This window comes from Cervus canadensis, chromosome 14, assembly GCF_019320065.1.
Source record: "Cervus canadensis isolate Bull #8, Minnesota chromosome 14, ASM1932006v1, whole genome shotgun sequence".
In the NCBI taxonomy this organism is placed as follows: Eukaryota; Metazoa; Chordata; class Mammalia; order Artiodactyla; family Cervidae; genus Cervus; species Cervus canadensis.
Window position 1 is genome coordinate 18,752,255 of NC_057399.1, and position 72,089 is coordinate 18,824,343.

General features: G+C 39.4%; 1 protein-coding gene across 3 annotated transcripts; it reads right to left on the minus strand.

Annotated features, from left to right (window-relative positions):
- Window positions 1-3,257: 3,257 nt before the first annotated feature.
- On the minus strand, window positions 3,258-36,243 carry CEP78 (centrosomal protein 78). 3 transcript variants are annotated; one of them, XM_043486990.1, is made up of 16 exons: window positions 35,710-36,242; window positions 31,240-31,412; window positions 31,077-31,149; window positions 29,907-30,010; window positions 27,963-28,137; window positions 25,424-25,537; window positions 23,639-23,703; window positions 23,241-23,364; window positions 20,997-21,132; window positions 19,545-19,590; window positions 18,073-18,201; window positions 7,725-7,802; window positions 6,093-6,259; window positions 5,084-5,255; window positions 4,706-4,753; window positions 3,258-3,885 (listed from the first exon to the last, which is right to left on the minus strand). In XM_043486990.1, exons 1-16 carry the CDS (start codon window positions 35,960-35,962, stop codon window positions 3,322-3,324), a joined length of 2,421 nt encoding a protein of 806 aa, XP_043342925.1. In that variant the 5' UTR covers window positions 35,963-36,242; the 3' UTR covers window positions 3,258-3,321. The 3 variants fall into 3 exon arrangements, with proteins under 3 accessions (XP_043342925.1, XP_043342927.1, XP_043342926.1); XM_043486992.1 differs by lacking the exon at window positions 25,424-25,537 and having other exon boundaries at window positions 35,710-36,243; XM_043486991.1 differs by lacking the exon at window positions 4,706-4,753.
- Between the last annotated feature and the right edge of the window lie 35,846 nt (window positions 36,244-72,089).

Below are 72,089 nucleotides of genomic sequence, written 5' to 3' on the forward strand. Positions count from 1 at the left end.
TGATCAAATCTCATTACCATAGTTTTGCCTGTTCAAGAATAGTATATAAATGGAATCACAAAGTATGTATCTTTTGAAATTACATAAAGATGTAACCTTTTGGCTTCTTTAACTTGGCATATGATTTTGAATATATGAGTTAATAATTTATTCCTTTTTAATTGCTGAGTAGGATTCCATTGTGTGGATGACCATGATTTGTTTATCCATCTACCTGCTGGAAGCTATTTTGATGATTATGAATACAGCTGCTATAAACCACTGCTATAAAACATGTACATGTTTTAACGTGAACACAAGTTTTCATGTGGGCTTCCCTTGTAGCTCAGCTGGTAAAGAATCTACCTCCAATGTAGGAGACTTGGGTTCAACCCCTGGGTTGGGAAGATCCCCTGGAGAAGGGAAAGGCTACCCCACTCCAGTGTTCTGGCCTGGAGAATTCCTTGGACTGTATAGTCCATGGGGTCACAAAGAGTTGGACACAACTGAGTGACTTTCACTTACGCTTTCAAGTTTTCGTGTAACTTGTGAAACTGCTGGTACATTTATGTTTAAAGAAACTGCCAACCTGTTTTGAAGGACTGCATCATTTTGCATTTCCACCAGCAACCTGAGAAGTTCAGCTGCTCTGCAACCTCACCAGCCCGTGGTTCTGTCAGTTCAGTTCAGTCGCTCAGTCGTGTCCGACCCTTTCCGACCCCATGAACCGCAGCACGCCAGGCCTCCCTGTCCATCACCAACTCCCGAAGTTTACTCAAACTCATGTCCATCATGTTGGTGATTCCATCCAACCATCTCATCCTCTGTCATCCACTTCTCCTCCCGACTTCAATCTTTCCCAGCATCAGGGTCCTTTGAAATGAGTCAGTTCCTTGCATCAGGTGGCCAAAGTCCTGGAGTTTCAGTTTCAGCATCAGTCCTTCCAATCAATACTTAGGACTGATTTCCTTTAGGATGGACTGGTTGGATCTCCTTGCAGTCCAAGGAGGGACTCTCAAGAGTCTTCTCCAACACCACAGTTCAAAAGCATCAATTCTTCAGCGCTCAGCTTTCTTTATAGACCAACTTTCACATTCATACATGACTACTGGAAAAACCATAGCTTTGACTAGACAGACCTTTGTTGGTAAAGTAATGTCTCTGCTTTTTAATATGCTGTCTAGGTTGGTCATAACTTTCCTTCCAAAGAGCAAGATTTTTTTAATTTCATGGCTGCAGTCACCATCTGCAGTGATTTTGGAGCCTAAAAAAATAAAGTCTATCACTGTTTTCATTGTTTCCCCATCTATTTGTCATGAAGTGATGGGACCAGATGCCATGATCTTAAGTTTTCTGAATGCTGAGTTTTAAGCCGACTTTTTTACTCTGTTTCACTTTCATCAAGAGGCTCTTTAGTTCTTCGCTTTCTGCCTTAAGTGGTGTCATCTGCATATCTGAGGTTATTGATATTTCTCCCAGCAATCTTGATTCCAGCTTGTGCTTCATCCAGCCAAGTATTTTTCATGAGGTACTCTGCATATAAGTTAAATAAGCAGGGTGACAATATTCAGCATTGATGTACTCCTCTCCTGATTTGGAACCAGTGTGTTGTTCCGTGTCCAGTTCTAACTGCTGCTTCCTGACCTGCATACAGGTTTCTTAAGAGGCAGGTCAGGTGGTCTGGTATTCCCATCTCTTGAAGAATTTTCCACAGTTTGTTGTGACCCACACAGTCAAAGGCTTTGGTGTAGTCAATAAAGCAGAAGTAGCTGTTTCTCTGGGGCTCTCTTGCTTTTTCGGTGATGCAGCGGATGTTGGCAGTTGGAGCCCTGGTCCCTCTGCCTCTCTAAGCCAGGTGAGCCTCCGGAAGCCCTCGGTCCATGCACTGCTGTTACAGGCAGTGTCAGGACATCTAATGTAGGGTTTGCATTCTCACTCTGTTAAAGGGCCAGCACGGCATCTTGCCCATCCTATTACTCCTGTAACACAGTCCATGATTAACGAACTAAATAGTACTGTAGTATCTTAGTAACAATCAGCTAGGACCTTCTACAAGAAATTTAACACTCCCAACTTTTCCCTAATCTCACCTTTCAATCTGATTGAACTAAAGACTTCACTATGCATGTTTTACAGGGAGACTAATTTAATCCACGGATGTGTGATCACATACTCTTACAATACTCTGCCATGGATAAATTCTACTCAGATAGGGAAAGGTGCTTCCTGAGAGCCCTGCTCTTTTGCACTTTCAATGCAAAAGGAAGGCTTTTCTCTCGGTGCCCTCCTTAAACCCTTCCTCTCTTAATAAGGAAACAGGATAACAAAATAATTAAGAGCATGGGTTCTGCCTATCCATGAAATATAAACAGAATCAGGAACATAGAGAACAGCCTGGTGGTTGCAAGGGGAAGGGGGTTGGAGAGAGTTGGATGGGAGTTCGGGATTAGCAGATGCAAACTGGTATATACATAAAGGATAAATAAAAGGTCTTATTGTATGGCCCAGGGAACTATATTCAATATCCTGTGATAAACAATAACGGAAAAGAGTATGTTAAAAAAATGCATATGTATGTATAACTGAGTCACTTTCCTATATAGCAGTAATTAACATAAAATTATACTTAAATTATATTTCAATAAAAAATAAATTTTAAAAACTGGCATAAAAATGATCATCATAAATAAGAAACAAATGAAACTAAAGTCCATTAAGGAAAAAAAAGAGCTTGGATTATGGGTTCTGGTTGAATCCTAGCTTATCACTTATTTACAGCTGTGTAACTGTGGGCAACTCACATGTCTCCTCAGACTCATCTATAAAACGGGGATGGTAGTAGTTCCCTACCTTATAGGGTTGCATAACCTGTAACATGATTAAATGTCTTGGTAAATGTTCAATTCTGCCTGGTTATTGTGAATGAAAATACACCAGTGACTTCTGGCCATATGATTTATAATAGTTTGACATTTAACTAAATGGTAAAACTATTTATTTTTCCCACCCCTTTCTAGTCCCCTTACGCTGCCTTATTATTCATATTTTCTCCCACCATAGAGTATTAGTTTTAAGACAGTAGAGCTTTATCTTGCTCACTGCTGAAACAGCACCCAGAAAAGTACTGTACATATTAAGCCTTCAGTAGACACTAGATGAATGAACGGTGCAAACTGTCAAAAAAGAAAATATACCATACACCAAAATGTTCATAATAAAAAGTATAGATAAATCTTTCTCTAATGGCTCCCAGTCATATATTTTAAAACACCAAATGCTATAATAAAAACAAGTAATTTATTAAAATTTGAAGGTAAAAACATAATTTTAAAAGATTTAGACCTATGTCAGGCGTGATAGAGTATGGATGCTTTCTTGAAATTCAAAATCAGATCCAAGAGTATCACTTTCAGAATGTTCAAGAAGATTGAGTTTACTTCTAGTTGTCTTTGATGAAACAGTCAGTATTTTACTCTCTTTCTTAACAGAAATGTGTTTTTTCGAAGACTCGCTTTTAATTGGTTCATTAACCAAAGAGCTATTCTGCCCGATTCCTCTGGTTTTCTGCTTTACAGGTGACTCAGAGCAGGAATGCAGGTCCTTCCCAGGCTGTTTCTTAGCAGAGTGCTTTTTGATATATTCACCTGTTTTGGTCATTTTTTCTGAGGAAGGCCTGCTATTTCTAGATAATTCCTCTTCTTTTCTTTGACTTCCCGTTCCACAAATTACATCTGCTGAAGGAGAACATGCTCTAGCAATGAAATCTTCAAAAGACTCCTGCCGCTGTTCCGTGACTGGGACTCCCAGGTTGTCTTTGGAAGTCTCTAAGGTCTCCTGAGTAGAGATTGGGACATGGAAGGTGTCGACAGGCAACGGAATTCGAGCATCACCTGTTATTTTCTGAAACTGGAGAGAAAAACAAAAGACAAGACAAAAATTCAGTGATGAACAAGGCCTATCATTAAAGCACTCAATCGCTTCAGTTGTGTCCAACTTTCTGCGACCCTATGGGCTGTAGCCTGCCAGGTTCCTCTGTCCATGGGATTCTCCAGACAGGAATACTAGGGTGGGTTGCCATTCCCTTCTCCAAGGGATCTTCCTAACCCAGCGATCAAACCCATGTCTCTTTACGTGTCCTGAATTGTAGGTGGGTTCTTTACCTCTAGCACCACCTGGGGAGGCCCAACCATTAAAAAGTGGAGTCCGAAATTTCAATGTTACTCTGTGATCTTATTATTAAAACAGTCAATTGATAATTTAGAAGATTTCAGAGTCAGTTTTTTTCTAATTATATCTTGCAAGTGATTCTCAACTTAGCTATATCCAAGATTATGTCTGCTACATTTTTAGACTTCAGTGTTTAGGGTAGTTATTACATATTTCCTTTCCCTTACTAAAAATAAAACCCTATTCTGTAAGAAAATTTATTTCTTTTCTATCCTCCAGGTAAATGTAAACCAGTTGTTTTTTTTACACAGTTTTACAAAATGGAAAACATGTAAAAATGTGTCCAGTTTGTGACCAGACTGTGTATCCAAGCTGTCAGTTTCTAAGACCAGTTTGAGACTGGCTGAGGTAAGGGATGGAGGCTCCACCTAAGGCTGGAGGAAAAGCTGACAGGTTTCCCCCTCCCATTCCCATAACCAGCTGACTCACTATAATATACTGCCTATGAACTATGTCTGGACCACTTATTTTAAAAAATTATCTATATCAGTACTTGTACCTTCATTAGTGTTCCTTCATTGTAAGCTGACTGCATACAAATAGAAACCTAGGTAAAATATGAATAGAATAGACATTTGTACAATTTAAAATTTAGGGTATTTTCTCTAAGGTTTTCTTTCTTCACTAAGGATAGTTTGCTTTAACTCATAAATTTTCAAAAGAATTTCTAGTTTTCTTATTTACAACAATACAGTATCATGAAATTTACTGGGCACAAATGTACTAATCTAAGATATCGGAAAGGAGCTCAAAGAGGCTTCTAGCTCCTCAGCATATGACCTCTCAGAGACTGATCATTATTATTTTTTTTCTGACTTGGAAATTGCCTTTTTGCTAATAGCTCTTAGAATCATTAAGTTCTGTTCTGTCCACTTACTTGGATATTTTGCATTTGTCCTAAGGCACTCTGCTGTAATTCTGACTTTTCTTCTTCAAGTGCCTTCTTTTCTTCTTTAGGTGGACTACTAACAGTAGAATTCATCTGGGGATGACCTAGTAAATGAAAATCTGACTGATCTATACCAGCCATTGTGGCCAGCTGCCCAAGCCTGGACCAGAGGAGAAAAAGAGAGAAAGACAAAAGTTACTATAATCACGGAAGAGCAGCTTAGATATCCCCAGACCTACCATCAGGAAATACTTCTAACATCTTAAAAGCCAACACCTACTCCAGACTACGAGCCTCTCTCTCCCCCAAATTCTCAGCCCTTTCCAGATTCGTTCTCGGGACACATCCCATCTCCTTGCCTACCACCACTCCATTTCAAACACTCTCACTAGCAGCTTCAACATCGACCACACACACCAGCCACTGCCTCTCACCTCCATTCCCACACTCCCGTTACCATCCCTCCAGCTCCCAAGAAGCGTCTGCTTCTTCCTTCCCAACACCAACTCATTCACTGACCAAACAGCACTCCAGCAATTATCAATCTCCACTTCCCTCTTTCGACAAAACTGCTCCCGGTTGAGAACCACTGACCTGCATCTTCCCTATATAATCGTTTTTAAGTAAAAGACAAAGACAAACTTAATTCAAACTTACTGAACGAGAAAAATAAGTGAAAGGCAGGAAAATTCTTATGCATTCCCAAATATTTTCAATTAAAATTGCCTTCAATGTAGTCTTTACAAAAACTTATACCTACTAATTACTCTGTCTACAGGTTACTTGTTTATAATGGGCTTCCCACTCTACCAAAGCAGGCTCCCCTTTTGCTTTTCTTTATAGATTTCCTCATTAAAAAAAAAAATCAACTCTATTACCTATAATTCACTGCATTTGGCTAAATATGTTCATGGAAGTAATAAAAACACTCAAGTTCCTCAGCAAACTACCTCTATAGTTGCAAAGAGAAGAATGCCATGAAGAGAAAAGAACTAACCCAGCATCTTTAAGGAGATCCAAGAAAGCATGGAACTTCTGGAAAGAATTCTCAATGCTGCCCAAAACACCTTCATCATCCAGGATCATGCTTGTCAATGAGTGTGCATGAAGGGCTTCAGACAAAGAGAAATTTATATTTCTTAACTGGGCATTTTCATGTTCCAACTATAAAAGAAGATTGAAAATATTTGACATGATTTTTTTCTCACTGTCATCAAAAGAAAACAAAAGTAGTCTCGTCTAGTTTAAAGAACAAAACTAAAAAAAAAAAAAAAAAAAAAGAACAAAACTAAAACATCCAAAGTGCAATTTGTTGTTCAGTCACTCGGTCGTGTCCGACTCGCTGCGACCCCGTGGACGGCAGCACACCTGTCCTTCACCATCTCCTGGCGTTTGCTCAAACTCCTCTCCATTGAGTCGGTGATGCCATCCAACCACCTCATCCTCTGTCATCCTCAATGTAATTAATTTGTAATTAATCTAACTCTCCATCAGTAAAGACAGAGACCACATCACATAATAACCAAAAGGCAGAGGCACTCAAAAAAGTTTCCTATACAACGTATATATAAATAAACCAAAGTGGTTGTTTTATTAATGATCTCTCAAAAGATCACATTTTAAACTGGTTAAATTCATAATGGATCCTCATTCCACATTAGAAAATTACCTGCTATTAAGTTTCCCTTAAATTAGAAAATGAAGTACAGAACCTAATTTGAACAAAGCATATTACAACTCTGCTGAATGTTAAGGAATAACTTTAGTGAACAAAATATCTAATGCTTAAGTTTAAAAGTCCTAAATCATACCCAGCCCAATTTATTAACTGTACCATCAGCAATATTCTCGGTTTCTTGAAACATTCACTCTCATGCACTCTTCTTTAGATCATCATTTATGATTTGCCCTATATAAAAATCAACTCTAGTATTTCTCAGAAAGGCCATTATATTCATGATGCCCTCATGTCTTATATAAGCAGGTGTTCAATATTTATTGAACGAACTAGTGTCCACCAATCCAGTAGATGCACTTTCAAAAATTCTTCCCTACACTCACCCTGTAATAAATTGTATTTATATAGAACTTTTAGCTTATGCTGTTTTCATGCACATTACCAAATGTAATTCTCACAGTATGTATTTTTATTTCCATTGCATTCTTACTAGTTTTCCAATATCTTATATTTATTTAAATGACTCATTTTCCTAATTCACTGCCAGTAAAGTCTCATCATGTCATTTATGTTACTAGATATACAGTACATACACAAAATATGCTTTCTTGAATAGAATAATCATGAACAGAAAATAAGCTAACATCACACACACAACACACAAAAAAACAGATTTTTGCATTTTTAAAAACATACCTTCTGGGATATGTAATATAATAATATATATAAACTATAAGCTTATGTTTAAAAGGAAAATGGAAAATCAGAGTTCTTTTTCATCCTGTATTTAGATCATATGATCACTAAATACCAGTAAATGTAAAGGTCTATATGATACCACCAATTTGCAACATATTAGTTTTCAAGTTTGCAAACTATATGCATATGGCTTAAAATCAAATAAAAACAAAACCAAGAAGCTTTCAGAAGTGTAAGAAGAGAACTGTTTACCTCGCTGACTCGTTTATCAGCCTTAAGCCTCATTACTCTTTCCTCCTTTAACTGCTTTAGGCACTCCTCCAGTTTTCCCTAGTGTAAAGAAACAGAGTAAATATTATAACTAATTCATAGTATGATATTCCAAGGCATTTCTAGCTACAGATGTCATCATGATTTAGGGGCAGAGCCAGAAGTGAACTCAGACTTTAATCTGCTACTTGGAATATCATATCATGCTAATGAAATTAATTATTGAAATATATCAAATTAGCATAGTAAAGATTTATTTAAATCCCACTCTTTATAAATCTGTGGCAGCTCACCATAAAAGGTGTATGCGTATAACATAGTAAATCAGAAATAAAAAATTAAGACCAAGAAAGAAAAATTCCACTTTTATTTGTGGGTCTCTTTACAGCAGGAAGCACTATTACTGAACATGCTTAACATACCTGAGTTACATAACTGCAGATTCAAAAGCATTTTTTAAAAAGAGCAATCACTTTTAAAGCAACTTACTATATGGCAAGCACTGTTCTGGAGTTTCCTGGGCATTAAATATGAGGAAAGAACAAGACTAACTTCGTTATCTTACAGATGGGAAAACGGAGGCAGAGTAAGTAGAGAAGCACAGCCAAGCTCACGCCACGAAGCAGCAGAACCAGGACTGTGAATTCAGGAAGCTGGCTGCCATTCCTGTCCACAGAGGCAGCAGTCTTTCCATTCACCAAGGTCAGTGACATAAAATGAACACTGGTAAACTCTCACAATTTTTAAGAACTAAGACACTTAGGTCCTTGAAGTGGAGGACACTGCTTACCAGTAGGCAGAATTCTAAAAGAGCTCCTAAGATTCCTATGTCGAAGCACACAATCCTGCCAGTTTTTCAATCTAGGTGCTGTAGTGAAGGGATTTTGTAGATGTAATTAAGGTTCTAAAATCAGTTGCTTTTAAAAGAGGGAGATTATTCTGGGCGGATGTGATATAATCAGGCATCCGAGAAAAAGGAACTGGACTTCTCCTAAAGATACGAAATACAAAAGGGACAAGAGGGAGATTCCTCATTGCCGGCTTTGGAGAAGTCAAGCATGATGTGGCAGAGAATACAAGTGGGAGGCCTCCAGCAGCTGAGACTCCCCCAGCTGACAGCTAGCAAGGAAACGGGGATCTCTATTCAAGCAAGTGCAGAATCTGAATTATGCCACTGAGCTAAAGAAGCTTGCAAGTATTCTTTCTTGGAACCTCCAGATAGTAACACTTTCAGACTGACATCTTGATTTTAGCTCTATGACACTCATGAGCTTTGCTGAACATCTAGTACAAACATGAACATCCAACTTTGGGGCCTGATGCCTTGCACTTAAATTTCACACACTTTAACACTCTCTGGAGGGAACCCCCATGCTCCCACTGTGTATCTGAGTGGAGAACTCAGTCATGCTGTTACGGGACTTCTGACCTATGGAACTGTGAGCTAGTAAAATAGGTATTATTTTAGTCAGTAAGAGTATAGTAAAGGAAAATTAATATACTACTCAATCTCCAGGTTCAAGAACAAAGAAAAAATAAATGACTGTTATTGTTTTAAGTCATTGTTTCTGGGTGGTTTCTTATGAAACAATAAATAATCAGAATACCTATGAAAACAGTAAGGTGTATTTATACATTTTAAATTCTTTGAACAATCACTTATGGAATAAGGAATTCTATTATATGTTATCGTTGTGAGAGGAACTGGTGTCACTTTCTGGACAATAACTTTTGGTACCCAGCAACAATCTTACATTAGCAGTTTACCCTAAGGAAATCAGAGATGTAAGCAAAGATTTATCTACAAACAAGATGTCATAAGATTATTTGTAATCAAACTCTAGAGGAAAGCTAAGAGCCTCCAAATTGGGGTTGGTTTAAATAAAAATAGCACACCATATGAAGGAATGCTCTATGAAACCACTAGGAAAATAATGATGATAAGAGGGCTCAACCAGAGTTAATGAATGGGCCTGAGGAGTTCTACATTCAAAATATATCTGTGTGTTTTTCTTGGAAGATGGTCCATGAGCTTTATCAAATTATCTGACTTAGAAAAATATTTAGTGACATGAAAAAAATATCTTTAATACCTTTTTAAGACAAAAGAGCAGTGGTGGCCTTTATTTCCTTCAATAAGTTGTTCACTGCTTTCAAAACTTTGCTCAATGAACATATTTTTATGCTCAGAACATGCTTTAAAAATTGACAGTCTAATAACTTCAGATTCTTTAAAGTTTCATTACTAAAGCCAACCAAGTTTTCAATGGGAAAAAGGGGGGAAATTCCTCTACTTTTAATATAATGGCTAAATAAATCTTCTAAAATTGATTTCAAAGAAATTCTAAAACAAATAAGAAAACAAACAAAAAACCCTCACCACAGTCTGAGAAAAGTAGACTAAATTACAGAATTCTTGACTGGTTCTAAACAGCACACTAACGTGCAGTAACATGAAATAGTTTCTCCCTCTAGTGGAAAGGAGTAGAACACAGTGTTAAATTTTTCTGAAAAAGTGAACCCCTCTCCTACAGAATAATTCTTGTCCCTTAAACAGAAATATGGAACTAAAAAAATTAGAAAGTAAAATTGCTTGATATTCTATTACTTAGGTAAGGCTAATGATAAGGCTTTGGAGAAATCTGTCCTGTCACCTGCTCTCCTTCCTCCCTTCTATACACTGGCTAGGTTGCTTTTTCTGGAACAAAGCTCCCATCATATTATATATCAAGTTTTATGTTCAACCTTTTTTTATATTTAAAATGATCAAAATCAATCATTTCTCATATAATCAGGTGATTCATAACCTGGATTTTTTTTTAAGTGGGCTACAAAATATTTCACTGAGTGGGGTTACTGGTCAACCATTCCTTTGATTACACATTTAAATCCTTTCCAACTTTTCAATATTATAAGAAAAAATAACCATTTTTATGCATGAAGACCTTTTTCCATATTTAGAAAAATGTTCTTGCAACAACTCCATAAAAATGAGGCTGAGATCAAAGCAAATAGATGTTTTTCAGGCTTTGAGGTACCTATCTCCAAACTGCTTTCTAAAAAATTCCTAAGACTTTATACAGCCATCAGCAATGTTATCACTTGATATATAATCACTACAATAACTTTTGGCTTACTTCCTCACTTAGAATGAAAGTTATTTGAAGAAAGGGGATGTATTTTATTAAGTGTTTATCCCCAGCACCTGCACCTAGCACAAAGCAGACAGTCAATAAATAATTGCCGAATAAGGAAAATCCCTACCAATGCAAGATGTATATAGTATGAAAGATGTGTGCTTTTTCTGTAACTGGATAAGTGAAAACTTGGCATCTCCCTTAAGTGTGCACTTCTTTGCTTATAATTAGTAGTAATTAAATTTCTCTTTTAAATTATATTTTAAAAATTCTGAGGCAAAATCCTGGCCCTACCCATTAGCTCTATAATCTTGGACAAGTTCCATAATGCTAGACCTCAACTTTCTTATCTATAAAGTGGAGATAAGCTCCCACATCACAGAGCTCTTGTGAGGATTACATAAGCTAAAGCATGTAATAAAACATGAGCTAAAGCATGTAATAAAACTTATAAGCACTCTTTAACAAGAGTGCTTGGTACATAGAGTATGTTCAATTAATGTTGAGTGAATGAACATGTGAATGCAAACAGTAGTGAAAGGCTTAAAATGAAATAGTCTCGTCCCACACCCACATCCAGCACCCTAGAGGTGACCAATTCTTTAAGCAGGTTTGCAGGTTTTTACTTGTAAAATATTATATGCATATTGAGAAGTACACAGAACAAAAGTGTCAATGTGACAACTAAAAAGAGAATACTTACATAACCCATAACCACCACTCAAATCTGCAAGTACTTGTCAGCATCTTAAAGATCCCGCATATCCCTCCCTCATTTCAGGCTTCTTTCCCCAGTTATAAACACCATCCTCATTTCTTGACAATCATTTCCTTTAATCTGGTTCCATCTGTCACGACATGGGGCTTCCCTGATAGCTCAGTTGATAAAGAATTCTCCTGAAATGCAGGAAACCCAGGTTCAATTCCTGGGTCAAGAAGATCTGATAGAGAGGGATAGGCTACCCACTCCAGTATTCTTGGGCTTCCCTTGTGGCTCAGCTAGTAAAGAATCCACCTGCAATGTGGGGGACCTGGGTTCCATCCCTGGGTTGGGAAGATCCTCTGGAGAAGGGAAAGGCTACCCACTCCCATATTCTGGCCTGGAGAATTCCATGGACTATCCATGGGGTCTCAAAGAGTCGTACATGACTCAGCAACTTTCACTTTCAACTCTATGTAGAGGATCACGGTGTATGTTGTCTTTTCTATTTTATTTCTTTCACTCAACAATTGTTTTAAAAAATTTATCCAGATTGCTATCTGTAGTTCTATTAGGTTGGTGCAAAAGTTAATTGCAGTTTTCTGCATTGTTGAAATTTGCTACTATTTGATATTAGAATACACCCTAAATAAATGTGGTTATATCAATATATTGGGTTTTTTTTCCATTTATTTTTATTAGTTGGAGGCTAATTACTTTACAATATTGTAGTGGTTTTTGCCATACATTGACATGAATCAGCCATGGATTTACATGTGTTCCCCATCCCAATCCCCCTTCCCGCCTCCCTCTCCATCCCATTCCTCTGGGTCTTCCCAGTGCACCAGCCCTGAGCACTTGTCTTTTAATGTGCATTCTCACTTTATTTTTTTTTTTTTGCTAATGATTTATTACTTGCTGTTAATTTAATATTTATTTTAGACTATGGAATTGATAACTGGCAACATTAACAACACATTTGGCCCAGGAACTGCTAACGAATGTACAGTACAGGGTGGTTCAAGAAGTTTACAAAGGAGACAAGAGCCTTAGACATGAGGAGTATAGTGGTCAGCCATCAGAAATTGACGACAATTGAGAGCATCATCAAAGCTGATCCTCTTATAACTACATGAGAAGGTGCTGAAGAACTCCACATTGACTATTCTATGGTCATTCACCATTTAAAACAAATTGGAAAGGTAAAAAAGATTGATAAGTAGGTGCCTCATGTGAAGTGAAAGTCGCTCAGTTGTGTCCGACTCTTTGAGACCCCATGGCCTACACAGTCCATGGAATTCTCCAGGCCAGAATACTGGAGTGGGTAGCCTTTCCCTGCTCCAGGGGATCTTCCCAACCCAGGGATTGAACTCAGGTCTCCCGCACTACAGGCGGTTTACCAGCTGAGCGACAAGGGAAGCCCGGGTGCCTCATGAGCTGACCAGAAATTTTTAAAAAGTCATCATTTTAAAGTGCTGTCTTCTCTTATTTCACAACAATGACCCATTTCTCAATCATATTGTGATGTGCAACAAAAAGTGGATTGTATACAGTAACCAGTGACAACCAGCTCAGTGGCTGGTCCAAGGAGCAGCTTCAAAGCACTTCCCAAAGCCAAATTTTCACCAAAAAATGGTCATGGTCACTGCCTGGTGGTCTGCTGCCTGTCTAATCCATGACAGCTTTCTGAATCCTGGGGAAGACACTACATCTGAGAAGTACACTCACTAAATCAATGAGATACTCTGAAAATCCCAACACCTGCAGCTGGCATTGGGTTGCAACGACAACACCCAACCTCACGTCACACAACCAAGGCTTCAAAAGTTGAATGAATTCGGCTACGAAGTTTTGCCTCATCCGCCCTACTCACCTGACCTCTTGCCAACGGACTGCCACTTCCTCAAACATCTTCACAGCTTTTGGCAGGGAAAACACTTCCACAACCAGCAGGATCCAGAAAATGCTATTTAAGAGTTTGTTGGATCCTGAAGCATGGATTTTTATGCTACAGAAATAAGAAAACTTATTTCTTGCTGGTAAACAAGTGTTGACTGTAATGGCTCCTATTTTGTTTAATAAAGATGCGCTTAAGCCTAGTTATAATGATTCCCTGTCTGAAACCATAATTATGTTTGCACCAACATAATAATTCATTCAATTTTATTCCTTGAAAGCTTTCCCACTGTACGAACATACATAATTTATTTAATGTTTGACTCTTACAGGACACTTTGGGTCTTTCTGTTTGTCCTAACGCATGCACACAAATCCTGTTGTACCGGTTATTCTGGTGCATTTACCCAGGGCGGGGGTGAGGGCTGCTGGGTCACAGGGTATTTATATACCTTCAGTTGATGGACAGTGCTAAAGGCTCTTCAAAGTAGTATTGATTTATACTTCAGCATAAGCAGGGTAGAAGATTCTCATAGTACTCCAGGTCTGCAATACCTGATACTATCAGACTCTGTCAATCTCACTGGCATATAGTTTTATTGGTTTTGACTTGTTTTTCTCTTATTACTTAATGCAGTTGGGCACTTTTCCATGTTTACTGGCTATCTGGATATCCTTCTTTATGAAGTTTAAGAAAACTAGTCTTATTTTTAATTTTCCATTTCCAAATACTATACTTGCATGACTATTTCTAACTAAATTTGAGGCAGTATCTGTTAACTCTCTAATTTACTAGGTAAGGATTTAGTTCCTTTACACTCTTTCCTATATCCACACTGCTTAGTAAAGTTATGTCATTATTAGTTTTTCCACCGGTCATGATCTCTTCCGTATGTAGTGATATACTTAAAAATCTATATTGCTGATCAACTATAAACTCTTTCAACCTCCCGCTTTATAAAATGAAGACGTTCGTGTCTTTTCCCCTTTTGTCTACCTCCTGTCTACCTTCCAAACCTAGCTTTTATACTGTCAAAGTTGAAATTTATATTCTGTTCTATGTGCAGTTAAGTTTTCTCTTATTTGAGAGTCAGTATGGAGCAATGTTTAAGAGAAGAGGCAGAAAGCCTGAACTCAAAGCCCCGATCCAACCGTAAATCAGGGACAGGCTGGGCAAGTTCCTTCCCTGGCTTAGCTTCCTTTTCTGAAAAGCGGGAATGATACTAGCACCAACCTCATAAGGTTATTCAGGGCATTAAATGAGTTATATGTTAAAAACACTTAGAATATAAGATACACTAAGTATATACCAGGACACAATACATTTCAGTACGTACTAAGTGAATACTAATACATACTAAGTACAGTTCAGATTTGACTTCCCTGGTGGCTCAGACGGTAAAGCGTCTGCCTACAATGCAGGAGACCAAGATGACAATAAAAACTGTAAACCAAGACAGCATTCCTACTATTACAATTAAATTAACATTGCCCACTGCAGACATATACTGCGTCTCCATGTATAGATTATACCTCTTCTACTGTTTCCGTGTCCTTACCCTGGTATAGCATGACCACACACCCTCAGAGGCCTTGGGCTGCTGTCCCGAGGTTACAGAAGTATGGTGACTCCTTACACTATCAGTGTTCTGGTTTGGACAACAAATTAGATAGGTGGTCACTGCCTCTGTGTGCCACTGAAAAGGGGGACACCAGTAATGTCAGGTTTAAGTGGATTCTTGCTCACCAGCAGTAGTTTAAAATCTAGCATAGTTTAGGGAATTCATTGGCTACTCACTATAGGAACTCACACTTTCACTGCCAAGGACATGAGTTGAATCCCTGGTCGGGGGACTAAGATCCTGCAAGCTGAGGTGCAGCCCCTCCCCCTCGCCCAAAAAAAATCTACCATAATTTAGTTCACTTCATGTTTATGTCAGTGTAGCCTTTTTTCCTCTGGAGTTCAGTTTCCTCCTCCTCCTCCTCTCCCTCCTCCCCTTCCAACAGTACCTAATGCACAGTGAGTACAACACGCCTCAGTGTGTTTCTAAGCTGCCAATCACACAACCAGCGGGAGGCTCTCAAATCTGTATTAGCTGACTCTGCACTGAATCCACCGTTTCCTGACTCCCCTATTACCTTCCTTCTTAGTTTATTTCCTCATTTGGTTGGATTATTTCTACAAATAACTTGTATAGCACAGGGGGTAAGCTTTTCAAATTTCTTTACGTATAAAATATCTTATTCAGCCTCCACTTATAACTGATAGTCTGGCTGGATACAAAACCCTAGGGTGAAAATTATTTGCCTGAAAAACTGTGGTGGTATCTTTCTAATGCCTTCCAGAATCCATGGTGCTGATGACAACAATGATAAAGTCAGATTTTATTTTTTTTAGGTGATCAGTATTTTTCCCTCTGGAATGAATGTATCTTTTCAGTATTTTAAAATTTCATAGTGAAGAGTATCTAGGTAGAGGCTATTTTTGTTTAGCTATTTTCAGTTTGAAGCCTGAAGCTTACTTTCAGCTATGGGGAATTCTCTTGCCCTTTGACAGCTTCCCTCCATTTTCTTCTGGATCTAGAATTTTTAACAGGAACACGCTGGACCTCCCTGATGCAGCCTCTCCTAATATATCACTCCTATCACGTTTTCCATTCTTTCTTTTTTATATACTGAGAAATTTCTTTAATTCCTACTGAATTTATTTCAGCAACCACATTTTCATTTCCAAGAGATTTCTCTGCTTTCTGACATTCCCTTTTTAATTAACACCCTATTCTTCAAGTTTCCAGCTCCTTTTAAGCCTCTTTAAGGACATGAATTAGGGTTTTTTTCTTAAATTATTTTGTTCCCTAAATTTTCCCTGGTCCTACTAGGATTTGTTTTCACTCTTTCCCCACCTCTCTTCTTGTAAGCTGTACTCAACTACCAGGCGTATGATGGTTATTTTTTATTTAAGAATGAGAGCAAAAAGCTTCCTGGAAGTCAGTGACTGACTGGCTTTTCTAATGCAGGAAAAAGTGGGTAGTAACTATAATAGGACACCCCCAGGTACTCTTTTCTAGGGCGTAAAAACTCACAATAGCTGCCCTAGTTGTCTCCAGTTTAACTTTTTCAAAATGAAATTATCTTATTTCAGGAGAGTGCAGGTGGGGCTGGCAGTCAACTCTTTCAAGCACAGACTCGATGAGCTCCCCCATCTCACTCACCTGCTTAACTTCACCCTCTCCCCCACATGCATGTCTGAGTATGGAGCTATTTCTGCAGGGAGATCAGACTCCCCCAGCTGCAGGAGGGCCCTGGGCATCTTATAGGTGATGGTTCCCCTTGTTCTACTGCTTCAGTTTCACACTCTTCCACTTGTCTCCTGTCTTTCAAAGATATTCTAAAATCTCCTGATTGTTGTGGGTTTATATATTTAAACACTTTGATACCATCATTTTAGTGTCTTGTTAAAACAAAGAAGAGCTGAAAGGGTTCTCAGAGCATCCTGAATCTATTCTGTGGTCACAGTTTCTAAAACTTCTTGGTCTTCCCCAATGTCTACAACTGCTTTTAGAAATATCAATACAATATTCCGACCTACTGGTGAAGGAAACGAATACAACACATCTAAAATGACAATGAATGCGGGTTAGAGGCCCTAGGGTCCTGTCTTACTCTACAACTTACTAGTAAACCACTTATGTGCTACAAATTGTAGGTGCTCATTTGTTAGATGAAAAGGGGGTAATTCTACATGAACTACAGATTCCTCCTACTGTAATATTTCATAATAAAATTTCTCTATATTATCACTAATTTTAACTAAAAAATTAAAATCTAACTTTCTCTTTTAAAAATCAAACAGTAATTTCCATTGTCCTTTAGTAATGGGCTAGTTCAAAATTTATCAAGATTCCATATTAAAGAAAGTCATACTAAGTACTTTTAAAAAAATTAAACACAGACTTTGTAGCACAATAACAAGGTGCCCTCAAATCATGTTTCCCTTATTTACTACAAATTATCAGCTCTGCATTTAAGTTGAAATAAAATTAATATATTATTTTGAAGAGTAAAAATTTCTTATGAAGATCAATTTTTCTTTTCTGTCCATACAAACAGAAGTATGGAATGACATTAGATGTCAGGTTTATTAGGCAATATAATGGAGTCTCTTGCTTATTTTTAGGAAAGGAGAATATCAATATTGAAACATTTTTTTCAACTTTTCATTAAAAATGAGATCATACACCCCTCCTATAAAAAGAATTGTCAATTTTCTCATCTGCAAAACAAGGGCACTGAATCAGCTGACTACATTCATTTGGAACTCAATTCCTTCAAGTTTATCTTAAAGATTCTCCCTATATCTAGTATTAAGGTTCTAAAGAAAGGCAAATGTGTAACTAATGACATGTTTTGATTGTTTATTTCTTAGAGTTCAAATGTCCACCATTCACTTTGGTCTAAGCTAAGACCAAGGGGATACAATGCAGACAGGAGGGGAAAACAGAAAGCTCCCACACAAGTTGTCAAGTATTGCAGTCAGATGCAACTAATCTGTTCGAAAAATAATCTTCTCTGTATCTTTAAAGTGATAACTTTATACCTGCAATGCTTCTTGTTTCAAACTGATTTTCTCTGGCTCTTCCTGAACACTTTCTGAGGAATCGTCAACCTCTTCAATTTCTGAGGAGGAAGGACTCTCTACGGTCACAGTCACAGGAAAATCTGATTGCTTTAAAAAAAGAAGACAAAGTTGTATAAAAGATAACATGAACAAGATACCAAATACCCAAATATTAAAGGACATTTAACACAAGTGATCTGAGCCATCAAGTCATTATTTGTAAATGTCTCCCACTGCTCCTTAGTCTAAAACAAGCAACGACAAGTAAAACTACAGTAACTTATTTTTACTATGTTACTGTACAGACCTCTGGTGTACATGGTTAGGACTAGTATTTGGAGTTGTCCATATTATTTTATTAAGTTTCTTTCATAGAAGACAAGTAAGGAGCCAGGGTAAACATTTTTTTCTCAGATCACCTTTATGCTGCAAACTAGAAATTTATTCTTCACCATCAGACACAAATAGTCTGGGAGAAAACGTAGTTTTTAGGAGGGCAATTCATCAGTAAGGGGACTGGTAAAGAATCAGAAGAAGAATTAGAAAGTCAACATATCTAAACTGTGAATAATAAACAGAATTTTTTAAAAAAATTAGTCACCTACATACACAATTAAAACTGACCTATCAAAAATTTCATTTTCTCATCATCCTTAAGCCAAAACTAGTGTAATTATAATTCAATTCTCCTATTGAGCTTCACTGCCACTGGAATGCTGTTCAATAAGACACTTCCATTTAAAAACTGACCTGGTCACAACCCCATAAAAGTCTATGGGTCAAAAGGATGTGTGTTAGTTTTACATAACTGTGCAGAAGACAAGTCACTAGGATATCATTCTGACAAGCCCTGCAGGAGAGGAAACTCCCGATAATAGAATGAGGCATCCAGGGGCAGGACTGACATCCAAGGTGCTCTTCTTTTAATCTCAACAGAGCAACTCCACAGTCTCCTAAGGCCACTGGCAGGATCACCTTGCTCCAAGGCCATGAGGCTGTAAAAGAAGGCAAGTGTGCAGCCTTGGTGAGGAAGAAGGGACGCTCAGAGAGCAGAGGTTTGGGATATGTTGCTTCACATTGGCTTGAAATCAGGAACTTGTACAGACGGCCCCCAAACAACATCTTCTGAAAACACATGAACACCCTTGGGTGTGACAGCTCCATGTAAGGGGTTAGAAATGACAATCAAGCTCGCCTTACCGGGTAACCGCCGACTTGCGGGCTGGAGAACCCACTGACTTGTTTACAGACAACCACAAGGCTCCCAGTGGGCCATATCCATACAACTACACAGGGGCAATGGGAGAACGACGAGACGGGTTTTAAATGGATTTATTTCAGAGAGGGAGCTGTTTTTTGTAAGGCTCTGTTCAGTTTAAAAAGCAAAGAGTATGACCTTCCACCCTTCCCAATTCAACCCCCTGTATACAATAAATATCATAACCACATACCTGCAACTGATTACACACATCACGAGCTTTGATTAAAGGAAAACCCCTAAAAAGATATTAACAAAACAAAGTTATATCTTGATGTACACACATCACTAGTTAAATGCATTTAATATAAGTTCCTAGTATCATGTACAATATCCACATAGAATTGTATATAAAAATAAGTCAGCTCAAAACAAGGACCTGGAAGGCTCTGCTATGAAAAAAGTGAACAGAATTTAGCAGACTCGCTTTGTGACAACTCTCTGAACTGATGAGAGGCACCGTTGACTCCCACATTCAGGGTGGTTGAGATTTCAGTCTACCTTCTTAACTGGTGGTATGAATCGTTCTCTAATTTACAACTCCTTGTGAGGACGATGGACCTGAGATTAATAAGTGCCTTAAGAAGAAGATATGAAAACACAAAGCTCTTAAACTAAAGTGCAAAGGCTGGGAATTCAATATTATAGTTTATGCTTTAAAAATCTATATTACCATTTGCAAAAAAGTAGTCAGTTGTCCAATGGGGATTATAAATATCAACTAAATGTGAGCAATTGAACAGGTATTTTACTCAGTAATTACTTCAAGTGCTATTTAAAATCAATTCTCTTTGTTTTCTTAAGCAATTGTTAACACCGAATTTCATCAATGTGCTCAGATGCTCAGTTGTGTCTGACTCACTGTGATCCTACGGACTCTAGCCCACCAAGCTCCTCTGTCCATGGGATTTTTCAGGCAGGAACACTGGAGTGGGTTGCCATTTCCTCCTCCAGGGGATCTTCCCAACCCAGGGACCAAACCCACGTTTCCTGCGTCTCCTGAACTGCCAGGTGGATTCTTTACCACTAGCGCCACTCTGATTTTATGAATACTACCAAATAAGTCACTTGAAAATAACCTAGAGCAATTTATTTCATCTAGCAAGCCTAGACCTATAGTTGAAAAATTTTACTCACAGCTCTTTGACAAAATTACTATGAACTTATCCCCTGGATAAGTAATCAGCTAAAGCTAGTTAAGTCTACTTTGATAAACTAAATCTGATTTACTGAATTAAGCTGGTTGATTTAGATTAGGTCTAATCCATATTTCTCACCCATTCTGCAATAAACTATTCCCATGCCTAAAATGTCTTTTTTCCCATTCCTACAGATCCAAATTTCTACTTCTATGCTATAGGGCTTGACTCAAATACATCTGCCTTTACTGCAGCTTTTCTCATCTGCACGACTGGAGAGAATTTTAGTCCCCTCAGGACTCCCGCGGGGTTACCTCTGTTGTCACACTTGAGAAACAACTTCAAACTTCCAATTATTTTTTTTCTTTCTTAGAGGACTCATTAGGCAGAAGCCATGTGAGTTATCTTTCTTCCTCTATAGAAACCACCAGAGACCTCCCACATAACAGAAGCTCCAAAATAAAGAATTCCAAATGACTGAAAGACAGGGAATGAAAACACTCTACCTGCTCCTCTTTGCACGCTCTGCCGTTCGCCATGGCAGGAAGCCAGACACACCGGGAGGCAGAGGTTCCGGGGCGTAAGAGTCTTTACCAGTGGAGGGTTTCTTTCCATTACCTACAGGTTTCTTTGTGGCCAATCCTATGTTTGAGAAATCACAAAAAGAAGGAATCAAATGCACTAAAAGCCTACAGAGCGACTATCACATGCGTACACACTGAAGGGAATGCAACAGGCACTTCACAATGATGTCCAGGCCATTAGAAACACGATTGTTTTGTGAAAATGTTTTACACAGGCCAGCAATTTTTAAAAATGTTAAGTCCACTGCAGTAACGAGTTATTTTAACGAAAACAAAAGTACTGAGGTATGCAGAACATGCAAAAATAAATTTTTGAAAAATCCCAAAGAATAATACATTTTATGTATCACGCAGAGACACTCAATATTAATCTTAGAACACCTTTGGCATTTCTGAATCCCAAAAATAGAGAAACATAAATACACCCATGACTTCTGCCAAATCGAATCTTCGGGATTAGACCAAGATTTCATTTTAAGATTATTTTTTCTATGTAAAAACAAATAAAAGTGACGACTGTATACAAGTTGCCAGGTGGTAGATGAGTCAATGTTACCCTCCTGTAAGTCTGCTGACCTTCACTGTTCATTTGATTTCATATAGAAAACACAAAAAAAACACACACAAAAAGTGAAACCCACTGGATGAAAGAGTGAAATGCGGAGACTTACCCTACACTTCAGTACTAAAGAGTCAAGTATTTTTATAAGAAACATTTGGTAGCAAAAAAGAGACTCACAAGCTAATACTTTCTTTAGAACAAACCATATGCTAAAATTCACATTTAAATCTTTAACTTGAACATTACTGAAAACAAGCATCATAGGTTAAAATAATTGTATTTATTCTTCAAACCTACTGTACTTTACCAGCATTAGGATGGCATGTAAAATAGAGTGTATGTGGTGATACAGGACAAATGTTTCATATAGTGTAGCTTATTGGTAACAACCACGTGATCCTGTGTGATTTCTTTGGATAAATTTACATGCCTCAAAATACAGAGGGGCTCAGTTCATTTTGTTTTTTAACTTAATTACATTAAAAAAAAAAGTCTATATGCACATAGTTTGTATGTGTACACCTTTACTTGCAGAAAGTAATGCAAATATATTTATAATTAAAATTTTAAAAATTACATTTGTCTCATTAGGAGATAAAAACATTTCTGATAAAAGTTCCCATCTTTTTAAGGCATACATAATTACATTGTAGATGTGACACAATTCACACAGCTATTTAACTCCTATACTCACCTGAATCTACCTACATAGCCAGACATTGATTTGGCTTACCTCTATGTCTCCAAATAACTGAAGCAAATATAAAAGAAAAAAAAAAGCCCAAGAAATAAAATAAAATTACTCTTAAAATAGCTCAGTGAGCTTGTAAACATCAGTTACATTTCCACTTTGTTTAATCATGCTAAATTAAAAAAAATTTGTTTTATTCTCATTTCATGATGCCCTATTCTATACCACCACATACTATTACCAAATTTCTAACATGTTTTATATATACATGTTTTATTTACCTATATTTCTATTTCTAATATTATAGCAAGTCAAATTAGCCATTTTAAGAATGCTTTATACATTATATAAACTTTTAATAATACTATATAATTAGTGTGATATAAAAATCTTAATTTCTTTTTATATACCATTTGATTGATTACCAAACTATCACCGTCTTAAAGTAACAATTGGCAGACAAATCATAAGCTATTTTTGATTTAATAAACACTTAGGACAACTTCTATTTAACACATTGTTCTCTAAGCAAGCTGATTAATGGGGAATCAAAATCATACATCTTTTAGTAGAAAAAAAAAAGAAGTTGTATTTCTGAAGATGCTTATAATAGCTTATTTCAGGTTATTTCCAATTTTTCACAAATTTCAATTGCAAAATACTAGAAGTAATCATCAACCAGGAAATATTGTCAAAATAACAAACTTTTTATGAAATGTAAACACAGAAGTTGGTTATTAACATCTCTTTAAATTCATTTATAATTTCTATATTCTATAAATTCTTATGATACATATCAAGGCAATTATAGTCCTATTAATAATATCTATGTGGTTAATACTGGCTGTTTTAATTTCAGCACATTAGAAAACATAAGGGTTATAAGTTCTAGTAGCATTAAAAAAAAAGTTACCAATTCTAATAGTAGCTTTTCCTTTACGACTACTTCCCAAAATTATGGTTCTCTTTTTCTGTCTGGCAGCTTTGGATGGTTCCTTCACTGGTTCCTTCACGGATGGAGAAGTTATCCATTGGTACTGAGAAAGAAATAATAAATATGCCACTTAAGTTACAGGTAATTTATCAAGGTTTGATCTTAATTGGAAATTAAAACATTTTAAGTTAATAAAAGATTTCTGACAGCATTTCTGGGAACCTGAATTAAAGAACTGCACAAAATTTTCAGAAACAGAAAAGCCATTTGATTTGACTAAAAACTTAGTTTAAGATGGCAGAAAGTATCCTTATAATTTTTTTTTTAAGAAAGACATTAAAGTGAAATTCTTTCTAGAAAACTAAAACATGTTATACCTCTGACTTGGCACTTCTTCCATTCTGGAGAACTTTTTTGATAATGGCTTTCATCACAGAATGATCTAAAGTAAAATAAATTGAAATGAGAGTACTTATTTCCCAATGAGTGGCTATTTCCATTTAAAAACAAAAGCCAACTAATTACTGCTTTACCCATAAAATTAAATATGAAATCTACATTATGTAATAATATACCTATTTCTCCCTTTGTATATTCTAATTTCTTCCTCAAAAACCTAAGATGCCATCTTGCAGACTGACCCCAGGGGCTATTTGGGTAGCAGCAAAGGTAAAATTTAAACACTTCGCATCTAAAGTGGCATTGGGTACCTCTGGAGAGAAAGCAGAGTCTGAGAACTGTCCAGACACTCAGATACCTCAAAGGTATCTAAAATATCAAACCAAAGTCTCGATATTCCCTCAAAAGCTGCTCCTCCCATCAGCCCCCTCCTAAGTGGTACCACCTAGTTGCGCACTTAATCATCAAGGACTTGACTCTCTGTTAATCCTTCCTTCATACCCCACATCTAATCCATCTGCAGGTCTTGTTAGTTACACCCTCAAAATACAACCTGAATTCAATCGCTTTTCACTTGCTCCAAACTTCCAAGCTAAGCTAAGCCATAAGCATCTCTCATTTGGATCACTGAAACAGTCTCCTAACCGGTCTCCCTGTTTCTCTTCTATGCCCCAGCCCCCCAAGTCTATTCACTATGCCAGGGTCATCTTATTGAGACATTATTTAGATCATGCCTTTTTCCAGTTCAAAACCCTCTACTCATTTAGAATAACCATGTCTTTACTCTGGCCTTCAAGACTTTACAAGATCAGGCCCTGGCTAGCTCCTTGACCTCATGGTATACCACACTCTTCCTCACTCAGTGCTCTGGCTATGTTGGCCTCCTTACTTTCCCTTAAATATTCCACCCACCTACATGCTTGCATCCTCACTGTCCCCTTGTCCTGGAATGTGCTTTCCCCAGATCTTCCATGGCTTGCTCCTCTCTTCATTCAGGTCTCCACTCAAACATTACTTCTCTGGTAAACTTGCCCCCTAGAAAGCAGATCCAATGTAGGCCTACCTGCCCCCTCACTCACTTCACATTAAGGTATCTTTTCACTTCCTACTATCTAAAACTATATTCCTCATCTGTTTACTCATTTCTACCTGAACTCCTTCAGTAGAATGTAAGCTCCATGACGGCAAGACTTTGTCTGTCTGGTTCAGTGCTTTATCTCTGGTTTAGTGCCAAAACCCATATCTGGTACACAAAAAGTATTAAAAATTTTTACTTGTTAAACTGACAAAGGAATAAAGCACTCGTTCCAAGAACTGCACAAGAAGGAAATAAGGCGCTTGGCAGAAGCAAGATTATCTACATTCATCTTCAGAGTAGAGGCAAGAATGATTTACAAGTATAATTCATTTTAATCAGTAAATTATCTGCTAAAAACATAAGGGAAATGCAACATTAGGGAAGGGCAGCTGACCCTGAACAACACAGGTCTGAACTTTGTGGGTCTAGTTACACAGATTTTTTTCAGTAAATATATACTACTGTTCTACTCAATCCAAGGTTGGATGAATCCACAGAGGCAGAACCACTGACTATAAAGTTATACCCAGATTTTCAACTGTGTGGGGGTCAGCAACAGTAACCCCAAGTTGTTCAAGGGTCAACTGTGTAGTTAAACACGTTAGGTTTTTAAAATCATCAATACATTAAAAAGTGCTTTTGTTTTGCTATTTTTTAATCAATTTTTTAAAAAGTGACCACATACCAACAAGTGGATTTTTTCTTATATCGAGAACGACCAGAGTTCTATTGGTTTCAAGGGCTTTTAGTAAAGCATTTGCTCCTTCATTGGTGAGGCCACACTGCTGCAGGTCAAGTGCTTTTGGTGAAAGACAAAAAGGTCACTTGCTAACTCTATACAGATTAAACATATAGACAACTCTCATTTTCCCATGTGTGGAAGAGTCCTGCATAAAACCAGTCATGGCAGGTTTGTAATTTTGGGTATTGAAAAAAACATAAAAATATATGCACACACATAATGCAAAATCCAATTTAAAAACCTCTTCTTGGATGTACAATGATTACCCTGCATTTAGTACCAATAAATCATTCAGCATATTTTACAATTCTAGAACTGAAGAATAAATTGCATATAACCTATGAGCACAAAACAAAACAAAACGAATCTCAGTTCACAATGAGCAAGGGTAGTGAAAGTGAAAGTTGCTCAGTCATGTCCAACACTTTGCGACCCTATGGAGTGTAAGTCCATGGAATTCTCCAGGCCAGCATCCTGGAGTGGGTAGCCTTTCCCTTCTCCAGGGGATCTTCCCAACCCAGGGATCAAACCTAGGTCTCCCACATTGCAGGTGGATTCTTTACCAGCTGAACCACAAGGGAAGCCCAAGAATACCTGAGTGGGTAGCCTATCCCTTCTCTAGTGGATCTTCCAACCCAGGAATTGAACCAGGGTCTCCTGCATTGCAGGTGAATTCTTTACCAACTGAGCTGTCAGGGGAGCCCACCAAGGGCAGTGGTGGCACTGTAAACCCCACAAGCAAAAACTGGTGAAGCTCAGAAACTGCACTGCATTCTTTTGATCATGATCTTGAGTTCCAAACCACTCTTGAAACTGGTTAAAAGGGGAGAACAAAGTAGAAAAAGTATAATAACTGCTTTAGAATAAATAAGACAAAGAAGTCTAAGAGGATACAAATAACAACAAACTCAAAGAATGTGTGAATAGAAAATACATGCTAAAAGCCTATCATGAAAGAATGTTGGTCAACAGCACTTTCTGTAAAAGGTCAGACAAAATACAGGACAAATGACTGTGAATTCTAATAGTTCTGGGGCTGAACAACCTATTCATTTAAACCAAAGGTATCATCAGTACAAAAGCATAGGTATTAAAAAATACTAAATGAAAGGAAACTATCATCAGTCTTTTTCTAAAGTGCTGTATGTCCTTGGGTTGGGAAGATCCCCTAGAGAAGGAAATTCAACCCACGTCAGTATTCTTACCAGGAAAATCCCATGGACAGAGGAGCTTGAGGGACTACAGTCTGTGTGGGGTTGCAATGAGTCAGACACAATTGCGCAACTGACCACAGCATATATACTATTACAGTAAAATAACTGGTGTCTTTCAAAACCCCATGGCACACAGAAATAGCAAGTCAGACGTGCGGATCTGACAGGGCATGATGCAATCCTTACACACTCTCACAGCAGACAAATGGACACGGTATAATTAATCAACTAGTCAAATTAATACAAACAGTCACTAAATCTCACCAGTAAATCAAGTGAATACAAAATAAAATAAAATGTGATTATTCACCTATCAGATTAGGTCATCATGTAATAAAAGCTTTCCAAATCAGTATGCCCTTTTGATTCATCAATTCTCTAAGAATTTAACCAAAAGAAATAATCAGATATAGGCCAGGATGTGTATGAGAACTGTAATTTAAAAATGGGACACAGCTTATACACAAGAGTGAATAAGCTAAGTGTACTGTGGCATGTTCATATAAGGGAACACTGAACAGTCACTAAAAATGATGCTATAGATGTAAATTATTGACTTGTTAGGATGCTTACACTTTATTAACTAAAAAAAGTCGCATAAGAAAGGGAGAGGTCTTCATTTTTGTAGTTTTACAGGTTTTAAAAGTGCTGTAAGCCCGTGTTTGTGAGGGTTAGGCTACAAACTGGCACAACATTTCTGAATGGCAGTTTGGCAATGTGTACCCAAAGTCTTAAAAATATCTCACACTTAATCATTCCACTTTTAGTAACTTATCCCACAGAAGTAATCTTGATGGACACAGGGATGTATATACAATGTGTTCACATTGTTTCTGATAGGGAAAACCAAACTGTCTAAACCTAATTGCAAAGAACTGATTAAACTACAGGACATCAATATGATGGAATACTACATGAGACATCATTAAGTGAAAAAAGCAGGAATATGAAATAGCAAGTATACTACATTCTATTTTTGTAATCCCTAAATGTATAAATATATTTATAGAAAGAAAAAAAAGACTGAACGTATACACACCAAAATGAACGGTGATTATGTCTGGGCATTAAGATTACAGGTAATTGCTCTCCTGTTACTTTGTATTTTCTATAAAGAATATATGCAAATCAGAGAAAGTTTAAAAGTAAAATAAAAGCTACTGAAAAAAATGAAATTAAAAAAATAAAAATCCTATGGCAACAGTTATCATGCCAAAAGCTAAGTATATCTAGTTGAAAAATTCAATATATTCAGTTTTAGAATTTACCTCTCAGCCATAAATCCTCACTAAGAGATTCTGCAAAACCATTTGCACCAAGGTCACCAATGAGTGTGTTGCAGTTCAGAGTGATGCGCCTCAAACCAGCCATGCAGTCAAGATCAGGTCTCCTGTAACGAAGACTCTCAGCCCAGGTTTCTTCATGCCTTCTGATGGTCTGATACTTCAGATTGAATGGGACGAAAGTAAGTCACTTGAATGAAGAAACAGCGTATGCCTACTGAGTATAGTTTATTATGTCAGAGATTTACACACACGTACGTACCAAGCATATATGACAGGAGAAATTAAACAGTTAATTCTGCTTTAGGGATCCAGTGACCCAGATTCAAGTCTGTCAGTGATCAGACTCTAGCCACTGGATGACTGTTTTTGATTAGCTATATAAAGTTTGACAATTCAGTTACAGTTTAAGAATTTTATTTCCCTTATCTGCCAACCCAGGGAATTAGTTCTAAATTCTGTCATTGCTGAGGCTCTAAATTTTATCATTCTGTCCTCCAGTGGTCTCCAAACACTTGACTGGGCACCCTCTAAGAAAAATTTTAATATGCATCTTATTTATTAACAAGTTATATACATGAAGTTCTATACATATAGTTTGTGTACACTGTAAACGACACATTTTTTAAATGGTACAAAAGTAAATGGGTTCTAATATCTTCTTCTAACTTCTAAGGTATTAGTTTAAAAACTATATTTACAAAATGGATCTCACATACTACTTCAGATATATACACCAACTTTAAAGGCCTGGACTATGAAAAGTCAGTTTGATGTGCCTTAGGAAATTGAGAGTTTGACATTTAACTACTAGCATTATCTTAAACATATTCAGTTCTTTATATTCATAAAATAAATTTTGTTAACAAGGAACATTGACTTTAAAGGAAAAAAATCTTATTACATTCTTGAACAAGACTCAAAGTTTCTCTGACACTAAAAGAAAAATCATTAGTGTCATTTTTCTATTAACAATAACTTATAAAAGCTACAAGCAGAAATAACAGCACACTTACACAGTGCTTATTATGTGCCAGGCACTATTTATCCAAATGAGTTGATTTAAACCTCATAACAAAGCACAGAGGTTAAGCAATTTGCCCATGGTCATCAGCTATGAAACGGGGAGAGATGAAATCTGAACCTAGGACATTTGGCTTCAGCACGCAAGCTCGCCACCATTTTCTATCCCAGGGAATCAATGGATTTGCCCTGTACAGGTCCAAAGCATTTTTAAATTTTTTAAATTTAAATTAAAAAATTTTCAGCTTTGTGGGCCATACAGTTTCTGTGGCAACTACTCATCACCATGGGTGTAGGGTGAAAGTAGCCTTAGTTAGTTACCATGCAAACAATGGGTGTGGCTATGTTCCAAAAAGCTTTCTTCACAAAATCAGGGGATGGGCTGGGTTTGGCCCCCTAGCCATAGTTTACCTATCCTTGATCTGTACCATCAAAGTATTAAAAAGGCTTCATGTCAAATTATTAAATAATTTTAGGCCTAAACACAGTAAATATAACCACTATAAAGTTGTTAAGGCAGTATTTTTAAAACTATAGAGAGCTCTGAAGTAGTAATTTTTATTAGTTTATAGACTATAGCATCTAATAAACACTTAACATTTACGTCTTGTTGAAGACTATAATGACAAGTTTCTTCACAGTATTACAATAAATGTTTTCAATAACTAAAGATATAAAAGTATTTAAATATTATTATGTAGTATATATTAAATGTCTTATTTCTAAGATTAAGTGGACTGTCTTTACTAAATGGAAGAATCTCAAACTGAAAACTGGTCATATTCTTTCAACAAAACTAAAGCTGCACTCACATGTATCAAAAGACAAAAATCACTGCCATTTGTATCAAAAAATTAATGTGCTTCAATCACGTATGTTTTCATGAAAGTTTAAACATAAAATCACCTTTAAGATCTTGGCCATGTGATCTGCTCCCTGCCATGTCAGATTACACCCCGTGAAGTTTATTGTCTTAAGAGTGACAGAGTTCTTTATACCTTGACAAACAACTAAAAGGAAAAAAAAAAAAAACAAAAGAAAACCACACACACAATAAGATGAAGAGCCTATATATTGGTCAAACTTGACTTATTTGGTTTTCGTGAGTCAATTGGAGGTTTATAGCTAGATTCTTAAAATCACTGTTGACAATCTTCTCCAATAGGTAACTGACTGATCGATGCATTCTAAAATAAGTCAGTAACGAAGTGCTAGAGTGTTCAGTTTACAACAATAGTTTAATTCTATTTAGATACTAAAACTGAATACACTGAATACTGCAAACTTTATTCCTAACCACTGTTAAGTATTAGATACCTTTAAAGACACAGGGGAAAAAAAGAAAAACCTAAAAAGCATAAGACTCTTCTTACTTTCATTTCCAATGATATATCCCAATTTTCAATCAACAATTTAAATGTCAACTATAAACTCAGAATCTTATTAGGTACTATGCAATATAATACAGTAATATAAGATTGACGATCTCAAACTCTGTTCCCTCAAATTGAAATGCAGCCCCCCTTAGCCCTCCAGGCCAGTACTGAGCACAATGAACACACACGAATGCTTCAGCACCCCAACAGTCACCTTCTTTGTGATTACTTCCATGATACACCCCTGCCAACACTACTGAGTTTGCTCGCCTTTTAAATGCTCTTATAGTACTTTGAATATATCTCCTACTTTAACACATTCCACAGTGCATTATAATTATTACTGCAGATGGATGTTTTAACAGTTTAAAGATACAGATTTTTTTTGCTCTTGACATCTTGCTATTTCCCGTCCCATGATGTTTCTTAAAGAGAAACCACAAAAATATAAACAAACACAAAAACCAGAAAATACAAAATGTGTGGTTTGGGGCTTAACGCAAACTGAAGTAAAATTAGTGCTCAGAGTATCCAGCATGACAGACTTCCATGGTACAAATGAGAACGGACCAAGGTATGAGCAGGTACGGGAGACAATCCAGGCGGGGAGCGCACCAAGAAAAGGTAGACAGGAATCAACATGGTGTGCAGTGAATCACAAGACTAGTCTGATGGGAAGAGACTTAAGACGGACACTTACTTTCTAAACCTCCATCTCCAATTGGACAATTCGCAAGAGACAGGTGCACCAAAGTGGCTGATTTATTCAATCCCTTTAATGAGGAAAAAAAGTTCAAAATTGTATTGGTTTAGTTCCCCCCAAAGCAACTACCAAATGTCGGCAGGACTCACTGAAGGCTTACCTTTGTTAACATCGTTAAGTCTCTCTCTCTCAGAACTAGCCCGTTAAGCTCCAGGTTCCTCAGTGCACCTGATGCACTTAAACAGCATTTAAGAGCTTTACACAACTGGAAGGTCACATCTTTATTTCTTATCGCAGGAACACGACTTCTGTAAACTTTATTTCTGTCAGAAGCTAAAGCAAAATTATTGTAAAATGAGTGATTTCAACCATACACTTTATCATCATTAAAAAGCATACACTCTGGGCTAAGGATTAGAAATGACTCCTGCCCTTTAAACCCTCTTTAAGGATGGACATATGTAAACTCAAAACTTTCACCACATGAGATAAAGAAACATAATCTATATGTACAGAGGTTCCTATGGAAGCAAAACGTTATATCTAAGTGATGGCTTCATGATCACCCTGAAGCTGAATCTAGAAAGATGACACTACTTAGAGCTGGAGAGGGAGGTGGATTAACTGCAGAGGGAACACCCTTGTGTAGACATTCAGACCTGACACCTGCTGGGCGCTGTAAATACTGCAGGCGGGGATGACAGAAGGCCAGGGGTGCAAGTGGGAGAAGAAACAGAATAGAGATGTCACTCCACTCCAGTCTCAGTCCACCACTGAGCTGCTTTCTGACACTATAGATTAGTTTATTTTCTGGCGTTTTATAGATGAAACTATACAGTATGTAGTTTTGGTTTTTTTTTTTTTTTCCAGGTCTTTTTTCACTCAGAGTAACTATTCTGAGAAACCTGTATGCAGGTCAAGAAGCAACAGTTAGAACCGGACATGGAACAATGAACTGGTTTAAAATTGGGAAAGGCATACATCAAGGCTGTATATTATCTCCATGCTTATTTAGCTAATACACAGACTACATCATGCTAAATGCCAGGATGGATGAAGCTCAAGCTGGAATCAAGACTGCTGGGAGAAATATCAATAACCTCAGATATGCAGATGATACCACCCTTATGACAGAAAGCAAAGAGGAACTAAAGAGTCTCTTGATGAAGGTGAAAGAGGAGAGTGAAAATGCTGGCTTAAAACTCAATGGCAAAAAAAAAAAAATTCAATGGCATCAGGTCCCATCACTTCATGGCAAATAAATAGGGAAACAATGGAAACAGTGACAGACTTTATTTTCCTGGGCTCCAAAATCACTTAGGATGATGACTACAGCCATGAAATTAAAAGATGCTTGCTCCTTGGAAGAAAAACTATGACAAACCTAGACAGCATATTAAAAAGAAAAGACATTACTCTGCTGACAAGGGTCTGTCTAGTCAAAGCTATGATTTTTCCAGTATTCATGTATGGATATGAGAGTTGGATCATAAAGAAGGCTGAATGCCAAAGAATTAATGCCTTTGAAGTGTGGTCTTGGAGAAGACTCTTGAGAATCTGACTGCAAGGAGGTCAAACCAGTCAATCCTAAAGGAAATCAGTCCTGAATATTTATGGAAGGACTGATGCTGAAGCTGAAGCTCCAATACTTTGGCCACCTGATGTGAAGAGCCGACTCATGGAAAAGACCCTGATGCTAGGAATGACTGAAGGCAGGAGAAGAAGGGGACGGCAGAGGATGAGATGGTTGGATGGCATCACTGACTCAGTGGACAGGAGTTTGGGCAAACTCCAGGAGATAGCGAAGGACAGGAAGCCTAGCAAGCTGCAGTCCATGGGGTCGCAAAGAGTAGGACATGACTGAGCGACTGAACAACAACAATTATTTTGCGATTTCTCCAGGCTGTTGTGGATATCGATAGCTCATTCCTTTTAATTGCTGGGTGGTATTTTGTTGTAAGGACATGCTACAATTTATCAATAAACCTACTGATGGACACGTAAGTGGTTTCCACTTTGGGGCTACTGAAAATAAAACTGCTCTGAACGTTTGAATATTAAAAAAATAAAAATAATAGAGATGCTGGCTGAACCAAGTCTGGGAGACAGTATGGCTTTTATCCCATAGGTCATGAGGGCTGGGGCTACCGCTGGCTCAATAAGGGTGCCGCCGCTGATTAGAAAAAGGAGCCCCGCTGCTGAAGGACCAATTAGATAAAGGGAATGATTAGAAAAAGAACCCTTCTTCAGGGCCAAAGAGCCCCATGAGGCTTGGCAGAGCACAGTTCAGATTTCATGCCTCTGTGCAAAACACAAGCTGTGCAACTAACATGCAATAATCCTGTGTGGGAACACTATTGCAAGCACTGTTTTAAACATATCTTTTTATTTTAGAACATCACTCAAGCTGAGTAGGCAGATGGACTTACAGGAACTAAGCCCACGGGCAGCAAAACCACCTAAGTGCTTCTGCAATAGTCCAGGCAAAATGTAACAATATGCATGAAGAAGCAAATTTAGGAAGAGGCCAAAATCTACAAGCTAGACCCACTGGATGCAAGACATAAAGAAAGTTCAGTGAAGGAACTATGAAGAGAATGCTTTCTGCCATATATTTTTCTTATATTCATGCAAAATATTAGGGAAAATCAAGTACAGTGGCCTTTAAGGTCCCTTTCAGCTGTAATTTCTTTTGATTTCTAAGTTATTACTTTGGTTAAGTAAAGTGCCTTCAGAGGTAAGGAACAGTTCCTACACCTGAATGGGATGCAGAGAATAATCTGACTTCCTTTCACCAGGGGATGGGCTGAGCTGTCCTTGGAGAAGAGTTAACAGATGGGGTGAATCCCAGATCCTAGAAAAGGGCCAGGTACATGAAAAGCATTCAGGTTTTTAAAAATAAATCATTTCCTCTCCTAGATCTGCACACATTTCCTCTGCTGGCTACTTTCTCTCATTCATAAACATCCTCAGGTGTGTCCAATTAAAAAACATCTCTCAGAACTATAACTCATTGGATCTTCTTTGTGCCTTCAAACACCTGTCCTCCCTAAAACCCAGATCTATACCTTGGGCCCAGACCTGTTTACCAGTTGGCTCTAAAGCACTGAAGAAGTAAGATCCTCTCCCCACCCCACTCCCTTCCTACTGTGCTCCTTATCTCTCAGAAAGATGTGACTTTTCACCCAAGCTTGCTGTCTTCCTTTTTCTAACTGGTTACTAGGTCCCACCCATTCTGAATCATTGATCTCTTAAAATCCAGTCCAACCATTTATAACTTAATTTGGACCGTTAAATTCATCTGCATCCAATTAAATGCCTTTCACGTGGAGGTCAGACTGAACTTCTAAATCAAAAGTCCATCTCATTGTTCTTAGCTTCCCACCGTCTTCAGGATAAACATCCCACCTTCTAACAGGACAAACAAAGCCCCTTTCTGTCTAGCCCCACAATTATTTCCAGTATCAACTCTCATCTCTTTCCCAAACCCTGAGTTCCACTCCTGTACCTTAGTTTTGCCATATTTTCTTATATTTCTCAACCTCTGACACAAACTGCTCCCTCCTGCCACCGCCGAAGCTTCTCCATGTCCTTAGAAAGGATGGTACCACCTCCAAGGAGCCTACTCTGAACCTTTTCTTCCAAGATTCTGTGCTTTGCACAGGGGATAGGTGGAGGGGAAGGATAAATTAGGAGCCTGAGATTAACCTATACACACTATTATATATAAAATAAATGACCAACAAGGACCTAGTGTATAGCACAGAAAACTCTACTTGATAACCTGTATGGGAAAAGAATCTGAGAAAGAATGGATATATATATACATATATATATGTATAACTGATCATTTTACTGTATACTTGAAACTACAATAACACTGTAAATCAATAACATGCCGATATAAAATAAAAAATTCAATTTAAAAAATCCTATCTCTGTAACTCCAGAACTCACTCTTTCAGAGTACTGACTACTGTGCTTGTATCTACCTGCTGCCCGGGAGAAGGGAAGGTCACCCAGGGCAGGAGATGACTGAACTCACTCAAGTGCAAGGGTACTTTACACACATAATCTGCCTAAATCTAAGAACCCATGGAAAAAGTGGTTTTTAATGTCATTTTACAAGTGTGGGGATTGCAGTTGAAAAGTAGCCTGCCCAGGTCACAGACACTATAAGCTCTGGAATTCAAACCCTAAGCTGCCTTCACACTTGGGCTCTTTCCATTATGTGATACAACTTTTTTTTCCCCTGAGTCCTGTCTTAATCAAAAGGAAATGAAGCTGGGATACATCAACTTCCTAATCTCTTTGTTCTGTACAAGGCAAAGTCATTCAATAAACCAGGTAACATCTGTCGAACAATTAACAACGCTCCAAACTGTGCATTAACAGAAGTGAATCCTGCAACCACCACAGACACGTGAAGCCCACGTTAACAGATGAACACAGAGATCCTTAAGGCACTCGGCCGGGGTCGCGGAGCCGGCAGGAGTCCTAGGCCGCATGCCCCATCTCCTGTGCACACAGGGGCACTGGGCACCGTTCTAGCAACCAGGCTCCACCTCGCACCATCTACAACTCCGCTCCGCAGCGCGGACGGGGGCCCCTGAGAGCCGGAACTACAAACCTGTTTCGCCAAGCCACGGCTGGAAGCAGCTCTTGATGCAGATCAAGGGCAGATCTTTATCATTCTTGAGGGTGCTGAGAAGCGGCGCCCAGTCCGCCACGCGGAGGCGGTCGGCGTTGAAGTCCAGCACGCCCTCCCGCAGACAGGCGCGCACGGCGGGCAGCGGCACGGAGTCCTGCAGCGCGCACAGGTACTCATAATGCGAGAAGAAGTCGGCCGCGCTGTCGCGGCGCAGCTTCACCGAGTCGATCATGGCCCGGGCGCGGCCGCGGGGGACGCAGGCTGCGGACACGACGTCCGCACCCCGCCTTGGGGGCTCCGAGTCGCTACCCGGCTCCTGGGCGCCCACCGCCGGGCGGCTGCTGCCGCTCAGCCTGAGCAGGAGCGGCGGACCCGCCAGAAGACTCAGCGCCCCGGGCCCCAGCTAGGTCGCCCCCAGGATGCCGTGTTTCCGCGCTGCCTCCCGCCCCGCCGCACCGGCCGTTGGCGCCCGCCTCACCGCCCTCCGCGGCGCGGGACTGCGATTCAAGCCGGCAGGCGGGAGCACGAGTACGTCAGCGCGCTCCCCGTGCGTCAGCACGCAGGCCCCGCCTCCCGTGGGCACCGAGCCGGAGGATCAGGGCGGGAGCTTCGAGAAGAGGGCGGTGCAAGAGGTAGGTGGTTTAGGGCATTCGGGGATTACAAAAAGCGTTTACTGATCCGAATGAAAGTGAGATATGGTTGTATCAACGCATTTTACAGTGGTCGGTGGCTCAGAGGTTAAAGCGTCTGCCTGCAATGCGGGAGACCTGGGTTCGATCTCTGGGTTGGGAAGATCCCCTGGAGAAGGAAATGGCAACCCACTCCAGTATTCTTGCGTAGAGAATCCCATGGACGCAGGAGCCTGGTGGGCTACAGTCCACGGGGTCTCAAAGAGTCGGACACGACTGAGTGACTTCACTTACTTACTTATACTCCCGGTAAGTGTCTGTGCTTGCACCAGCCAAGAGAGGGAGTACACTCCGTAAGGGAGGCATGTACGGCTGAATGAAAAACACCTGTGGATCATTAAATCGTCACGTGTGTGTTAATTTCTGCAGAGAATTCTTATTTCTTTGGTTTCTGCCTACTTGACACAATCGTTGGCAAATGGTGACGTGTTCCATGCATTAAGAACATTATCATAATTACTAATAATCATTTTGTTTTGTACTGATAATGATGACTATGTCTGGTAAGTAGCACTTTGTGTGTCCTCAGTTCAGCTCAGTTCAGTTGTTCAGTCGCTCAGTCGTGTCCGACTCTTTGTGACCCCATGGACTGCAGCACGCCGGGCTTCCCTGTCCATCACCAACTCCTGGAGCTTACTCAAACGCATGTCCATCAAGTCAGTGATGCCATCCAACCATCTCATCTTCTGTCGTCCCCTTCTCCTGCCTTCAATCTTTCCCAGCATCAGGATCTTTTCCAATAGGAGTTCTTCGCATCAGGTGGCCAAAGTATTAGCTTCAGCATCAGTCCTTCCAATGAATATTCAGGACTGATTTCCTTTTAGGATTGACTGGTTTGACCTCCTTGCAGTCCAAAGGACTCTCAAGAGTCTTCTCCACCACCACAGTTCAAAAGCATCAATTCTTTGGCGCTCAGCCTTCTTTATGGTCCAGCTCTCACATCCACAGATGACTACTGGAACATAAAAGTTTTTTATTTTTAAAATAAAATAGCTTTAACTAGATGGACCTTTGTTGGTATAGTTCTGTCTCCTAGACATAGATTTAAGCACTGTTTTAGTATGAAATCATCCAAGTTTCCTAACAACTCCACAGAGAATTTACTACTGATTATCCACTTTGCAAAAGAAACTGAGGTACAGGAAGTTAAGTAACTTAGGAAGAATTCAGACAGTTGGTGTTAGATTAACTACGCAAGGAGGCCATTAGACTGAGGTGGCTCCAGTGGACTGATGTAGTCTTTAGACCGATGTGGCCACCTACAAAAACCAAAACCTAAGCCTATAAATAAATGTCTTGGTTACAACAACCGGTAAGGACAACCAGTCACAAAATCACCAACTAGGCTATAGAACTGTCGCAGATCAATAATTACTTTGCTTCTACCCTTCATTTTATTTTAAAATAAAAATCTCTGCAGCTTCCGTGGGTGGAGTGCACCTAACCACTTCCAGTTTGGTGCTGCCTGAATTGAATCTCTTTTCACTCAAGTAAACTTTTAAAATTGTAAATATGCCTCAGTTTATCTTTTAACATTGGGCTTAAATGTTGGATTTGCATCCAGTTTCTAGAACAGTGGTAGTCCTCTGATCAGGCCTTGCCATTATGTTTACAGAATTCCTTTTCTACCCACTGCATTCTGGATACCTCTGCCTACTACTAGCACGGGCACACATGCTGCTGCTGCTGCTAAGTCGCCTCAGTCGTGTCTGACTCTGTGCAAACCCATAGACGGCAGCCCACCAGGCTCCCATCCCTGGGATTCTCCAGGCAAGAACACTGGAGTGGGTTGCCATTTCCTTCTCCAATGCACGAAAGTGAAAAGTGAAGTCGCTCAGTCGTGTCCAGCCCTTAAGGACCCCATGGACTGCAGCCTACCAGGCTCCTCCATCCATGAGATTGTCCAGGCAAGAGTATTGGAGCGGGTTGCCATCACCTTCTCCATGGGCACACATGCTACACTAAAATTTCCTAGATATGGTCAGTAATGACTTTTACCTACAACATGCTCAAATTATAATATAGCCAAACACTTCCTCTATCTTCCAACCAACTTGTGAAATGAAACATTACCATTTCTGTTGGAGACTTCCCAATCACAACCATTCCCCAGCTGACCTTGGGCAAACACTCTTTGGAACTTGGTATTCATCACTGCAATGGATGTCTTTCTATTTATGCTACGTTTATAATTATTCTTAAACAGCATATAATATTCTACTGTGTTTTCTTTTGCTACTTGCTTTGTTTAGTGTTATCTTTCCTAGGTTCATCCATGCTGACATATGAAGGTGTACTTCATATATTTCCCTTGATGTATAGAAGTCCCAAGTAGGAAAATACCATAATTTATTTGTATAGTGTCCTGTTGATGGTAATTTAAATTGTTTCCAATTTTCAGTATAATTTATTTATTGCTGCATCCATTTTTATTTATTCTCCAGCATCATCTAATGTAGTTGTTTCCTATCTTCTTAAAGCTCCCTCCTCTGTGTTTTCCATCAAGCCACCTGATTTTTTTTTTTAATCCTTCTCTCAGTCCTTCTCAGTGTCACTCTCCGATGTCTCGCTTACCCATCTTAAATGTTGGCCCATTTTAAATGTTGGTATTCTTCAGATTCCCATCCTCAGTGGGCACCCCTTTTGACATTTCAATTTCTCCGTGTGATCTTATCTCTTACTCAGGCTTCACTTCCCCCTCCAGGGTGATGCCTTCTAACAAAGATCTCTCTCTCCAGTTCCTCCTGGAACTTCAGACTGCTTCCTGGAAAGCCATAGATTTCTTATTGTCCTCAGCAATCAGGTCTGTATTCCCTAGCTTGGCATATGAGCTCCATCATGATTTGACTGCCTCTGTTGTCTTATCTCTTGCTCCATTCTTCCTGACTGTCTTCTCTAGACATGTGGAACAGCTTGAAATTTCTGATGTTCTGTCATTTCTATCTGAGCCTTTACAGATGCTGCTTCTTTACTAAAACCCTCCTCTTCTGCTTGTTTTTCAGTGAGCTGATGTCCGCTGGTTTCCCGGCCTCAGGTTGGGGACCAGCTTCCCTGGGAGGCCTTCTTTCCCTAATCCTCTCCTCTCTTCTCCTGCTTTTTTGGTGCTTCACTGCTCTACTCCCTGACATCCCTGTGTCAAAATACTTCTTATCTCCAGTGACAAGCATCTTTTTATTTGTTAATCATTTATTTTTTAATCATTATAAAAATCAATTATAAATAAATTTATTATTTAATTGTTTGTAAATAAATCTATTTATAACTGCCATATAACATGTGGGATCTTAGTTCCCAGACCAGAGATTGAACCCATGCCCCCTGCAGTGGAAGCACAGAATTGCAACCTTTGAATTGCCAAGGAATTCCCAGCATCTTTTTAGAGTGTTTTCCTTCCATGAACAGTAAGCCCTTTGAAGGCAGGGACCATGGCTCATTCATCCTTGTATTCCCTATGCCTAGCATGGTGTTGGTACAGACGAAGTGCTGATTAATGATTGCTGGAACATTCTCATCTCCTTTCCATACAAGGCATTACTGCAGATGCAGATCAGGCAAGCTTTCATCGTATTAGTTAGTCATTTAACAAATTAATTTAAACTTTATTTTCCTCGAGCTTATGTTCTATCTGGCCGGATTTCTTTCAAAGTTTCTCTGATATTCTCTCCCCTGTGTGTTTAATTGTTCAGTCCTGTCTGACTTTTTTCAACCCCTGGACTGTAGCCCACCAAGGTCCTCTGTCCATGAGGATTCTCCAAGCGAGAATACTAGAGTGGGTTGCCATGCCCTCCAGAGGATCTTCCCAGCCCAGAGATCGAACCCAGGTCTCTTGCATTGCAGGCAGATTCTTTACCATCTGAGCACCAGGAAGGCCCAGGAATACTGAAGTACCCTAGCGCTTCTCCAGGGGATCTTCCTGACCCAGGAATTGAACCAGGGTCTCCTGCATTGCAGGTGGATTCTTTGCCAGCTGAGCTACCAAGGAAGCCCATTCTCTCCCCTACTTATATTTAATTATGGCTTAGTAGTAGCATTGGTTCCTCTTTCAGCATCTGATGTTTTCTACCCACCTATTTCTAGGAACATGATGAGCAAAAGCTGCCTCCCCACAGCACCTCTGGGATCCTCTGACAATTTAGGTCCATATCTGGCTCAGACAAAATGCCTTGGCTTCTCTGTATGGACCTGAGCTTGGAGGGACAGGCCTACTGAGTGGTACAAGAAATGGGCTGTCCTCCTTCGGGGGTCTGGTGAGTGTGAGTTTGACTAGAATACAGTTTATCATTTAGCTTCTTATTAGTCCCTGTACTCGACCCCTGGTCCATCATGCCAACATTGTACCCACACTGCCAAGCTGTTTTCTCTTCCCATGAAACCTTGGTGCTGATGCTTTCTGTTCATCTGTAACATTCATCTTCACACCTGCTTTCAGAGCATCGAGTTTTTTTGGATCTGGTCACAGAGCTATGTCAACAACATAGGCTGTCTTGTTTTTGACCTGTGGTCCCCATTGCTTTCTTCCCCGCCATTACTTATGACTGTTCACAATGACACTTCCAAATCTCCTCTACTCTTATCCTGTCCTGTTAGACCATTCGATGTCCCTGCTCTCTCATCTGAAGAGAATACCTCTTATTTCACCAGGAATAGGGAGACTTCTCACACCAACTTCCTCCTCTGCTGCTAACCCCTGCTGCCTTCCAGTTCATTCTCCGTAATTCAGCCACTACCCACTCCTCTTAAAATTCCTCTGTGACTTCCCATTGTTCTTAGGATAAAGACAAACCTCCTCACAGTGGTCAGAAATGTGGAGTCACTGACTGGCTGCTGGTTGAGAACTGTTGCCATTCTCTAAGATAAGGAGCTTGCTCCAGAATGTAGATCATATCGCCACTCGATGTACTGTTGAGTTCACCAGGCAGGGCTTTCCTGATGAAAGCAGCAGTGTGTTGAGTTGCATCCTAGAGGAAGCTTCCCTCCTGTGCACCGGCATTCTGAGCGCACTGGTCTGCAGAGCAGGGTGTCCGTTGGACATGACGGAGCGTGGTCTCTGCAGCCTCACCTTGCCCTTGCACCCCACTCCCTTCCGTCCTCAATCATCCGGCCCACAGTGGCCTCCTTTCAGTCCCGCATACTCACAGCGGCACATCGTCCCTGCTGTCCCCTCTGCATGGAATGCCCTTCCGTTTTGTTTGCACCTGGTTAATTCTTCCTCATCCTTCTTATCTCTTCTTTCTCATGCATCACTTCATCAAGGAAGCATCCCCTGACATACTCATCTCATCAGATCTCCGTATCATAAGCCCGCATCATACCTCTAGTTTATAGCCTTCATCATATTCCACATCCGTTTTTAGACAGGGGTTACCCCATGGTCCATGAGGACGAGATCATGTCTATTTTGCTTACTCCTTCATCCCCAGTGACTGGCACAGTCGATGACAACATTTGTTAAATGAATAAATGAATGTATCCAATCAATGACTAAGCCCCGACAGTTTTTTTTTGTAACATCTCTCATACTTCTCTCTTCCATTTGTGTTGCCATTACGCTAGTTTGCCGTTTATTATTTTATACCTGAATTATGGTGGTTGCCTCAGAGAATAGCATGTCGTCCCACCTTCTTGCCTGTATCCTTTATTACACCTCCCAAGGTGCTTTGATTATGCAGTTGCCCTGTTCCAAACTATCCATGACACCCATTACCAACCAATAGAGCCAAACTCTTAAGATTGACATTCAAGACCCTCTGGAATTTGACTTTCACTTTCTCGATTTTTTTTTTTAATAACTGGGTCTAATTGTCTCTGCATGTTTGTTCCCTTCCAGATCTACTTACTATATTTTTTTTTCCAGTCAGTGTAATTTTACACCTCCGTTTCTGGGAAAACTTCACTGAGAATCCAAGCATGCTGTGGATCCCTTCTCTCCTCTCAACTTGTGAACAGTTAAACAGAATATATGTGCAACTGCCGTAAGTCATCTACATCTTATCTCCCCCTCTGGTGTCTAACCTCCCTGAGAGCCAGGGTATATCTCTGTGTTCTGTGCAGTTATGATTATAACAGTGTTATAATCAGTAAATATGGGGTGAATGAGTGAATGAGTCACCACAAGAAGAGTATTCTTTCATTCTTTTCCTCTTTTTCCACTTTCAAGTTTCTATAGTCCATTGCCTTAGACGAAGGTTGCTTCGTGGCTGCACAGTATCCAAGCTCACAGGGTCTTGTAGATAGCTGTTAAGAGCATTTCTCTACCATTCTATAACAGCTTGATCTCCCTCTCAAGTGGAGCGAGGAAGATTCACTATTTATTAAGTGCCTTTGTTCACTTGGCGTTTAGAGGCACCATAACATCAGTGCTCTACACTCAGTGAAATGCCTGTTTTGTTTGTAATTTTACCTTGTGAATAACAGCTATCCACAAAGATGCTTCTTTACAATTTTCCATCCTTTTTGATTCATGAAAAGCATTTTAACTACCTACAAGCAGAAAATGAATAGAAGGATTTTGCATTACATTTAATAAAAGCTTAGGGAGACGTCCTTATGGTACACTACTAAACTTATTTGGGGAAATTTTAACAGTGTAAAATGTGCTGGAGAGGTACCAAGCATTCTCAAAATTTGAGTACACAATTACATGTAAGCATGGTGGCAGCCATCTAGGTAACAATGATTTGGAGAAGGTTGCATTGGTCAGCTCTTGCTGTGATAATGCTTTAGAATGAATCGTCCCAAAACTCAGTTACACAAACAAGGATTTATTTTTCTTGGACCTGTGAGCTAGTTGCAATCTCTCTCTTTTAGACCTCCAAGTGGGTGGTTTTGCTCCATGCTTTGTGTAATTTTGAGGTCTGTCCTACATGTCTTACATCTGGAGTCCAGCTGTGGGGCTGCAGCTCCCAGGCATGGCCTTCTCACAGAGTTCACTGAAACACAAGAGGTGAGCCCAACCGCACAATCCCATTTAAGGCTTCTGCTAGCATCAGGTCTGCTAACGTGCCATTGGCCAAAACATGTCACGTATCTTAAGTTGAATTTAGAATGTGTGTATATATTTAAAGTTGGGTGATCTCACAGAAGATTGCAATTTGGACAGTGTTGCCTTAGCATTTTTATTGGCATTTGCAAACTTGATAAATGTCTTGTAAACTTTTTCACCTTTGAGAACTTTTTGAAATTGTGGGACAGTTTCTGTGGGAAAAGAGGGAAGTATTTCAGCCAACAAAAGAAAAACAAATGATTGAATTTGAATATCATAATTTTGCAAACTCTAATGAGTTAACGGATCTAGTCACTAAGTATCAGTGGTTGCTAACATCACAAAGAGAAAAGAGCTCGGTGTTTGCTTCCTGATGAAGTAATATATCACTATCTATAGTCTTTCCAAAAGGATCGATCAGTTTCCTATTTTATAGGAAATACTGAGAACAGAGGAACGTGTTGAACTGCACCATGGACATGTGTTCAGGAAAACCTGTATTGGGGGAAACACTACATGTCAAATGCCTTGCGTTCTTCAGCAGATTAATTGAAGGGCAATAACAGGATGAAAAGTGGCCTGTAGATTAAAAGAGAAAAAAATCATTATTTAAAACTAGGCAAAACTAAACCATGCTGTCTAGGGTGGTAAAGTTGGGTGATATACTTATAAAGAAGTTTAAGGAAAAGCTAATTATAAAAGTCAGGAAAATGATTATATTTTGGAAGAAAGGAGTTATAACTGGATCAGGACATATGGAGGGGCTTTAAGCAAAGTTCTGTTTCTTCTCCTGGGTGTCAATTACAAGGGTATTTGTCTTGGAATATCATTAAGCTATAAATTTGTCTTACATGGTCCCTTCAATCTATGTTTTATTTTATAGTAAAAGTATTTTGTTTTTATTTTGAAATCAAACACCTAGGAATAAGTATACTGGAAAGTTTGCAAAAATTCTGCACAGAAAACTGAGAAACTTTATTGAGAGAAATTAAATCAGATGTAAATAAATGGACAAATATATCATGGTCATTGATTGCAAGACTCATCATTGTAAATCCATAATCTCCACACTTACTGCAGATTTGATGCAATAGGAAAATCAGTGATCTCCACACATTTTACAGATTCATTGCATTAGGAATCAGAATCCCTGTGTGTTTGTGTGCGTGTGTATCTGTGTGTGTGTGTGTGAATGTGTGAATAAATTCAAACTGAGCCTAAAATTTAGTTGGAGATTCTTAGGACCAAGCAATAGTAAGACCTGAAAAATAAGAACAAAGCTGGCGGACTCACACTATCAGACAACAAGATTCATTAAAGCTATTGAATTGAATTAAGAATTGAAATAGAGCAATGGAACAGAAAGGTTTGAACTTAGACTCATATATGGTCACTTCATTTATGACAAAGGTGACAGTACAGTATTTTTCAATAAATGGATTTTTTCAATCAAAGAACGACAAGTCTTTTCAATATCTGTTTCTAACAAGAACTTGATTCCAGTTTGTATAAGAACCCAATAAGTAAAAGGCCACTTGACAGAAAAATGGGAAATGCTTGAACAGGCACATCACAAAGGAGAATATCCAAAATAACCAAAACACATGAGAAGATGCTCACCCTAATGAGGGAAGTGAAAGTTAAGTAATTAAATTAAAGCAAACAATAATTAATCAGGGAAGTGCAATTAAAACCACAATGTGATACCACGATATATATCACCACATCAGTATAGCTGAGATGAGAAAGAGAGCTGATGAAGTGGAGCAACTGGAACTCCATGCACTGCTAGTGGAGCAGCAAATTGGTATCGGCACTTTACAAACTGCTGGTCATACTGTGGGACATTGAATGGATGCCTCGCCTGTGACCTGGCAATTGCACTCCTAGGGTATCCTCAGCGGACTTATGTACATATATGTCCCAGAAGACTGTTCAGAGAAGCACTATTCATATAGTCCCAAACTAGGAATAACTCAAATATGGGCCAAGAAGGGAATGAATTGTGGTAACTTCAATACAACAGTAAACAATGAAAGTGAATGAACTCTTGCTATATGTGAAAATATGGCTGAATCTCACACATTTAGTGTCAACTGAAAAAAGCCAGATGCAAATGAGTGCATATCATATATTGCTTCATAACAAATTACCACAAAATTTAGCAGCTTAAAGCAACTCACATTTATGACCTCAGTTTCTGTTGGTTTCAGGAACCCAGGTGTGGCTTACCTGGGTGCCTCCGCCTTGCGGCTGTAATTGAGGTGTCAGTTGGGACTGTGATCTCATTTTTGTATCTTTATACACACCTGAGTGGTAGAACAGTCAGACAGGATTTCTATACTGAGGGCGCTAGTGTCCCAAATGGAGAGTGGGGAATTGTCTCGGAGAGATGCCCAACTCGTCTTCCCCAACTCTTGTCTATATGGGAAACTTGTAAAAAAAAGTAAAGCTCAGTGGCTGCATAATGAAGATGAGGGAGCTGGTACTAGGGAACACTCTAGTGCTCTGTGTCCACTCCCAGGGGTCACTGGTGGTATAACCCAGGGGCCATCCTCCTTTTTTTTGGAGTTGTGCAGAGAGTAGGAAGAGTTCTTCCTTAGCAGTTGTCACTGACATTAAACACAAGGGGAATGGGACTCCCTGGACCTGGGCTTATTTACCACCAAGGCTCACACCGACTTCTCATGTCACAGCAGCTAAAATGCATGAATTGGCTGCATCTTGGCAGTAATGAGGACACAACATCCTCAGAGCCCAGCTTCTTGGATCACAAAATTCTTTAAATTAGGTACAAATGGATAAACATGCTAGATTGTCACTAGTTTTTATGTCAAACCATATACAAAAGTCCATTCAAAGCTCTTTTTGTAGGAGAAAAGAAAAAAAATGGAAAGTGTTTGCAGCTCTTACTGCCTTTGAGGGAATATGTATATGTATATAGGATAAATCTTCATTTATGAAACTAACCCCAGCACACAATGTAGTAAGAAGTGAATTCTAACCTCAGTATCTTTGCAACATCAAGTCAAGAATATATTGAAAATTTTAAGTAGCCCAGGAAATAGAGTTCAGCAAAGCAGCTGCCCAAAGATGGTCAAGTCTTATGGATTGGAGTTTTCTTGCAGCAAATTGTATTTCCTCAAAATGAAGATAGCAATATTTCAAATTCCACAGTCTCTTCTGGAGTTTTGCTAGTCTCCATTAAAATTTGGAGTTTGTTTACCTTTCCCTTAAAGTTGGGTGGGACTTCGTGGCTGTCTCAATGCACAGAATGCGGCAGATGTGATTGTATTACTTTCTTAGGGCTGCCGTACAAAGTACCTGGATGGCTTCAGTTCAGTTCAGTCACTCAGTCGTGTCCGACTCTTTGCGAACCCATGAATCTCAGCACGCCAGGCCTCCCTGTCCATCACCAACTCCTGGAGTTTACTCAAACCCATGTCCATCGAGTTGGTGATGCCATCCAGCCATCTCATCCTCTGTCGTCCCCTTCTCCTCCCGCCCCCAATCCCTCCCAGCATCAGGGTCTTTTCAAATGAGTCAACTCATAGCATGAGGTGGCCGAAGTACTGGAGTGTCAGCTTCAGCATCAGTCCTTTCAATGAACACCCAGGACTGATCTCCTTTAGGATGGACTGGTTGGATCTCCTTGTAGTTCAAGGGACTCTCAAGAGTCTTCTCCAACTCCACAGTTCGAAAGCATCAATTCTTCGGCGCTCAGCTTTCTTTATAGTCCGACTCTCACATCCATACATGACCACTGGAAAAACCATAGCCTTGACTAGATGGACCTCTGTTGGCAAAGTAATGTCTCTGCTTTTTAATATGCTATCTAGGTTGGTCATAACTTTCCTTCCAAGGAGTAGGCGTCTTTTAATTTCATGGCTGCAATCACCATCTGCAGTGATTTTGGAGCCCAAAAAAATAAAGTCTGACACTGTTTCCTTTGTTTCCCCATCTATTTGCCATGAAGTGATGGGACCGGATGCCATGATCTTAGTTTTCTGAATGTTGAGCTTTAAGCCAACTTTTTCACTCTCCTCTTTCACTTTCATCAAAAGGCTTTTTAGTTCCTCTTCACTTTCTGCCATAAGGGTGGTGTCATCTCCGTATCTGAGGTTATTGATATTTCTCCCGGCAATCTTGATTCCAGCTTGTGCTTCTTCCAGCCCAGCGTTTCTCATGATGTACTCTGAATACAAGTTAAGTAAACAGGGTGACAATATATACAGCCTTGACATACTCCTTTTCCAATTTGGAACCAGTCTGTTGTTCCATGTCCAGTTCTAACTGTTGCTTCCTGGATGGCTTAAACAACAGAAATTTATTCTCTTATAGGCTGGAAGTCTGAAATAAAGATGTCAGCAAGATTGAGTCTTTTTGAAGAGCTCTGAGGGAAAATCTGGGCTTCCCTGGTGGCTCAGATGTTAAAGAATCTGCCTGCAGTTCAGGAGACCTGGGTTCAATCCCTGGGTTGGGAAGATCCCCTGGAGAAGGAAATGGCTGCCCCTTCCAGTAGTCTTGCCTGGGAAATCCCATGGACAGAGGAGTCTGATGGGCTACATACAGTCCATGGGGTCGCAAAGAGTCAGACATGACTTAGAGACTAACACAAGGGAAAATCTGTCCATGCCTCTTTCTTAGCTTCTGGTGTTTGCCGGAGATCCTTGGCATTCCTTAGTTGTTAGATGCATAATTTCATTCTCTGCTGTTGTTATATAAGGCATTCTTCCTTATGTGTCCTGTGTCCAAATCACCCTCTTCTTCTAAGGGCACAAGTCATTGGATTAGGGGCTAACCTAATCTAATCTAAGTTCATTTTAATTTTATTGCCTCTGCAAAGACCCAGTTTCCCAACAACGTCACATTCGTAGGCACTGGGGGTTAGAACTTGAACATGTCTTTTGAAGGGACACAGTTCAATGCACAACAGTGAAGTTAAGTGATTTCTAAAGTTAAGTCATAAGAGGCAAGCCAACTTCTATCTGAATCTTTAAGAATGCTCACCTTTGGAACCCAGCTACCATTTTGTGAGGAAGCCCTGGACACACGAGAAGGTCACATATAGGTATTCAGACTGGCAGCCACAGCTAAAGTTCCAGCCCACAGCTGGTATTACTCACCAGTCGGGAAGTGAAGAGGCCCTCAATGACACCAGTGCCAGCCTTCGAGCTGTACCAGCTGGTGCCGAGAGGAACTGTCTCCACGGATCCCTGTCCAATTTGCAGATTCGTGAGCAGAAGAAATATGGTTGGTCTTTTAATCCACCAGGTTTTAGGTAGTTGGTTTAGGATAGCATTTGATTACTGGAACACTACCCAGTGTCCAGTACCCTACCTGAGACAGCTGGAGTCTTCTGTGGTAGGATAGATGGCCTTGAGATCTGGCTGTGGGTTTCTTTGGAGTTCAACCGTCCTTCTTTTAGGACACAACCTGAAGAAGATTGACTAGGTAGGTAGGCATTACCTGCTTCAGCCTGGCTTAGGTAGAGATGTAGCCAAGTATCTAAAGTGTTTACTGCCTTGCTAGGAAGGAACGCTCATCCTCTGGAGTTCCAGCCAGTGGCATTGAAATGTGTTTGTTTTTTTTTTTAATTTATTTAATTGGAGGATGATTACAATATTGTGATGGTTTTTGCCATACATCAACATAAATCTGTCACAGGTCTACATGTGTGCCCCCTTTCCTGAATCCCCCTTCCCACCTCCCTCCTCACCCTGTCCCTCTGTATTGTCCCAGAGCACCAGCTTTCTGTGCCCTACTTCATATGGTGAATTTGCACTGGCCATCTGTTTTACATATGGTAATATGTTTCCACGCCATTCTCTCAAATCATCCCACCCTCACCTGAAGTGTGCTTCTGACACTTGCTAGCTGTGTGATCTCAGCCAAATTACTTATGCCCTCCAAGCTTCAGTTTTTTCACCTGTAAAATGGACATAACGATACTCTTCTCTCCTTTATGTGTTTGCAGTTCTATGTCTGACCCATTATAAGTTTGCCATAAGAAATAGATGACTGCTTTGATTGAAAATTCAAAATTTTTTGAAATAATCTCATTGATGGAGGTTATACAAATTTGTAAAACATATCCATACTTAGTAACTAACTGTAAGACCACACACTACCTTGAAATCATGATTCTTCAGCATCAAATAAAGGACAGTAAATATTTATTACAGCAATATCATCTTTGTAGCTACAGGTCACAAGAACATATTTATTAAAAAATTGGTTGTGCTAAGCCAGGAGTTACTATTTAAGTTGTCAAAAAAAAAAAGCCCACATCAAATGCTTGGGAAATTCTAACTAGTTTCTCCTCTCCTATGGCAAAATTTGTTTCCTATGTTAGAAACACACATGGCAAGAGACTTAGTGAATTCTGTAGGCATAAGTTTGGAGACTGCAGGATTAGCTAGATTTGGGAGAAACATTTTCTTAATCCTGGAATTTCAAGTGGGAGCCAAGCTTAATGCTTCCAAGTAATGCTGTTTTCATATATAAGATTCTATGTATTAATTGCTGATCATTTTTATTCAGCCTTTTGTATACATCAGAAACTTGGACATTTATTCATTGCAAAATAAATGTGAATTTCATACACATAGCTTTTGGCAGGAAGAAGTTTCTTTCAATGTAGTTTATTTAGTTTTGCTTATTTTTTCCTCATACTAGTGCTTACTAAAGGGAATCTATTCTTATTTATATTACTGTCTTTAAAAAAAAAAATCCTTTCCACTTGCTTTTCACAAACCTAGGTTCTACTGGTTAATGACTTTTTCCCCTTGCTTTCCATGGAAAGCATACAGACCCTAAATGCTAAGTGGAAAGCAAGTAAAAGCCAAGCTTGCAACTCCATGCACTTGAAAATGTGTAGCTGGAATGTATCCTTGGTCTGGAACCTTGATTCTGTTGCTAGGTGGCAATGTTCCCTCAGCAAAAGGATGATTATTCGTGTTTGCAGGTCCCTTTCTGAAACAGAAAGGAAAACACTGCCTTACTGCCTTTTCTTTAGCAACTTTTCAACCAGACTTCCTGGTTTCAGCCCACCAAGAGGCATCAGAACTGTCTGGAATTGCCAGGCTGAAATGATCAAAACAAAAATTTCTTCCTGCTAGCCACTGTATATTGCAAAACTGGGCAGCCTATGGTATAAAGCACATGGTTGCTTCTAATAACTATAAAAATCCACTCTAGGCAGGGGACCAGAGTTACCCAGGCCATCGTAAACGGGTGATACAATCTTGTTTGTTCGTCCAGTGATTGGTGGTATAGTATTAAGTTCACAGAAGAGCTCTAGCATTGAAGTCACGAAACACCTGTGTATGGTGTAGCTACAAATTACTGGAGGTTCTTTTTTAAAAAGGAGTTTTTTCACTTCAGAATCAGACAGGATTGACAGATTCAGTAAATTAAAATATAGGCCAAAATTTGGATTTCAGATGAAATTAATTTTTTAAAATTAATTTTAAATTAATGAGTGAAATTAAATTCATTTAAATTGAATGAAAATTAATTTTTAAAAATTAAATTTATTTTTTTAAAATTAGCTTTTTTGAGATATAATTTACACACATAAAATTAAACCCTTTTAGGTATATACATCTATGAATTTTTACAAATGTATACATAATGTAACTACTACCATACTCAAGATATAGAATGTTTTCATCACCCCCAAAATTCCCCCATTTCCCTTTTTAATCAATCCCTCACTCACCCTCTGTCCCTGAGAAACATTGATCAGATTTCCATCATTATAAGCTTACCTCTTCCCCTAAGTCATGTAAGTAGAATCATATATTACATAACCATTTGTGTCTGGCTTTTTTCATTTAGCATAATACTGTTAAGATTCATCCTTGTGGTGGTAGGTAACAGTAACTGAATTTTTTCTTTTTTTAGTCTAACCCATGGAATAATTGAGACTTATTTTAATTTTTAAAAAAATATCTTAAAAAAAGTATCTTATTTATCTGAACATTTCTAAATCAGTGGGCCTGTAGTAGAACTTAGAACCTGCATTTTAACAGAAACCCATGGTATTTCCCATGCAGGTGATTCTTACATCACACCTTCAGACAACAAGAATTTGAAGGAGTGGAGTTTTGAGTCTCTTTGAAAATCTGCTTAACTAAGGTGAAAAGACAGCCTTCAGAAGGGGAGAAAATAATAGCAAATGAAGAAACAGACAAAGGATTAATCTCAAAAATATACAAGCAACTCCTGCAGCTCAATTCCAGAAAAATAAATGACCCAATCAAAAAATGGGCCAAAGATCTAAACAGACATTTCTCCAAAGAAGACATACAGATGGCTAACAAACACATGAAAAGATGCTCAACATCACTCATTATCAGAGAAATGCAAATCAAAACCTCAATGAGGTACCATTACACGCCAGTCAGGATGGCTGCTATCCAAAAGTCTACAAGCAATAAATGCTGGAGAGGATGTGGAGAAAAGGGAACCCTCTTACACTGTTGGTGGGAATGCAAACCAGTACAGCCGCTATGGAGAACAGTGTGGAGATTTCTTAAAAAACTGGAAATAGAACTGCCATATGACCCAGCAATACCACTCCTGGGCATACACACCAAGGAAACCAGATCTGAAAGAGACACCTGTACCCCAATGTTCATCGCAGCACTGTTTATAATAGCCAGGACATGGAAGCAACCTAGATGCTCATCAGCAGATGAATGGATAAGGAAGCTATGGTACATGTACACCATGGAATATTACTCAGCCATTAAAAAGAATTCATTTGAATCAGTTCTAATGAGATGGATGAAACTGGAGCCCATTATACAGAGTGAAGTAAGCCAGAAAGATAAAGACCAATACAGTATACTAATGCATATATGTGGAATTTAGAAAGATGGTAATGATAACCCTATATGCAAAACAGAAAACGAGACACAGATGTACAGAACAGACTTTTGGACTCTGTGGGAGAAGGCAAGGGTGGGATGTTCAGAGAGAACAACATTGAAACAAGTATACTATCAAGGGTGAAACAGATCACCAGCCCAGGTTGGATGCCTGAGACAAGTGCTCAGGGCTGGTGCACTGGGAAGACCCAGAGGGATGGGATGGAGAGGGAGGGGGGAGGGGGGATCGGGATGGGGAACACATGTAAATCCATGGCTGATTCATGTCAATGTATGGCAAAAACCACTACAATATTGTAAAGTAATTAGCCTCCAACTAATAAAAATAATAAATAAAGACTCTCCATGCAGGAAAAAAAAAAAAAAAGAAAATCTGCTTAACTCACTGAATATCTTTTACCAGAAAGACATTCACAGAAACTCCACACTTCCACTCAATTTCTGGAGATTGTAGGACTGACTAAAGTCCATAAACTCCAGGTTACAACCTGTAATGTTGTCACGTGCTTGACTGAAAAACTCAAGTTGTATGAAAAAAGCAAGTTATTTCAGATTCTCCCACTCTCTTTGCTCATCACCTTTCCCCACACTTCTCAGAGCAGGGGATTTTTTTTTTTGGGGGGGGGGGTCTTTCTACAAGATTTTAACAGAACACAGCCGTTCGCGTCCCATAGCACGACCCCGTTGGTATGCACCAGTTACCCCACAGGCCATTCCCTCACCACCCCATAACCAGGCAACGATTTCCACAGGACTATTAGTGTCCTGCTCATTGGTTAGCCCTGCAGTGGCCCCTCCTGCAAGCGACCAACTGTCAATGAGCAACCGTTAGTCATTCAGCCAACAGCTGGTGGAGTGGTGGTCATCAGGCGGGCAGGGAAGTAAGATGCGGTCCTGGCCTTCTCCCTGGGATGAGTTGGGGGCCCCAGGGAACAGGCTAGGTGCTGTGTCTTGCAGGGCTCCAGGATCTTCAGCAAGGTCATCCACTGGACTTGGCCTAAGCCTTAAAGCAGCAGTGAACCTCCCTCCCATCCCCACCTCTGCCACCCAATCGCAGAGGCGGTCTGCCTGGGTGGGCAGTCTGCCTGGGTGGGCAGTCTGTAACAGCGCAGTGAGTTGGCTCCCAGGCTCTTAGCACAACAGCCATTGTCATGCATCATTACCCTGTTACCAGGCAACTGGTCCTGCTCAGTCATTGGTTGGTGCCTTAGTGGGCCCCGCCCACTGGCCACCAACTGCCAATGAGCCACCCATTTGTGGTCCTGCTCAGCCATTGGATAGTGCAGTGGTTGGCACCGCCCACAAGCAACCAACTGTTAAGAAAGGACAGTTAGTGACGGGATTGAGACAACAGTTAAGTGGTGGTTATAGGTGGAGAGTGAGGTTAGGAGGCAGATCCTGGCCTTCTCCCCAAGGCCCTCCAGCTCACCTGGCCCTAAGCCCTAGGTTGAGCTGGGGTGCCCAGAGAACAGGCTTGGGGCTGTGTCCTGCAAGGCTTTAGAGCCCTCACCAAGGCCACCCACTAGCCTTGGCCCAGGCCTTGAGGCAGCGGTGAACCTCTCCTGGTCTCTGCGACCTAGTAGCAGTGGTATCTGCCTGGATCACAATCTGTGGGGCCTGGTCTCGCCTCTTTGCGTGGCCTGAGGACACTGAGGGCCGGTCGGGCTGGGTGCCTGGCCCTTCAGTGATGACAGCTGGCAGAATCTGGGGAGCTGGGAGCTCCCAGCTAGCTCTGCTTCCTCTTAAATCAGGATCGGGACCTTATAGGGTGAAAGTTTTGTGCCTTGGGACCTCACCCTTCCTTGTCAGAACAGAGAATAATGTTTGTTTGGTAGAGATTTACAGAAATGTCATTACCTGACCATGACCTGACCTCAAGAACAAAGACTGTGACACCAAGAAGTTTGCAACAACTAACCACACCCCTCCCTCACCTTTCCTATAGAAGGGCTTTGTTGAAAGCTTTTGGGGAGTTTGGGGTTTTTTAAGGCATGACTCACCCATCTCCTTGTGGGACTTGCAATAAACCTTTCTCTGTTCCAAACCCCGATGTTTTGGTATCGTTTGGCCTCATTGTGCGTCAGGTACCCAGATTTGCATTTCAGTAACAATATGAAGCCTTGCAACTCTATTCCTATTTGAATGTTTTTAAATCAAAAATGGATTAATCATTTACATATCATAAAAGCCATACAATACACAGTTCTGGCAGAAAGCTAAAATTGCAAAGAAACTTAGAAAATGAAAAAGAGCAATGAGTAGTCATATCACCCAAAGAGATACTGAGATAATCATTTTTTTTTTCATAGTTGTGATAATAATGTAATAGTGCTTGGGTCCTATTCCACATATTCAGATTTACTTGATAGGGATATGTTCTGGACACAACATTTTTCTTACGTTTTAAAAAAATTGAAGTATAGTTGATTTACAATATTTTCAGGTTTATATTGCGATTCAGTGTTTTAATACATTATTTTCTTTTTGAAGTATAAAAAATAATGGCTATGTTTCCCTGTGCTGTACAATATATCCTTATTTATTTATTTATTTATTTTTTAATTTATTTATTTTTTCAGTGGGTTTTGTCATACATTGACATGAATCAGCAATAGATTTACACGTATTCCCCATCCCGATCCCCCCTCCCCCCTCCCTCTCCACCCGATTCCTCTGGGTCTTCCCAGTGCACCAGGTCGGAGCACTTGTCTCATGCATCCCACCTGGGCTGGTGATCTGTTTCACCATAGATAGTATACATGCTGTTCTTTTGAAATATCCCACCCTCACTTCTCCCACAGAGTTCAAAAGTCTGTTCTGTATTTCTGTGTCTCTTTTTCTGTTTTGCATATAGGGTTATCGTTACCATCTTTCTAAATTCCATATATATGTGTTAGTATGCTGTAATGTTCTTTATCTTTCTGGCTTACTTAACTCTGTATAATGGGCTCCAGTTTCATCCATCTCATTAGAACTGATTCAAATGAATTCTTTTTAATGGCTGAGTAATATTCCATGGTGTATATGTACCACAGCTTCCTTATCCATTCGTCTGCTGATGGGCATCTAGGTTGCTTCCATGTCCTGGCTATTATAAACAGTGCTGCGATGAACATTGGGGTGCACGTGTCTCTTTCAGATCTGGTTTCCTCAGTGTGTATGCCCAGAAGTGGGATTGCTGGGTCATATGGCAGTTCTATTTCCAGTTTTTTAAGAAATCTCCACACTGTTCTCCATAGCGGCTGTACTAGTTTGCATTCCCACCAACAGTGTAAGAGGGTTCCCTTTTCTCCACACCCTCTCCAGCATTTATTGCTTTCCTTATTTATTTTTATACCTAGCTGTTTGTATCTCTTAATCATCTATAACTGTCTTGTTCCTCCCCTTTCCCTCTTTCCACTGGTAATCACTAGTTAGTTCTCTATGTCTGAGTTTATTTCACTTTTGCTTTACTCATTTTAATTTTTAGATTTCACATGTAAGTGATAACATATAGCATTTGTCTTTCTCTGACTTGTTTCATTTAATAGCCTCTGTGTCCATCCACGTTGCAAATGGCAGAAGTTCATTCTTTTTATGGCTGAATAATATTTCATTATACATATATATATATGTAAACACACACACACACATACCACATTTTCTTTATCCATTCATCTATTGATGGCCAGTTAGGTTGCTCTCATATCCTGGGTAATGTAAATTATGCTGCTGTGAACATTGGGGTACGTGTCTCTTTTCAAATTAGTGTTTTGTTTTCTTCAGATACATACCCAGGAGTGGAATTGTGGGATTGTATGGTAGTTCTATTTTTAGTTTTTTTAGAAACCTCCATACTGTTTTCCAAGGACTCAGCATTTTTCAAAGACTCCACAGGTGATCATAACAGGCAGTCAAGTTTGACAGCCATTGTTCCAAGCACCTGCCATTGACCTGTTCTCTGTACTCTTTCTATATTCTAGATTAACTCTTTCTATATTCTAGATTAATTGTATTTCTATATTCTATATTAGCTCTTTCTATATTCTGGGTCCTGCAGAGTGGGTTGTATAACCTATTGGCAATCAATTGAAATCTAACTGTGCATTAACATGAAAGGGAAAATCTAATGACTAGTTCATGCTGGAGCTATGTCTACAATTGGCCATTAATGTTGAAGAACAGGGGAGCCCTGCTTGAAGAAATAAGATTAGGTCAGAATGGAAGAAAATTATAGCCAGAAGTTATTAGGTTTCACGAATAACCCCTGGAGTTGCCTGAATTCTGTGATTAGTGAGAACTAATCAGGGCTGAAGAAGAAAAGGGGTCATTGATAGCAACACTCCAAGAAGACTTAGTAATAGAGTTAAGATTTGAACACCAAGGCAGACATAAGGTCCTGGAAATGATACAGGCATGCCCACTGCCTCAGCATCCCATCTCCAACCAGCAACTGTGTCATGGATGGGGGATATCCTCAAAAGGGAATACTCACCACTCCCCCAACCCCAAACTTCCCCAAGGCTGGCATTGAAGACTCTAGTTTGCTTTCCATGTGGTGCTATTTATCAGAAGTGAAATCATCATGGAAGTCCAGTCACCCAACCCAAGTTGCAAGAGTTTTAAAATTCAGTGGCAACATTTAGCTTGGTACAGAACTTTGAAAAATGGGTTGAAAGAGACTTAAGGCTTATGAGAGGTCTCGAGGAACCTCTTACTGTTGATTGTACTGATATAACTCCAGAATCAGAGCTTCTCTCCATCCTTAGATTCAGAGACCCTGAAGGGAGGCACTGAAATGGTCTGGGGTTTTCTCAATACTACTTCTTCTCAAGGGGCCATGCATCAGAAAGAGACATGTTAACCCTTATACGGACGGTGGAAGAAATGTGTCAGGGGACTCAGGGTGGAGATTCTGTTGTGCACATCACATTACAGTTGTTGCAGATATCTTGTAATATAATTTGCTATAAAATTTTGGTAGTAGATCAGCTGTTAGATATTGGTTTTTTGTTAATAATGCAGCACTTACATTACCATAAATGTTATTTTAATACTTTGACCATTGCATTTCAATATTACTGATACTCTTTGTAATCTTATGTGTTTCATTTTATGTATTTGCAGACAACAAACAGGGTTTCATTTTATATTAATCTGAGTCATGATGCTTGTCACTTCTGTTTTTTCTTTTAGAGGTGTTTTAGAAATTGGGAGGAGAAAAGTAGCAGGGGGAAATAGGGAAATTTTATGTTGTTAGAGCCTACATTCTTTCATTCTGCGCTTGGTTTCTTTTGTTCCAAGGATATTCTTTTATCCGATAGTATGACTTACATATGCTTATTTGCTTTCTATAAGAACCCCATTTGAATTACCTTTCCCAGCAAGTAATTATTTGCCTCCCAATGGGAGGCTAGGATGACTCCTGCTGGTTCTATTGTGGAATCAATGATAGGGTACATTAATGAGTCTCAGAATTGCTCCCAGGAGACTGTTTTCCTTTCTGTGCTCTATCCTGTTGGGGTGGCCTCTCCTTTTCACAGCATTGGAAATTGAGAGTCAGGTACAGTCTACTTTTTAGCTTATTCTCTGTGTCTCCAGATCCCAGGTGGAGAGGTGACTTTTAAAAACATCTCCTATTCAAAGGTCCAAAATTAATAGTAGATAAGTCCAGAAGCAGTTTATGTACCACCCTCCCCACATTGCTAATTTAGGAATAAATGTCAAGAATAGAAATGGAAATTATCCATTCCAGAAGGCCTAATCACAAACACTCTCAGGGCTGTTTTTTTGGGGGGCATGTGCTGCAGCACTACTGCTGAGGTCTTTTCTCAGAAGGACACAAGTCAAAATGGCATCTCAGAAGCTTGTTTTATCAGACATCAACAGTAAAGGACCCTTACATTGGTACTAGTGAAAGTTAATGTTCAAAACAAATAGTGAAATGTGTTTATGTGTTTGTTTACACCTCCCTGTATACAGAAGAAAATTGTATATCATCACATGCTTTTGTGAGTCCCACATAATTCGTTTCTATTTGTCCTAGTGTAACATGAGGTCAGCCCTTATCTTATTCAGCATCTTTGGTTAACCTCCTAGAGACAAAAGGGAGGGTGCAGGGGCAGATTAGCACAAAATGCCATGTCGTTAAATAGTTCTTTACCTCATTAGTCCCTTGATCTTTTCTTGGGTCTAGGACCTGAGAGGAAGCTACAAAGATACCCCCTCTGCTGTTGACATTACCTGCTAGAAGAAAGTTGAATATGATAGCATAGCAATGGTGTGGCAGAGGATGTAGAGAATGCCTTCCTGTTTGTTCTTTTTATTTAAGTTTTTTTTGTTTTTTTTTTTTTTGATGTGGACCATTTTTAAAGTCTTTGTTGAATTTGTTACAATGTTGCTTCCTTTTTTTTTTATGTTTTGGTTTTTGGCTGCCAGGCATGTGCAATCTTAGCTCCCCGATCAGGAATCAAATCCACACCCCCTGCAATGGAAGATGAAGTCTTAACCACTGGACTGCCAGGGAAGTCCCCACTGCTTATTCTTTAAAATTGTAAATCTCCTATATATATTTTGCCCTCTCCTTAATAGATATTACATACTATTTATTTTATTTAAATGAAATAAGCTTCAGTGGTTGCAGCACACGGGCTTATTACTCCATGGCATGTGGGATCTTCTTGGACCAGGGATCAAACCCACATCCCCTGTTTTTGCAGGTGGATTGTTAACCACTGGACCACCAGGGGAGTCCCTGTCCTGTATTTCAAAGGAAAAGTTTGAAGTCAATCTTATTCTTTCTCTGTTATACATTTTTAGTCTCTCTAGATAATTTAGTATATTCATTTTATACTTGAAGTTTTGATAGGTAGGACTTTGGTAGGTATTTTTAAAATTATTATTATTTTTTTTTTTTTTTTTTGGTCATCATCTGGTAGATGGGAGTCTTCTCATCTGAATGCTCAAGCATTTTCCAATACAGGGAACTTTTTCTGTTCTTCATTCAATTCTTTTCCTGAAGCTGAGACGTTGCTGCTGCTGCTGCTGCTAAGTCACTTCAGTCGTGTCCGACTCTGTGCGACCCCGTAGACGGCAGCCCACCAGGTTCTGCCGTCCTCGGGATTCTCCAGGCAAGAACACTGGAGGGGGTTGCCATTTCCTTCTCCAGTGCATGAAAGTGAAAAGTGAAAGTGAAGTCGCTCAGTCGTGTCTGACTCTTTGCGACCCCGTGGACTGCAGCCTACCAGGCTCCTCCATCCATGGGATTTTCCGGGCAAGAGTACTGGAGTGGGGTGCCATTACCTTCTCCGGCTGAGATGTTAGAGACCCAGAGAAAGACTTCCGTGACTTTTATCTTGTTTTCTAATACCTTTCTTCTCTCTTCTTTTGCATGTTATGCAAGAATAATGTGATTGATATTCCAGCTCATTGATTTTATCTTCATAGGGTCCATGCTACTGTTCAGCCCTCCATTAAACTTAATTTTGTATTTCAGTAAAATTCCTAAGGGCTTATTATTCACAGAAAAATTTTTGCTTGAAGAATATCCTACCAAATCTCTCTCAGGTTACCAACTCCATTCTTCTTATGTTCCCTGTATTGACTTGGCATCTATAAGGATTAGTTCTGTTTGTTGAGTTTAGCTAATTTTCCCTTGAACAACTTTTTTCAACTCTATTTTTGAGCTTGAGTGTATTTCAGGGTTCTTCTTGTAAATATTTCCCTTTATCTCATAGCAGGTTTAGAATTGTTCAGTTCTGTTGGGTTTTGCCATAAGTGCATTCCCTCTGTTTTGCTTCTTCCAGAAATCCCTAGGGGTTTTTGAATTATGGTGGCATATCTTCAGACCTGCAATACAGTGGCATAGGCCTATGGTTGTATATGGTTCTTGCTATTAATAAAGGCTATGTTTCCCATTTGGTTATGCTTCTTGCATATGTATGACTTGAAATCCTACAAGGAGGAGAGATGAGCATCTGGGCAGGATTGTTGGATACTTGGCAGTAATAATAGCATCTCAGACCAGTACTTAATGATACCTAATATGTGCTCATGTGGATATCTACAGAAAAACTGATATTTATGCCAAAGTACCAGAGAGGAAGGGGCTTCCCAGGTGGCTCAGTGGTAAAGAATCTGCCTGCCGATACAGGAGATGTGGGTTTGATCGCTGGGTCAGGAAGATCCTCTGGAGAAGGGAATGGCTACCCACTCCAGCATTCTTGCCTGGGAAATCCCATGGACAGAGGAGCCTGGCAGATTACAATCCATGGAGTTGCAAAGAGTTGGGCACATCTTAGTGCCTGAGGAGCCGCAGCAGCAGCATATAGAAGACTGAGGTTCTTTGGGCACCTGTGACAGCCGACCTCACGACTTAATATTCGAGTTAGGTTTTAAGGAACAGAGGTAATTTTTGGGTCAGAAAATACTCATCTCAAGACAAACAGAACTTCAGTATACAGCTGTTTTAGGCGCTAGTAGTGGTGAAGTTTGTCATTGTTGTTACCAGAGCTCATGTTTCTCTTCATTGTATTACTCAGCTATGACTGTGGGACAGTATTTTAAACTATAAAAACCATTCGATTTCTGAGGACTAGAGAACACTAATTTGTGAAACATTTGGAATTTTAATTCTTGGTCCTTGGCATGGGTATTTGGCTCTAGAGTGGTAGTTCCAAATCTAGTTCCTCTTCATGCTACTTTGAAGAGGATACAAGGAAAAGAAAATCACTGTGGAATTCAGTTTGGGATTCATGTAGCTTGTCCTTAGGTCCTGGAATCCACTACTCTGGCCCCTCACCATCATAGTCTCCACCAGCAAATGGCCTCACACTGCTTCTAATTTGTTCATTTTATAAGCTCAAATCATAGATGTGAGCCTAAGCTTGTAGGTTCAACTGTGTTGAAGTGTGATTGAAGTTTGGTATGGAAGGTGATTTTGTTTCAAACATTTATGGAGAAATTAAAGCCCTTATTAGGTTGACACATTGAAAAAATTCAATGAGAATTCAATCTAAGAGCTGAAAAGGAAACTTAAAAGCTTGTGCCCAAATACTGTGCCTCCAGGATTCAAGTTTGCTTCAAAACTCAAAGAGGAATATGATTGTCTCATAAAACTAGGCATTAGTCTTATAGTCAGAACCAGAAGAATATGAAGCGTGTCTTCTATTTTCTCTCTCCTGTTTCTTGGTCTCCCCTCAGAAATCATTAAGTCTCTACTACGTTCTTTGACTTCCAACAGCAGTGCAGTCTGGATTATACCATATGCTGGGATCTAGAGAAATAACTTGGCCTAGAAACAAACAGCTATCATGACTTGGTACTCATATGTACTTTGTAGGGGTAGACTGATTCATTGATGTTCATGTATGTTCTACTAACCCTATGAACTTCTGAAAGCCAGAGCAGTGAGACAAGTGGGTTTGGATTGATCCAATTTTAGAGCAGTTTGTGGGAGCTCCACCCGTCCCAGTGGAAGATGTTACAGGCCACAGCTGTGAAAAAAGGAATTGAGACTCCATGTGAGTGAAGCAACTCTAATTGAGAGTGAACAAAATAAGAAACGAGGATGATGAGAATAATGGACTGTAATTTCTTTCAGACTTTAATTTCAACAAAAGGAGGGTGAATTTGTTTTAGGATCCATCTTCTCTCTAGTGAATTAAATGGGAGACAATTCACATGTTTCAAGTTTGGGATATTCTTTATTGTTTTACTTAGATTTGTGTTACAAACTCTGGTAAGCTGGCTTAAACGTCATGATTATGCCTGCGTGCAAGCTAAGTCACTTCAGTTGTGTCCGACTCTTTGCAATCTTATGGACTGTAGCCCTCCAGGCTCCTCTGACCATGGGATTCTCCAGGCAAGAATACTGGAGTGAGTTGCCCCTGGGTTCCCCACCTAGGAATAAACCTGCATCTCTTATGTCCCCTGCATTGACAAGTGGGTTCTTTACCACTAGCATCACCTGGGAAGACCCTTGATTGTGCATAGAGAATGGAAAATAGAAGGTGAATTTAAGTATCCTGTTAGGCTTCAAGTTAATATATTATTGTACCTCATTTTCAGAGAAGGCAATGGCACCTCACTCCAGTACTCTTGCCTGGAGAATCCCAGGGACGGGGGAGCCTGGTGGGCTGCCGTCTATGGGGTCACACAGAGTCGGACACGACTGAAGCGACTTAGCAGCAGCAGCAGCAGTATTTGTTTCTCCAAAGATTGCTATAACTCAGGCAGCTTACAGCCTGGGCTGGGTGAGGTATCTCCTCAATCTTGCCCTTTCAATTCACTCAGGCCCAACTTTTTTACTGCCAGAACCTGCATTTCTTTGTCTCAGGAATTTCTCTGGCCGTGAGTTGTGTAGATCTGTAGTCCTCCCTGTTTCCTAATACACACCTTCTCTTGAATCTTGGTGAGCTCTGTGACTGCTTTGACCAATAGAATCCAGCAGATGTGAGTCCGTATAATATCTGGGCCCAGGCCTGAAGGGATTGCTATCTTGCACTTCCTATCCCTTGAAACATTTGCTCCTAGAATCTAGTTGCCGTGCTGTGAGAAAGCCCAGAGAACCTCATGGAGAGACCAGTGTGGAAAAGACCCAGTATGAATTTGCTAGCCATGAGAGTGAACTGGAAAATGGATCCTTCAGCTGTAGTCAAGCCATCCCAACTGATACACTGTGTGGAGTAGGAGTGAACAACTAGGCTCAGCCCACGTTGCAGATTCAGGGGCAAAATGTATGATGTAGTTGTGTTTAACCTTTAAATTGGGGGAGGTATTTAATAGATATGCAGGATACTCACCTGGTTCTAAAAGTAGGTCCTAATATCGGATTTTAACAGATGAAGGAGCTGTGGTTTAGAGAAATAAAACATGCCTTGCCCAAAGTTTCACAACTAGTAAATTGGAATTAGGATTTCAAGCCCAGGCTCTATTTAATCCACCTTGCTGTTTTTTTTTTTTTTTTTTTCACCTTGCTGTTTTTATTAGCCAGAAACTGAACTGAAATAAAACAGAATAAAAGAAAAAGAGGCAATAGTAGCGAAGTTAAGATGATAGGGGAATATAGGGAATTGCTGAACTGGTGCTGCTGTCTGGTGCTGCTTTTGGGGGAAATATTTCAGGACTACCATTCTTTCCACTGCTACCCTTACACCTGAGTCCTGCCGGTAATAACTGTCCCTAATTTCTTTCTTTACTGCTGTTCTAATGCTTATGACATGTTCTGTTTGTCTCCTTGAAGTGTCTCTAGATACCTTTAATATATGTATCCCTATGCCTAACTTCCTGGTAGCTCAGGTGATAAAGAATCTGCCTGCAATGCAGGAGACACCAGTTCAATTCCTGGGTGGGGAAGATCCCCTGGAGAAGGGATAGGCTACCCACACCAGTATTCTTGGACTTCCCTAGTGGCTCAGCTGGTAAAGAATCTGCCTGCAATATTGGAGATCTGGGTTTGATTCCTGGGTTGAGAAGATACCCTGGAGAAGGGAAAGGCTACCTGCTCCAGTATTCTGGCCTGGAAAATGCCATGGATTATATACATAGTCCATAGGGTCTCAAAGAGTTGGATATGACTGAGCGACTTTCACTTTCGTGCCTGACTTAGGGCTTGACTTATAATAAATATTCAATAAGTGTTCTTTAGATGAATCCTGGAATGTATTGTGGATGCACAAAGAACTTTATCAGTTAGACTGGAGATACAGCTATTAGATGTGCTACCTATAATCTGGAAAGCCATGCGAAGATGTATAAATAAAGCATTAATAAGCTCTCCCAATCCATCCATCCCCACCCACACTTGGCTCCCTAGGGTAATCCATGTTAATATCTGGTTGCATGTCTCCATACTTTTCTTCACGTTTATACATATTTAACAGTATATAGTTTTAGGGGGTTGCTTGTTAATATTCAAATGTTGTCTCACTTTCCATTTCTCTGCAATTTGTAAGCTAGTATAAGGGATAAAAAGCACACAAACTTACTAGGCTTGAATCCTGGCTCTGTGCTAACTAGCTCTGGTATGTTCAGAAAATTATTTAACAATCTTAGTGTTCAGTTTTAATTTATAAAATAGAGAAAATAATAGTTCTCATTTTATAAGATTGTAAAACACACAGTGCAGAGCTGACACATACATAGTAAGCATTCTAAAAATGCTGGTTACTATAGCTGACATCAGTAGATTGGAATTTAACTCATTTTTAAGTAGCTATATAATATTCCATAGAATGGAGGTTCCAACATTCATTTGACCATTCCTAGTGACAGCCATTGATTTTTTCAGCCTTGTTTCGCCTTTAAATATTGCTACAATAAACATCCTTGGACTTAAATCTTAGTGCTTTTACTTCTGTGGGATAGATGATTTAAAGAGGGATTGTTGTGTCAATTTACTTGAATAGATCTATATCTGGCACAGGAAGAAGTGTATCATTGTCCATGTAACTGTCTCAGAGATCAACTATTGCAACTCTAGCCTGTTTTAAGGGGCTTGGCTAAAGACCAGGCAGCCGTTAGTCTGTAGCCAGAAATCCTATAAGCTGTCATAAGTCATATGTCCATCTTACTTTTGGTTAGACGTTCAAATGGGTTCTTTTGGTCTGAGGTTCAAATACTTAGTGGTGAGAATTTTGTCTTTTCTCTGAAAAAATCTGAAAAGTCTTCTGAAAACTTTTTTAATTTTAATAACCATGTAGGTGACAGTGTCAGATAAATGTCCAGTAATGAAATCACACAGAAGCCATCCATTTCTTCAGCTTGGAAGGATAGCTGTATAAAATTAAAAATGCAGAAAGGAATAACGGGCCAATCCTCTACAAACTGAGTATACCATGTTCTTTCATATTTCAGTTCCTATGTGATTCAGTTCTTAACTGATCTCTCACTTGGAAATCTACCGGTAATTCAAACGGCCCTGCATGAAAATGCCTATTGCCTAGTGCAATATCTGTGTCCAGTGTTTCTTCAGTAGAATAGGTTATCTCTTTTCTAAATTGGGTTCTTCTTGTTCCCTATTTTTCATTTCCCCTTTCCGTTGTACTTAGACCTCAGATCTTTGGATAGACTCACAGTACCACCCCTGAGATTTAGAAATAGATTACTTTCAAATTGCCATTTCCTTACAACAAAAGCAGCTTTCCTGATTTCTCAGGCTCTAAGCACTTTCAAAGTTCCTAAAACAGAACATGTAATATTCCTTGACATGCTCCTGCTTATCACTGATCAACCTTTCTAAATATTCTTTAAAAATATTTATTGCTCTCTTTCTGTGGGAAAAAAAGGATCTGGCTTCCTTCTGCTACTTTCTAGTGGAAATGAATACCAATATGCTTCCCAAAATAAACAGACCTCAGGCACCCACGAACACCAAAAGGCACTCAACCATACAGAGGTATTTGAGTCTGTACTCAGCAGCCATTTTTTTTTTTTTGTCCGTGTAAAAACAAAACAAAACGAGGCCAAGCCCTTAGCCTTTATGAGTTACTCCCAGCAGTCTTTTGTCAGTCTGAAACCGGAGAACATGGGGCAACAGATATAAACAGTATGAGGAAAAATAAGCAATTCTTAACAAGCTGGTTTACTTTAGTATTTTCTGTGAGAAGCTTCAACAACAGCAATATGGCTTTTGGAAACTTGGCTGAGCCCTGAAATGGACTGAAACTATTGCAGTTGTCTTAAAATAATTTGAAGGGGAGTTTTCGGTTTGTTTGTTTGTTTGCTTATTTGTTTAAACCTCTTCTTTTCTTGACCCCCTTTCTACTCTTACTCCAAGTTTAGGCTCTCACCACATTCTACAAGTTTGTATTTTATTAACCAACTTATTTTCACTTCTGGTTTCTGGCAGTGGAAGTAGAAGGGCGAGGAATTATGAGGCTTTACGGCTGCTTCCACAGCTGGAAGAGCATACCTTTTAGTAAGACTGGTTTCAAAAAGCTCCTTAAATGAGGTCTCTCTTCAGGATGTCTTTGCCCCTGGCCAGTTGTCCAAACTGCAAATTGATGTGGTAGCTCTCCTGACCCATAGTCAAATAGCCACGCCAAACAGAGGAATCAGCCACAGTCACACAGGAAGGCCAGAGCTGGGCCTGCCATGTCCGTCTGCTCCCAAATCTCCACTCTTCGCCTCTGTGCTCACGCTTTCCTGCACCTCACTCAGCTACAGAACACAAGGGGCTCCTGAGTCCTGAGTTCCTATAATACCATGTTTGTTTAACTGTATTAGGTGGACTTCCCAGGTGGCGCAGTGGTAAGGAATTCACGTGCTGGTGCAGGAGACATAGGTTCCATCCCTGTATGAGGAAGATCCCCTGGAGAAGGAAATGGCAACCCACTCCAGTATTTTTGCCTGGAGAATCTCATGGGCAGAGAAGATGGTGGGCTGCAGTCCATGGAATTGCAAAGAATTGGATATGACTGAGCACTCAGCACAAAACTTTTCTAACTTCTCATGGAAAGACAAACTCTTATTATGCCAAGTGATTCCTATCTAAGCTTTTTCTAGTTTCCTTGCTTTTCCAAGCCAAGTTGTACAAATCTAAGAAGGATGTAGCATTTCACATGTATGAGTAAAATGTCCGTGTTAAAAGACACCATCTTTCAAAAAGGGTTTAAATTTTAAAATACCCTGTTAAAAACAAAACAATGATTAAAATAGAAGGAAGGGCAAAGTAAAGGATGACAAAAATAAGGCATATGATAATATTTAGTTAAACCTGGCAGAATTAAGAAGTAAATCATTAAACCAAGAAATGTTTATTAAGAAAAGGTAGAATCATCCAAGAAGATAAGAGTTGTAAGTCTTTATACCCCAAGTAACATAGAACCACAATACATAAAAGAAATATGCTAGAAATGCTAAAAGAAATTTTTTTTTAATTTTATTTTTTTCATTTATTTATTTTTAGTTGGAGGCTAATTACTTTACAATATTGTAGTGGTTTTTGCCATACATTGACATGAATCAGCCATGGATTTACATGTGTTCCCCATCCTGAACCCCACTCCCACCTCCCTCCCCATCCCATCTCTCTGGGCCTTCCCAGTGCACCAGCCCTGAGCACTTGTCTCATGCATCCAACCTGGACTGGCGATCTGTTTCACACTTGATAATATACATGTTTCAATGCTATTATCTCAGATCATCCCACCCTCGCCTTCTCCCACAGAGTCCAAAAGTCTGTTCTATACATCTGGGTCTCTCTTTCTATCTTGCATATAGGGTTATTGTTACCATAAAAGAAATTTTAAAATGCATGACAACAGTGGCAAACTAACAAAACTCTGTCATACTTGATATATCAAATACTCAGAATTTAAATAACAATGCAAAACTTTGCAAATTTTAATATTTAATCAGTAAGAATGACTTAATAGGTATATTATTAACTGTTTCCAGTGTGAGGAAAGTCACCTTTTTTTCTAATACCTCTGAATAATATGTAGCTCTGGGCCAAATATTAGACCACAAATAAAATCTCAATAAATTCTAGAGAAATATACATGGTTATTTTCTTCAAACATAATTAAATAAAATTTTTAAATTGATATTAAAAAATAGGCATATGTGTGCAGTTAAGTCACACAACTAAAATAAAGAAAGTTTTAAAAGTGAATTTTGGATTAGAGATTTTAACAACTTATTGACCAGAGACATATTAATACATGTTTTGTTACCCAAACATTATTGACAGAGACGTTTCGCTATTCACTTACATAACAAATTGCCAGCCACAGGCATTAGTTTCTGAAAAATCCTCCAGTCAATAATGTGTTAAAGAGCTAAAATTATGAATTAAATAGAAATAAGTGATTATGAGAGTGAGGTCCAATAGAATGTGGTCAAAGATAGAGCCAGAAACATAGATTTCAATATACAGGATATTTTTAAGTCATTAATCCCCGTGGAAGGGAGGAGACAGCAGGATTTGGCAGAGAAAAAAGCCTGTCGTTGGTGTCCTGCATTGGATACAGAAAGGTGGACCATTATACACATACCTTGATCAATCACTGGATTTGGAGGAACCCAGAAAGGGTGTGTTTTTGGCTGAGGTAGCTGTCTGGAGCTGAGGGAAACCCAGAAAGAACTGAGAGCCATAGTAACAAGTCCTTCCTTGAAAGGGAATCTGGGCAGTACATCTGTGTACCCACCTTAACTTCTTTCAAAAAAGCAGTGACTTAGAGTTATCTCTTGGCATGGTGGTCACTAATACCACTACTATCCACTATAGCAAACATAAACAATGCAATAAAACAGGAGGAAAACAACTGGTAAGAGGTTTATGTATAAGCAGGGTGTACAAGAGGTAATACTATTATATGTAGCCAACATTACTGCTACAGACAGAATGTAAGAAAATAAACCACAAAAAAAGAAAGAATATATGTTAATAGGTATTTAGAATCAACAGACAAAACTCAGTAGCTTTTCTAAACATCTATACCAGTTATCATTGGAAGAAAAGCACATTGAGTGTGTTAAAATATAAAAAGAAATAAAGCTATAATAAGTATTTCTAAGTAAAATAAAATGTTTTAATAACAAGGTGAATCAAACCAGTATAGACCCCTCTCCCTCAACCACAAGCGCTTTGAACTGCTGGATAAAATATGAACAAAAAAGATTGTTTTCACCAGCACTCAAAGAAAGGACATCCCCCAGAGGGAGAGCTCAGATGAAGCATAGTCTCTTAGGGCTGAGGACTTGGAAATGAGCTCCACCAGCCTGGAAGAAACAGAGCACAATGCAAATTCAGCCAGAAGGACAGTTCCCACATGAGCGGTAATTCCCTGGAGGTGTGCAACAAAACAGTCTTGTCGAGAAGGATAAATCCTGGATAAAACCAGGTCTCTGGAAAGACTGCCACTTCTGGAAAGGGAAAACTAAAAAATTATGTCCACTGGTCCTAGGAAGCCAAAAGAAAGTTTGAATCTATGAGCCTCAGCGTAGAAATTAAACGTACCTTCTGTAAGACATCAAAGTCTCATGTCTGAACCATACATAACATGGAATTATGCATTTAGTATAGTATTCCCCATGCTGAAAAAACAAGTGTCATGTTAGTCAAAACTCTAGGGAATCACAGCTGAAGCAAACATTTAAACTAATAAAACCATAGACCACTTTTACAATTCCATATTTATAAAATTCCCAACAGGGAAATAAAATCCCTAATGAAGATTTGCTTATTATAAGAAAATTCCATGCCACATGAGGAAGTGATCAACACGAGACAGCTATCACCAGCGTGGAGTCACAAAGAGTCCCACAACTGAGTGACTGAACTGAACTGAAGACTATAATAAATAAAACAATCTGAACAACTCTTAAGAATAAGTATTTATTAATATTTACATAATTATATTTTTCTAAATGAAGACTGATGATTGGTACCAATTGGATATTATTTATTGGTACCAAATAGCTATGTCTTCCAATTTCTTGCTTATTGCTACTTTTGTTTACATCATAAGCAGTTGTGTGTATCAGGGGATACTGGGCTCCTCCCCAGCCTTAGGAGGCAAGTTGTAATAGTCATGCTCATTCCATTGACTTCTGACTTAGGAAGGGCATGTGGCTCAATTCTGGTCAACAAGATATGAGGAAAACCTGCTGCAGGCTTTTGGCAAAGTCTTCATTGATCAAATAAATGTACATTTCAATGTGTATCCCCCTTTTTGCCACATTGGACAAAGTGCATGAGAATGAGGTACTTGAAGCTGCTACAGCCATCCTGTGCAAAAGCCAAATACTTAGGATGAAGAGCAGAAACTTGGAAAGACCTTGGGTCCTTGATGATATTACTGATCCACTGAATTTGACTGCTCTGGAGCTGCCTGGTCCCTGAATTTTCTGTTATACACAGTAAACTTCTTGTACTTTAAACAACTTACACTGGGCCTTTTGTTACTTACAGTCTAGATGAAATCAGTTTATTGATTGTACCAGGGAAAAGAGGAAGGAAAGGAGGGAAGGAGGAAGAGAGGAAACAAGCATGTTTGAAAAGAACCAAATAATTTTTCTAGAAATGAAAAATATAAATGTTGAAGTTAAAAACTTACTGAACAGGTTAAACAGCAGATTAGACACAGCTGAACGACAATTAGTGAACTAGATGATAGATCTGAGAAATGCAAAACCAAGTCTAAAATGAGAACAAAATGAAAGAGTAGTATACTGAAAGGTAGAATGAAATGGCATAATTATATTTAAGTTCTCCAAAGGAAGAAAATAAAGAGAACGATGGGTAAGAAGCAATATTTGCTTATTTAATAATGAGGAATTTTCAATAATTGATGAAACACACATCAGTTCTCAAATGAGAGAAAAACCACGAATCCAGAGCAAGATAAACAAAATAATTCTTTAATGTACTCATCATAGCAAAAACGAAAAGAGGGAAACCTTAAAAAGTAAGATTATCTATAATGAAAAATACAATGACCTTCTCTGCAAAAGTATCTCTCTAAGCCTATATACCACTGTCTTCCTTTCAAAACTCTTATAGGCACCCAGATTTTGTTCAATTACTGGATAGAGTTTTATTGACATAACTAACAGAGGAAGGGCTTTCCCAGTAAGAAATTAAGATACATGTAATTAATCATTTTTAGACAATGTTCAGTAGACCTTTCAGGATTGAGAGAATGTGGTCCCTGAGAGAATGGAAACAAATGAAATCAGACCCGTAAACATCTTGCATTTCTGCACACACTTTCTGCATGACGACGTAAAAATGGAGCAGAGCACGACAGTCTCAATGAGGCGAAGAGACAGGATCAGAATTCAGGAATCCTAGGATGGCTGGAATCTACCTGGAAGGCAAATGTAGAGAAGAAAGCTCTGTAGAGAAGAAGATCCAGAAATCTACACATCAGACCCCTTAAGTATTGAACAAATACTAAGCTTTTCATTCACAGAGTCAGACTTTTTAAGGCCAGAAAAAATTAGTACCAGAGAAAAAACAACTACCAGAGTGCTGGGAGATGGACACCTCCCAGGGACAGTACAGGTGTGGGAGATGGGCTGTCCAGGCTGGAGAGCAGAAGTCATCAACCCCTGAGATGACCTCTGACTTTATGTTTTGCTAATCTGAGTCCTTGATTTTCATTCTTAGTGTTTCTCTTCTTCCAAGACGCTTTCTGGAACTCCAGTAGTAGTATCCACCTTCCAGGAAACAGGAAGAAAGAAGGCAGGAGAGGTTAAAAGGTGTACCAAGCTAGCTGTCCGTATTCGAAGAACATAACCCATCAACTTCTGCATATAGTCACCTAACCATAGCAAGCAGCAAGATAGTTGCTTTTTGTGTGTTTGTTTTTGATTTTTAGTGAACTTGTTGCTCTCATAAATAAAATTTGCTTCCTTTACTAAGGAATGTGGGGGAAAAAAAAAAAAGGAATGTGGGAGAAATGGACATTGGTATAGGCCTCTGGTTGTTGACTCAAATTCAGTCTCACTTTCTTCTTTGGCACATGGCTGCTTAGCTAAAGATGGCTTGCCTAGTGTCCCATATTGCTACGTATGACCTGGTGGTTAAATTATAATAACTAGAATGGGAGCAAAAGTGATGTGTGTGACTTCAGCTTTACTTAGTTAAAAGAAAATCTCTTGCTCTGCTTATTCCCTTTTCCTCCTACAGTGTTTTTTAATATGGATGTGCCTGCAACTCATCTTTGATAGGCGTTTGAGGAAAATCCCTTAGAGATGGAAGAGAATCAAGAATGAAGGAAAATTGGTTTTCCACATGGAAAAAATAACACCAGCACTGTATCTCATACTACACATCAATGTAACTGTGAGCTGGGTCTAAGA

Excerpts from the sequence above, each read along its gene's own strand:
- CEP78 (XM_043486990.1), bottom strand. The coding sequence starts at position 35,962 with ATGATCGACTCGGTGAAGCTGCGCCGCGACAGCGCGGCCGACTTCTTC. Across the intron at positions 28,138-29,906 it reads ACATGGCCAAGATCTTAAAG|TATCAGACCATCAGAAGGCA; the intron begins GTGATTTTATGT and ends TTCAATCTGAAG. Across the intron at positions 25,538-27,962 it reads TGAGGATTTATGGCTGAGAG|CACTTGACCTGCAGCAGTGT; the intron begins GTAAATTCTAAA and ends TTTCACCAAAAG.